This window comes from Lepisosteus oculatus, chromosome 14 (genome assembly GCF_040954835.1).
Source record: "Lepisosteus oculatus isolate fLepOcu1 chromosome 14, fLepOcu1.hap2, whole genome shotgun sequence".
In the NCBI taxonomy this organism is placed as follows: Eukaryota; Metazoa; Chordata; class Actinopteri; order Semionotiformes; family Lepisosteidae; genus Lepisosteus; species Lepisosteus oculatus.
Window position 1 is genome coordinate 56,350,433 of NC_090709.1, and position 54,812 is coordinate 56,405,244.

The 54,812-nt window shown below is 37.3% G+C and overlaps 2 long non-coding RNA genes across 2 annotated transcripts; both read right to left on the reverse strand.

Annotated features, from left to right (window-relative positions):
* Positions 1-13,182: 13,182 nt before the first annotated feature.
* On the reverse strand, positions 13,183-36,889 carry LOC138243153 (uncharacterized). Its single transcript, XR_011192002.1, has 3 exons — positions 36,673-36,889; positions 29,384-29,463; positions 13,183-15,045 (listed from the first exon to the last, which is right to left on the reverse strand). It is a non-coding gene; the product is annotated as an uncharacterized lncRNA (long non-coding RNA).
* A 1,070-nt stretch (positions 36,890-37,959) lies between these two features.
* Positions 37,960-51,970, reverse strand: LOC138243148 (uncharacterized). The gene is made up of 6 exons (XR_011191992.1): positions 51,846-51,970; positions 49,447-49,531; positions 42,270-42,692; positions 40,668-40,916; positions 39,897-40,027; positions 37,960-38,094 (listed from the first exon to the last, which is right to left on the reverse strand). It is a non-coding gene; the product is annotated as an uncharacterized lncRNA (long non-coding RNA).
* Between the last annotated feature and the right edge of the window lie 2,842 nt (positions 51,971-54,812).

A 54,812-nucleotide genomic window follows, 5' to 3' on the forward strand; every position in this document is an offset into this window, starting at 1 on the left:
GTTTCTGAAATGTGTTTCATACAAAAATGCAATTTGGACAGTCTCTACTTACATATTCCATTTTACTGAGGATATGTACAGTAATACATCTGGATAAGTATTTTTAAAAATGACTGTAGAGAGCCATCTACAGGCGAAAGATGACATAACATCACAGCAGCAGCATTTAAAATGGAATGAGAAACGCGAAGCAGCAGCTGGTGAATAAGAAGCCAACTCCAGCCTCGTTAATGCAATAGCATTAGGTGAGGTGGAAAAATATTTCTTACTCTGAATCTTAACATTTTTATAGGAGGTGTTCTAGGACTTCTTGCCTCAGAAAAAAAACAAACTGCCAGTACATCACTTATTTTTACTCCATCAATAGCAGCAGTGTTATCAGTACTGAGCCCTAAATGTAGGTCCTGTCATCATATAAAAAGTCGAAAGTATCGACTGTATTCAACTGATAAAATGTATCTTCTATGAGAGTTATATCTTTATCCAAAATACATCGGAAACAAATTTGCACATTTTTTTGGGGATCCTGAAGACTGAGAATCAAAACCTTTTTTTCCCTTCTTTCCAGGACCAAGGATTATTCAGATGCAAACATTGTCCCAAAATCAATGTACTTTCCTATCGCTGTTGCTTCTTCAAATCCTTCATCTGAACGTTGATATTGAAATATGATATCGTACAAATTGTGGTTTTCTTTTTAAAGCAAATTTTATGCTTCAAATTAAATAAATGTTATTTATTATGAATATGCCAGAACTTTTTCTGTACTTAAGAGGGTTCTGCCATTTTAGATGTTATGCTGTTCATGTCTGATTTATCAAATGTTTCATTTAAATCTCCCATCATTTCTGTATCAGTCTGAAGGCCTTGCAGTAAAGATTGCAATTCATCCAAAAATGCCAGGTTTCCCACTTGTGATAACAAGGAAGGAAATGTACAAGGAAATTAATGTACATTTTCCCCCCAAATCAACAAAGTTAAAATCAAATACCTCCCTCATCTGCAGGTGGAGAGAATTATATCAGAATAAATACAGGTTTAAAAGTCAGGAGCATTGATAGTCCTATTTTAAAATGACACTAAAATGCTCACAATATATTAAAAAAGCACTGTAAAATGCAAAAATAATTTAAAAAATATTAAAACAAGGTAAAAAGTTAAAAGTTAAAAAGAAATAATACACAGTTATAAAGCTCAAGAATTATCAATGGGAAATTACAATGGGTTGATTGTGTTTCATATGATTTAAAAACATAAAATGTTTTGAAAAAATCCCCTTACAATATGCTAAAAATGGCAAGAATACTTCAAACTGGTGTGTAATTTTTAAAAAAAAAATAAAACAAGTTAAAAATAAATACTAAATGAGTTTAAAATTCAGGAATGTGATTGGTCAGATGCTTATGATGAGTGATGCTGGTGTTTTGTGCGCTTTAGCGAATTCAAAAAAATATTCGATTTAAAAACGGCAAGAGCTCGTATGAAAAAAAAGTTAGTAAGTATCTTTGTTATAACAGCTGCGCCAGAACTATTCAGATACATCAGAAAAGTACCTGAACTTGACTGGTTTATATTCAGTTATGTGCATTGGGAACGAAAGGGAGACTTACATGGATTTTATTAGGTTTTAGGTTTTTATTGTCCGAGTTGCCCACTTGACAGATAGATATGTCCTAATTCATGAATTGAGAGAATATTTATTGGCATGGGAACCACTGGTTTTAGCTAGAGATTTTAATTGCCTTTTAGAAAGAGAAGGCAGAATGAGGTGTGAGAGACGGGTCCAATTTGATAAATCATCAATATTATTGCAAACGGTATGTAAAGATTTTAAACTGAAAGATGCCTTCAAACTTCATAGTCAGGGGAGGGCAGGTTTCACATGGCACAAGTCTAATGGGACCCAAGCCTCACACATAGATTTTGTTTTGATACGTGATTTTACTTGCACAACCCCTGTTTTTTTTTTTCTCTGACCATTGTCTACTCTCATGTACACTTTCTATTCCAAAGGCCATTACTGTGGGGAAGGGTGTGTGGAAGCTGAATTTTTCACTTCTGGAGGATAAGGAAGTGACGAGCAGGTTCAGGGAAAGATACAGTGCCTTGCGAAAGTATTCGGCCCCCTTGAACTTTTCAACCTTTTGCCACATTTCAGGCTTCAAACATAAAGATATAAATTTTTTATTTTATGTGAAGAATCACCAACAAGTGGGACACAATTGTGAAGTGGAACGAAATCTATTGGATTTTTGAAACTTTTTTAACAAATAAAAAATTGAAAGTGGGGCGTGCAAAATTATTCGGCCCCTTTACTTTCAGTGCAGCAAACTCACTCCAGAAGTTCAGCGAGGATCTCTGAATGATCCAATGTTGTCCTAAATGACTGATGGTGATAAATAGAATCCACCTGTGTGTAATCAAGTCTCTGTATAAATGCACCTGCTCTGTGATAGTCTCAAGGTTCTGTTGAAAGCGCAGAGAGCATCATGAAGACCAAGGAACACACCAGGCAGGTCCGTAATACTGTTGTGGAGAAGTTTAAAGCCGGATTTGAAAACAAAAAGATTTCCCAAGCTTCAAACATCCCAAGGAGCACTGTGCAAGCGATCATCTTGAAATGGAAGGAGTATCAGACCACTGCAAATCTACCAAGACCTGGTCGTCCCTCTAAACTTTCAGCTCAGACAAGGAGAAGACTGATCAGAGATGCAGCCAAGAGGCCCATGATCACTCTGGATGAACTGCAGAGAACTACAGCTGAGGTGGGAGAGTCTGTCCATAGGACAACAATCAGTCTTACACTGCACAAATCTGGCCTTTATGGAAGAGTGGCAAGAAGAAAGCCATTTCTCAAAGATATCCATAAAAAGTCTCGTCTAAAGTTTGCCACAAGCCACCTGGGAGACACCCCAAACATGTGGAAGAAGGTGCTCTGGTCAGATGAAACCAAAATCGAACTTTTTGGCCACAATGCAAAACGATATGTTTGGCGTAAAAGCAACACAGCTCATCACCCTCAACACACCATCCCCACTGTCAAACATGGTGGTGGCAGCATCATGGTTTGGGCCTGCTTTTCTTCAGCAGGGACAGGGAAGATGGTTAAAATTGAGGGGAAGATGGATGCAGCCAAATACAGGACCATTCTGGATGAAAACCTGTTGGAGTCTGCAAAAGACCTGAAACTGGGACGGAGATTTATCTTCCAACAAGACAATGATCCCAAACATACAGCAAAATCTACAAAGGAATGGTTCACAAATAAACGTATCCAGGTGTTTGAATGGCCAAGTCAAAGTCCAGACCTGAATCCAATCGAGAATCTGTGGAAAGAGCTGAAAACTGCTGTTCACAAACGCTCTCCATCCAACCTCACTGAGCTCGAGCTGTTTTGCAAGGAAGAATGGGCAAGAATTTCAGTCTCTCGATGTGCAAAACTGATAGAGGCATACCCCAAGCGACTTGCAGCTGTAATCGGAGCAAAAGGTGGCTCTACAAAGTATTAACGCAAGGGGGCCGAATAATTTTGCACGCCCCACTTTTCATTTTTTTATTAGTTAAAAAAGTTTAAAAAATCCAATAGATTTCGTTCCACTTCACAATTGTGTCCCACTTGTTGGTGATTCTTCACATAAAATAAAAAATTTATATCTTTATGTTTGAAGCCTGAAATGTGGCAAAAGGTTGAAAAGTTCAAGGAGGCCGAATACTTTCGCAAGGCACTGTATAAGGAATGGCAGTCTTTGTACGACCTGTTTGGCACAAGAGCACAGTGGTGGGAGGAGGTGAAGGAGCGTACAAAAACATTCTTCATAGAGATGGGGAGGAGAAAACAGGCTAGGATACGAAGGGTTGAAAAGGGATTACAAAATAGATTACAGAGGTATGTTAAGTTATTGCAAGAGTGGTGGGACTTCAGTGAGGAAATTAAATAACTAAAGAATTAGCTTTTAAATCTCTAGAGAAAATATTTAAAACATGTTTCAAAGCAAAGTGAAAGAGCTTGAAGAAGGTGAAAAATGTACAAGATTCTTTTTCAAGAAAAGGGTTGCAGGGAGGGGACTAATGTCAGCATTGAAGGGACGAGAGGGGGTTTAGCAAACTTCTACGGAAGACGTAGCTTCTGTAGCTGAGGATTTCTATGGGGAGTTGTTTGGCAAGAAACAAGTGTCTAAGGATTTGTTAGAAAAATTTGTGAAAGTGATTCCAAAGAGTGTAAAAGATTATACTGTTTTATCAAAAGGCCTTTCTGTAGAGGAGTTAATGGAAAGTTTGAAGACCTTCAAAATGGGCAAGACTCCAGGGTTGGATGGTCTACCCATTGAGTTTTACAGGGCCTTTTGGGACATTTTAGCATTAGATCTTTTAACGATTTTTAAAGAATTTGAGGTTTTAGAAGAAATACAGGACAGCTTTAAGAGGGAGTTGTGATTTAACTATTCAAAAAGAATGATCGCACAGACCTGGCAAATTGGCGACCGATAACTTTATTGAATTGTGATCTTAAACTGCTCTCCAAGTGTTTAACGCTTTGACTAAAATCTGTCCTGGGGGGGAAGTCATTCATCCAGATCAAGCTTGTGGTGTGGCAGGGAGGAGGATCACGGACAGCCTGATACTGATTAGAGATACCATAGGTTATGTGAGAGAGAGGAATATTAGATTAGCTGTCCTCAACTTGGATTTTGAGAAAGCTTACGATCGTATCTCTTATGAGTATATGTTTAGAGTACTACAAAAAATAGGGCTTTCAACCAGGTTCCTCACTTGGGTAAGGTTATTATATAAGGGTATAGGAAGTAGAATAATGATTAATGGAAGCATGTCAAATGTGGTTAATGTGAATTGCGGTTAAGGGGTGTTGGCGTGAAAGTATTAAAGTGGGTCTGACTGAGCTCATTACTGACTTCCGTCACGTAATCTCTGTAAAGGTTTATGAGTTTACGAGTCTCCGTCAGTGGCTAAGTGAGTTGAAGGAAGAGCTCCCCCTTGTGGTGTATCAAGAATACACCTAACCAACCATTTTGTTTAAATACTAAAATGGAATTTGAACAAGAGCAAGTAGAGCACTGCTGGAGTTTATAAACTGTGGTAAGAGTAACTGGGAGAGGAAAGACGGCAGGTCAGGAGGGCTAGAGCTCTGCAGGAGCACATCCCTTCCCCTCCCTCGTTTCACTCTCACACCAGGGTCTGTTATACCCCAGTGTGAAATCCAGCCTCCTGCAGTTTAGCTGATCTAGAAGACTATTGATTGAGCTTTTAAGAACCCAGCTGAGCTACAGGGTCAGTCCTGAGAATAAGGGGTAAATATAGGAGCCACACCAGATTTGAGGGAGGGTCTTTAAACCCAAGCGATAACTTGTTTTACAACAGCAGACAATGTACAGAAACACAATCCCCCCATCTCCTGGTTCTACTGGGAACCAGAGGGGCCTGAAGGTCATGAACACTAATATGGGTTATTGCTCCAGGGGGGAGCTGGAGGAAGTGAGATGAAAAGTGTCCAATTTTGTTAAGGGCAGTAAAGCTCATTAGATCTGACTGACTAGTTAAAATGAATTGATCTGCTTTCTAGACAGAAGCCAGTGCTCTCTTCTCGATATCTGGGAGAGTCAGTCAGTGTCAACAGCTAAGCAGTACAAACAGTCCCTCAATGTGTTCTATGATCTGTTTTGTTTCCTGTTACCACATCTTCCAAAGATGACAGTTCAATCCAACCTGGAGTGTCTTGGACTGCTCTGTCTGTGTCTGTGTCAGTAGGAGGTCTCTTGTCCGGCCAGCATATAAGAGATGGTGACCACTAAATGCAGTAAAATTTAGCTTTTGTAGCTGATTACAGCATCTACAGTAGCAATGTTAAGGTGGCTTGGAACCCTTAGTGTGCCCACACTCATAGAGACTCATAGAGACACTGGCCAGTCAATACCAACCTCCAGTCAGCACAGACCCGACACCTCTTGTCTTGGAGAGAAGACCTGGGTGAGACAATAAAAAAGACAGCTCACAGGAGGCATCTAGACTAAACAAATGGCTGGGTGAGATCCCTAAAACAATTCACAAGGAATGACAGCAGCCAAAGATTGAGAGAAAGTAGAATTGTTTATTGAGATGTGAAGACTCTTAGCTGAGGGCCAACCTCCCATAAATGAACCAAGTGGGACCCCAACCAGCAGTGCAGAAAAAACAATGGACATTGACCTAAGTTCATCTGAGGAGAGAAAATGCTTGTTTGAGGATATCAGGATTGGTTTTAATATATGCATGATAACCTTCTGAGGACCAGCGGCCGAGTTGTTTGATAAGATACTCTGGGATGCCTTGTCAAGCAGCTGAGGAAGAGGCCCTGAAGCCAGAGAATTAATCAGGAAATCCAGCAGGTGTACATTGTGATGGAGAAACCAGCCACGGGTCCCTTCTCATTCACAAACAGAGGATCAGTAGGCAAAGCTCTGGTGTGAAGTTGCACATAATGGGATAGAGACTCATATGGGCTGATGTAAGAATGGATTTTGAAATAATATGTAAGGGTGCTAGACCCTAACTGATCAGTTTTGCTTTTCTTGAGATAGAAGGTTAACGTATTGGGAGATAAGTTATTGATCTTGGATAAACAAGGCTTGGAAGAAGGATCAAAGGATGCAGAAGTAGCAGTAAATTCAGAGCATCTCAGGAAGCCGAAGAATGCTAGCATAAGTAAAGATTCGAGTGTGCTGTCAACCCAGGGTGTGCGATAATCAGATCTGAGAACATAAATGCAGGATGCCAGGATGTCTTAGGTAAATGGTGTGCATTGATTTGGAAGGGGTTTCTCGGATCGTTGGAAGCATTTTAGAAAGAGAGTGATTTGAGGGTGAATAAGAGATGGACAAGTCATGCCAAAAAGGAGTTTGTGGAAGAACTGGATGGAGGTATGCCTTAGTAGTGGATACCTGCATTTTGAGCAAGTTTCTATAATGGCAGATAAAAGTGTGAGAATATCAAAAGATAGAAACTTTGTTTGTTTAGAGGTGGAAGGATTGGAAACTTTTCCAGGCAGTCCAGTAAGAGCCGAGAGTGTGAGGAGCAATCCCTGACAGGACAGGATGGCCCAGTGCCAGCTGGAGATAGTGATGGAAAGGATGATTGAGAAGAATGAGAGTTCTGAATAACGAGGTATTGTACAAGGTTTCAAGTATGCATCTGGTTCCCAAATTTCTTTTAAAATTTGCTGCTGGAGTAAGAGAGGAATGGAAGGAGGACGAAACACCAGTGTGTTAGGAGGAGCTGAAAGAGGAAAAGCTGTTCGGAGAAAAAAAAAATCTCTGTTAAGGGGGAATGAGGCAAGAGAGATGGAAGCAGGAGCATGACCAGCAGGTGGTGCGGGAGGGAATGATGGGATAGATGAAGTAGAAGGTAGGGATTGAACAGTTGGAGCTGCCACTGAGCTATATTGGATGGCAGGAGATAGGAGTGACAAAATATTTAATAGGACACCTGCAGGTTGGGGCTGAGGTAAGAGGCTGAGGCACTATTAACTTCTCATGTATAGCATTTGGTCTGTTGCAAGAAAACACCCTCTTTCGAATCCCAGTTAGTGCTTAGGGAAAATCTTTTTCCAATTAATGAGTTGTATACTCTTTAGAGTTTTAATAATTTTAAACTGTGTATTACAGCATGTTAATCATTATACATTTAAAAGTCTGAATATTTTATTAAAGCAAGATTGCTAAGTAGGACAAAAGTACACAACCCTCCACCTTCATCAGAAATATTTTAATTATGCATGAATATTTTATGCATCTGTTACAACCTCAAATGTCTAGGGGTAAAGGGGTGTAACATTTAGGATAATTTTTGGAAGCAGGTCGGTTCTGGTGAGGGACTAGGAAGCGTGATATTAAGGGTCGGTAAAAAAGTGATGATTTTAAGTTGAATAAGTGACTGGTATGAAATAAGACAATAACACATAGGGGTCAGGAACTAGAGTGGTGCCAAAGAAGAGAAAATAACAAACAAAATGGAGCTGGCTAGGAAAGTGAGGGAAAGCTAACCTGACTACAAAAGAAAACCCAAAACACACGGTCTTCGGCATCTTCAACACCCTAGTTAACCTCCACTGTCTGCCCAAAACCATACAAGACAAACAGAACTCACCCGTACTAAACTAGTGTTACTAATACAAAATCAACTAAGTTTGTAGAATTTACTCAACAACCTAAACTAACCTTATACACAAAAGCTCACACAAAAACATGAGTGAACTAGGAATACAAATAAGGGAAAACGAGAGTAATCAACAGGAACAGGGTACAAAGGAACACAAAAGGTGAACATATAACACCTTAGGGCAAGGTAATGGCAAAACAAGGATATACACACAAACAAACAAAAGTACAAAGAAACAAACAGAAACCAACCAAGCCAAAGCAAAATCAAAAGTGAAGCGATAACCAAAGCCAAGCGGAATTGAAGTCAAACGAAAGGCCTCTTCCTTCTGAAAGCCACCATGTTTTATACTGAATAAGATGCACTCTGATTGGCTGAGAAGCTGATTGATGATGACATCATACTGAAACAGTGGTGTAATGGTGGGCCAATGCGGGAGGGAGAACAATCAAAGGTCAGCAGTGTGGAACATAACAAAAACACACTGGGACGTATCAGCATCAAAGTCTTTAACTTGGTAACTTACATGGGTTCTGGTTTTAATGTGTTTGTTCTAACATTATTAATCTTATATTCTGTACTTCATAAAAAGCTATAACGTTTTATCCTTTTCTAAGAATACGTAGTAAGAACACCAGTTTTTGTTATTGTAAAAAGATAAATGTTGTAGTGATTTAACATCACTTGATTACTTGATTGTTATATTAATATGGAATAGTATAACTAAGCAGCTAAAGTATTACAAGTGGACATTTAGGAAACAGTTTGACATTCGTTTCTTTTAAAAAAAAAATTATATTGTCCTTGTAGTTGGTAATGTAGTGAGCTGCACCCAGACGGTTCAAAGCGCGATCAGAGAATTACTTTGTTTCTTACATAGCCGAATATATAAAAATAGTCCACTATTATAGCATGATGTTGGTGTGAGTGTGTGTATCTGGATTAATTATTAAAAGTTATGGTTTTGTGATTTAGGATTTCTTCATGCAATTCTTTAAGTTAAAGGAGGGACAAAGGTTATATATATTTCTAAAAACATTCCAATTTAAATGCAATACAGAATATATTATTAATAACATTATAACAAATTCAGATTCTTGGGCTTGTGCCTTCAGTGCTCCTGCCCCAGTTCACCCTTCAACACATGGGCTCAAACCCAGGTCTCCTGTGTTGCTTAACAGAAGGTTTTTTCAGCTGAGCTACAGAAAACATCCTTCAGTACTAGTGGCTGCAACCGGCTTGTACCATTTGTATGCCTGTCGTTTGTTACAATATTAATAATGAACGACCATCGATGAACTGTAAACTGAAGAGTTAGAGACAACATGTTGAGTCTTGTCTTTTCAGCTTGGAATTTAACCTTTGCAGCGATCCTTTTGGCCATATTTTTTCCATAGCCGGATTAGTAAAAATAGATCGGATTAATAACTGGAGTAAGACGAGATATTTCACACATACTTTGAAACCATACAGCTTTGGAACAGCAGGAGGCGAGATCCATCTGGGAGGGGGGGAAGGTATTTTGTTTTTCCTGCGCAAACCGTATTTGCTACAATACTAAAATGAGACCCTGAGGCATACCATTCAAATTTTAGAATTATAAAAAATATATCTGTGTTGAGTTTGCACGAGAGACAAAAGGTACCTTTTGAGAAGTCGTGTACTGCTTGCAAAATAGCAGATTTTGACGAACAGCTAATTTTGCTTGAAGAATTTAAAATCTGTCTGTACTGTAGCTTTATTTAGTTTAGAAGAAAGTCACCTTTCTCTTACAAGCGGCTCTGTTAAGCAGAGTTTGTGTTAACACACCACTCCCTTTTGAATGATTTTTAATCAACTTCGTCTGTCAGTGAAAAAAAATGACAGCGGGCACTTTTCCTTCCCCCCTGGTGCGAGGTGATAATGTGGAAAACGTTTTTTTTATTTTACTGGGAGTGTGAACATTGAGTGAGCACTGGGGCGTACAGTGAGACTAACACAGTGAGATTGCTGTGATGGAGAGTTTTAGTAAATATGTTGACAAATATCACAATTTTTGCAAGACAAAATTATATCCAGTTTTGAATGAGCTATGTGACCTTGCCCTGTGAAATTGTGGGAAAGAGGTTTAGTGAACAGCATTACTCACAGTGTAGTGACCATAAACTGTTTTATTACACTGTACAGTATAACAGTGTAAAGCAATGTTTTTTTAATGTTTGTAATCGTTATTCTTGCAAGTACATTTTGTATTCAGTTTGGTTCTGTGTGTCAGCTGGTGTGTCAGCTGGTGGGCAAATATTCAAGGTGAAAATTCTTCCAAAGCAAAGAACACGGCACCAAACTTTTTCGGCTCTGTATGTCTCTCAAGCCTTTTCTCTTTGGCAGTTTAGTCATAAAGGTGGGAAGACGCCTCCCTTCTCCCCCCTCCCCCTTCCCTCTGCCTGCCTGACCTGTTCCCATTTTTAACCATTCTGTGTCTGAATCATAGTGGGTGAGAGAGAGTAGCAAGAGACAGAAAAAAATTAACCCTGGTTTAATTTTATATTATATTTTACCTTCTTTTTTATTTTATAAGTTAATATAGTTTACTTATTTTTATAGTCGGATTTAATGTATATTTGAACACAGTTTTGCAAATTAATGTTTTTACAAGATGCGGAAGTGTAACAATTTGTCACAGTGAGAATTTTAATACTAATTATTGATTACTAATAGTTATGCACCTGATGCCTGACTTTTAGATGTATATAAAATATTGAACTGTGACTTAACATTCAGAAATACAATCCAAAATAGTCTGTGATATTCGTATAGATTAAACTCTTCTAAAATGTATTTAAAAAAATAAAAATGATTAAACTGTATCATCTTTCCATGTGTAATGTCATTAGAAAGTACAACAATGTTTTGTTTAACGATGGTTTCAAATATAAAACTAACTGGTAAGAAAGCTGTTTAATGACAATTAAAAGATTTCAAGTTAAACTAAATGATTGACATTCCTTTTCTATGTTTTAAAGGCAGACACACTCAGTGCCATAAACACTGCAAGCTGCAGAACAGTCTTCTTACAGCACCACCTCTGCTCTGACTGAGCTCAGTGAGTGCACTATTTTCTCAGCTACCTGCTAAGTTGCTTCATACCATGGGAAGAAATGAGAATGTGATTGTACTGTATCTGTATGAAATGTGTTTAAAATGTTTAATTCAAAAATTTAAAAAATTGCATCTTACACAAAGATTCTAATCTGATCACAAGGAAAATCACCCATTTTTGGATTAAGTGTTTTTAGCTATTTAGATTTTAAAATCATGCAGTGTCTGTTTTAGGCAGACACGTTTTTTCTTATTTTTGATTTTCTTTAAAATTAAAAGAATCAGTTGCCCATCATGCCACACGATATTATGTTACATTTTTATGTTTTTGAGAGACTTCAGAAGGCTTCAACTGATGCATAAAAAATATAGCATAATGCCTTCTCACGTTATGAAGTCACTTGCACCTGGGATCCTGTTTATTCAAACTAAGGTTTCTAAAAATGCAACCAGGTACCGCTTTGTTATTCTCGATTTTAATTACAATCTATATGATTTCGTGTTAAGACTTGAGGCGTCTGTTAAATTGCCCCACTGAATAAAATGTTTTGAATTAAACTGGTTGAACAGTTGACAGTATTCACGTTTCCTTATTCACATTTTTATTCCATTATTAATATAATTTAACATTGAATATGTTATAATAGTTCAGGTGGGTAGCTGCGTCAGCATGCGTAGGCTGCAAAGGAACAAGTAATAGGTTTATTCCATGCTGGAAAAAAGAAGAAAGAGAACACAACGTTTCGGCCGTGGAGCCTTCTTCAGGTGTGAGAGAGACAGGGCAGTAGGCAAAGGTAAAGTAGCGGGAGAACAAAGGTTGAGAGGGAGGAGGAGTGAGAGGCGGGAGCAGGGGACAGAAAGAGAGGCCAATCAAGAGGTGTGAAGTCAGAATGGGTGCAGAGAGGTGTGAAATGAAACTTCCAATGAATGGAGAAAATTTAAAAGAACAGTAATCTGTCGTTAAGGGAAGGGAGAATGTGTGATCCTAGCTGCAGAATAATTTTAGTTTCGGTGGTCTTTCTGATGTATGAGTTCGGAAAACCGTCTTTGAGAACACAGACGGAGAGATTAGAGTGGTCGTGGCCATCAGAGGTGAAATGAGAAACAATGGGCTTGGAGAGATCTTTAATCTTCACAGCCCTGACGTGTTCTCTGAAGCGGTCTCCGAGTCTCCTTCCTGTTTCCCCAATGTAGATGGCTGGGCATTTACTGCAAGAGATACAGTAAATAAGGTTGCTGGAGGTACAAGATGCTGTCTGGGTGATCCGGAATTGTCCTGAGGGGCCTTGAATGAGTGTGGTGGTGGCTGTGTACTTGCAGGTGATACAGCGAGCTCTGTTGCAAGGGAAAGTGCCTGGTGTGTATGGTTGCTGAGGGCGGTCAAGGGAGCTGTGAACTAGGAGGTTAAGCAGATTAGGTGGTCGGCGATATGAGATGATAGGTCGATCAGAAAAGAGGGCCCCAATGGAGGGATCATCCTGTAGGATGGAAAAGTTCTGGTTAATGGTCCTGGGGATAGGAAGTGTGTTAGGGTGGTAAGGAAGCACCAAAGGAATGCGGTTGTTATGGCGGGAGTTCCTGATCGGGTTGATGGTCCGGGGGGTGTTTTTGGCTCGGGCAAGGGCCCTGTCAATCACACTGCTGGGGTATCCTCTGTTGATGAAAAATGAGTACATTTCTATAAATCTATAAAAGGTGATTTGAAATACACTAGAATAAGATTGAGACAAAATGGAAGTTATTATATAGGAGAAAGTGTTTTTTTTTTACAAGAAGAGACAGTAAGAGAGGAAGATGCCTTTTTTAAAATATGTCTCAATGGCAAAATTATAATTAAAATAATAAACAAAACCCCATTCTAGTTGTATTTGATGAAATGTCAAAATCAGCTTGAGCACTGTATTTAATGTTGTACGAGTGAATTAACTATTCAGCAAAAAGCACATATACTTTTGTTATTAATTTCAAAGATAGTTCTTTATTTAACAACATCAAACAATAATCAAAAACAGATAATCTGAGGATTCCATCCAGCTGTTTCCTGAAAATAGCCAATGAATCCACTTTAACAACATGGCTGGGTATCTTGGTTTACATTCCCACCTCCCACATTTATATCTTATTAAAAAACACATTAAACATGTTACAGAGGAAAACAGTATACATTCAGTCACAGCGATCTGTCTAAGCTACAAAATAAAGCATGTTCTATTCACAGACATCTGAATTAGGTTAAACAGAAATGGAACAATATTCAATACACAATTTTAAACTTGTGTTCAGGTAGTATGTATCCAAAATACATGACTGAAGTATTTCTGAATGTCATTACAGAGGAGAATATTAAATATTAATTTCAATTTGTATTAAGATTTTATCAGACTTAAATGACTTCAATTTTTTGTGTAATAGCAAGTCCTCTTTCAGATGTGTAGGCAGCCTTCTGACTACAGTGCAGTGTTGTTTAAAGGTTCAGTGCATGGTGTCATCATGATTCACAATAGATTATCCATTCACACAGTTTCCAGAGTCTCATTTCTTTCTTTTGTAGCATTTGTATCGTACACCGTGTCTCTTCTTTTGATGTCTTCGCTTGTCTGATTATCACTTTTGAAATTTCTGGAAATGCTGTAGTATTAATTTGAATGATTTGCATTTATTTTACAGTCATTGAATTGAATGCATTGTGTTGTTTTCCAATTTAGTAGCATTTGATACATTCAATGCAATAACTAACTCATTTATTTACAGTATTCATAAAGGTTCAGTGAATAGAACATGATGAGTGCTGTGCATCGATTAACGTATTTGCATTGGTGGATATTGACATCTTTCATGACAAAGTGTCTTTTAGAAACTGAATCTTACTGTGAACCAAATATGCTTTAAGATTGTTTTACTTCTACATGGAATTTGGGTGGATGAATGCTGTGGATACTACAGTATTTTGAAGTTCTACTGCATTATTTCCTGTACTTTTCGATTTGTGTTTTTTTTTTCTTAATTTGTGCGGTTGATCTCTTACTCCTTTTGTAATTTCTTTTAATCATTGTTTTTGATAGGTCAAGCAAGATCTTCAAAATTATCACAGCAAATTGTACTAGTTAGTTTTTGAAACTTTTGTATGTGCTCATCAATTCGATTGAGATCCTTTTCAACATCTGTTATCAAATGATTTATTTGTTTAGCAATTTCAGAACCATCTTTGAATTCCTTTGCTTTATTTTTAATGATTATTATATCAAAAATCATGGTGGCTGCGGCAAGAATTCCACCAGCCACTCTGACAACGCGGCCTGCAACGCTGGCCCCCGCAGCTATAATGTCATCTAAAGGCCCAAGTAAGTTCACAGCCTGGAAGCACTGGCACAGCATATTATTTGCCATATTTTCAATGTAAGAAGCATGATCTTCTCTAAATACTTTCATCATTTGGCCAACATATTCAATTATGTTTTGGAGCTCCCTCATGTGTTTCTGTATTTCTTCCTGAATTTTTTTAGCATCATCTGTCTTGTTCTTGGTAACAAAGTACTTAGTGATATCTGAGGCTAGGACAGTGGCACCACCGCTTACTCCTGCAACAACCCCTCCAACTGTAAGTGCTAAAGAGGCACCAGCAGTAAAGGGAGCAAGTAGTATCCCACCAATAGTAGCAGCTGATCCTGCAATTCCAACACCAGCTCCCACAATGCTGCCTACTGCAGTGCCCTTGTGGGTTTTTTCAATGCCCTCTGCCAGGGTTTTCATAGATCCCACAAAGTTGTCAATTTCTATCTTCTTTTTGTGGTACAGAAGGACTGTGTAATATGTGAATTTCTGTTGAAAGACACAGAAATTAGAAAAAAAACAATGCATTGTACTAAACATAAAGGAACACAGTTGTATACAACCTCTAGAAGAATCAGAATTATTTTAGATATTATATATTATACAATTAGTATACATTTACAGAACATTACTACATAATAAAACATTGTATCTTATTCGTACCATTTGGATATCTCATGTACTTCGACACACAAAACAGGACCCTGAAAATGGTCCTGTGATCAATGGTTCTTGATCAGACTATATTTAGGTTTCTCATTGCGTTATTTACCCACATCCAGAACATATTTACCAGATTTCATGTGCCTTCAGGTTTAATTTTTTTTTCCAATTTGTGATTAATAAGGTAAATGCAGTTTATTTAGTTTTTTGATAGCGTACCAACTGCTATCATAATAAAAAAATAAAATATTTATACTGATTTAGTTTTATGTGTTTTCAAATGTTTTACGTTAAGATGCAATTACCAGATCTGTTGTGTTCATTTAAAACATCATAAATTACAGTTTTGGAAAAAATGACAAAGAACCTAAAGTATTATTCAGTGAATCCGTGATGATGGTAAGATAGTGATAGTAGATCCATTCAGCTGATTTCTCCTTAGTGTAACAGTTTATGTCTGTTAATTCATCCTCAGAAAAGTATTGACATTCTTCCACAGATTAATTAATGTGAAATTCAGATATTTGTTTTACGTTGTGAGTTAAATGTTTAAAATCATGACCTATTATATCTATTATGACTAAACCATATTATAAAAAAGCATATACATTTTTTATTACACTAATATATAAATTTGGTGTGCTGTGGCCTCTAAAATATTTAGCTTTTTTCCAAAAAAGTTGGAGAGTAAATTAGGTTCAACCCTGAAAAACTGTAAACTCTAGCTCATGTAAATTCCAATTTCAAAACAATTTCTCCCACAGACTGCAAGATAATTAAAAGCAAAATCTGTGGTCTACTGTAGTGGAAATCTAATGAGTTAATTGATTCTTAAAAATGTAGAGAGCTTTGCAAAAAAATATATTGGTACTTTTAGATAATATTTCAAGGATATAACTGCTATGCTACAGTACGTGCAGAATTTTAGAAAACAGTTCGTCAACAAAGTACACTGTTTAGGTTAGTTTAGAAGACAATGTACCAAAACAATATATGCTGTCTGGGTCATTAGAATTAGCTGAAAGTAACTGATAAGCTTTGAATAACAAATCTAGTTTTTCTTCTCTCGCTCTATGATGTAATCTGTTTTCTCTTAGAGAAAGGGGAAGTTTTAGAAGGGACCAAGTGCTGAACTTTTTTACAGCGCAACGTCTTATAAAAACCCTGTACTGCTTGTAACAAATTGAGTCTCTGGTTGCACTTGGCGAAGTGGCAGCAGGGCTCCCAATATTGCAATATTGAAATAAAGACCTTACTCAGGTGAGAACTCTCTCTTGTGGCTTCCTTGATAGTTAAATTCCACGACAGTTTGGGGGCTCGTCCGGGATCACAAACCTGAACGCGAACGGCTGCTGAAACTCCATCCGGACCCGGACAATTTTAGCAAATTGGACGAACCTCGGAGGATAAACTGTTTATCCTTCCAGAGACGCGTCTGGAGAATTGGCAGCTGTCTGACGTCAGTAAGTGATCCTTTAAAATTAATAGTTTGAGAAGCGAGCCACAGGGGTGTTCTCACGCGGGTTTGATGAGTCTGGGACTCATATAAAGAACTTATCTTAACACAGACGTGTGGTTTTTGCTCTGCGGAGTAGTTAATGTGATAAGGTTCTAAAGTAAGGCACCGATCGGTAAAAATGGGAAATTAAAATTCAAAGACGAAAATGGGACCGAGCAGTCCAGCAAAAGTACATGTACGACAAATTCGGAGAAACCTAGCCTGGGTTAGGGAAAAAAATTATGTTCATGAACTGTAAAGCTAGGGTAAAAGGTGTAAGGGAACTTGCACATAATTTATATATGATAATTAGGGGCCCATAACTATGAAGGATCTTTGTAAGTGAATCAGAATGGACAGAGGAAAGTTGAATTAGGAAAAAGAAGTTTCCTGAAGAAGGGGAAACTTAGAAGAGAAGGAGAAGAAATGAAAGAAAATGAATTGGAAAACTTATTTAATGGAAAGAGGAATCACAGAAATAATGGGAAGCTTAAAAAAAGACTAGTCTTGAAACTAAAGAACAGCAAGCTGCAGCTAAAGTCATGGCCATGCGTACTAAAAAGAAAAAGTCTCCACCGAAATTAGAAAGCGGTCCGGAGCCACTTGTTTGTGAAATACCAATGTGCACTTTTCCAGGTCCAGAAGGAACTCCAGCATATGTACAGTACATTGACATTGGTCTCCTAGTGAATTATTTGCATTAGTTAAGTCTTTTCCTTAATTGCCTGATGATCGTAAAGAATTTAGAAGAAAGGCAAGCGCCTTGTTCTTGATTGTCTTAAGCCTAATTACAGTGACATAACCTTGTTGCTAGATCATATTGTTCCTAAAGGTTTACAACGTCCTCTAAAAAGGAGGAGGCAGATTGGCGGATACGTGACCCAAATGATTATCCATCTAAATTAAACCACACGAACATGGAGAGGAAAAGTTAGGCGGCCGCTTCTAAAAAGAGGTAAGGACTCCTCTTTTCTAAAAAGTCCCTTGTCCTCTCCATGTTGCTGTGGTGGGTTCAGGGTTTTCCTGAAGCTGAAGCGAGTACAACAGAAAAAATGAGTTAATGGTGTATGTGTTTTAGATGCCTGCTTTGTGAAGGTGGGGTAGAAAAGGAGGGATTGCTGAAGGAATAGCATCTCGCCCTGCCCGTGCGAAAAAATCCAGGTGTTGCATCCTGGTACACGACTGCAGTACGGCTGAAGGTAGCAACTAGAACTGTACTCGCAGAAGAGCCGAAAATGGTAACTCGATTCAACTGTGTGTTTAAAGCCAGGATTTCGAACCTGGTCCGTGTTCCCGTATTGTGATAGTTCGTCAGTTTGTCTCGACTGGGGGATTCCGCGGGGCGCGTGGGAGACGTGAAAATGGTTTGGTGTGAAGGGAAAAAAAGTTTGATTAATCCAAAGTGAAACTTAAAAGAAATATTGACTGTCAGACGGAATTTAGGCTGAACAGGAATGTAGAAAAGTGTATGAACCTTTGGATAAAAATATTTAGAGGAATATTTGAGAATTCAACAGAATATCATAGATAAGACGGAAAAATCCCAGATGGAAAAGCTAAAAGCAATGGCTGAACGAAACGAAGTTGTATATGTAGAAAAAGAAAAAGCAAAAGAAGAAATAGAACGCCTTAAGAGAGAATCTGGGAGAAGGGTGGGAATTAGTGTGGAGATTTTTGAAAGAGCATTTCCCACCGAAAACTGATTAGAGAAAAGTAACAGCATGTCAGCAGAAGGAAGTGAGGATGTTTTCAGATTTTACAGAAAGGTTTATAGCTTTATGGATAGTATACTCGGGGTTAGCCGATGAAAAGGAAGTGAATAAAGATACTTCCACAGTAATAAAACAAATTTACTTGAGTGGGTTAAAACCTGATGTTGCCAAGAATGTGCAACTATGCTTTCCTGATATTACAAACAGAGACAGATGTGATTTAATAACTCGCGAAGCATGCATGCAGAAGTGCGAGCGCTGCAAATGGGTGGTAAAAAGACTCCCAAGGAGGAGAAAAGGGAGCCGCCAGTTTGTCGAAATTATTGTGCGACTTTAATGTTATAATGAGATATAAAACCTCAAAGACAAAACTACTAATAAGCTGGTGTGCAGTTACTAAAAAAAAAATGTGTTTTTTGGAGAAATTGTAAGACGCTTGATTTCACAATTAAAGAACTTGTCAGAAGCTGAAACGAGAGCCGTGTGTGAACTAACAGTTTTAATCTAGTAAACCCCTCTGTAGCCTTCCTAAATTTATCTCAGGATTTAAATAAAAGTGAAATAATCTTACAGTGTGCAGTAACTGTGGGGCACAGGAGCACAGCTGTCCTGTTTTTAGACTAAAACAGCATAAAGATGTGATATAACGTTTTCTAACGGATAACAGGAGGCTACAGGAGAAGGAGTGCAAGGGTTGTGTTTAAAGCAAATGTAAGCTGTCACAGTCTGCTTGGGAAAATATGTACAGTTTCAACTACTGATGTGGGTGGGGGACACCCCAGACCTATTTTAGGCCCAGACTGCAGCATTTTATAAGGAATTTCTGTATGAAATAGCATTTATGTGAACTACCTCGAAAGAGTTATGTGATATTGTGATTGTTTTACCTAATGAGGGAATCCATAAGGCCGGGCTACTCCAAGTATTGGATCTTGAGAGGAAAAAAAAAGGAGTATAAAACCAACTACATGATAAAGCCAGGGTGAATGCCTTCTCAGAACGAGCTTGTCTAGTGACATATTGGTTTGAGGGGGGTAGTGCAGTCTAAAGACAAAATTGCCTTGACCCCTGCAGCAGAAACCGTTTTTGATGTTTTGAAACAAGCTTTCTTGCAGGCACTGGCCCTGGACTGGATTCCCTCAGACGGATCATCTGTATGTAATCTGTATGTAAGTGAAAGAAATGGGTCGTGAGCTGTTGTGCTGGTGCAGGAGGCATGGAGATAAGCCCTCGGTGGGCACTGCCCTACCGCTTGTATTATGATCAAGGGACAGGCTGTGGCTGGATTATTCGGGGTGAGATGGACTGAGATCACCCTCAGTCTGCTGGAACAGTGGAATGAAGGAACAGAACTCTAAAAGATCGACTAGACATCAGACTGAAGGAACACCATGGAATGCGGGCTGGATCAAACAGAACTGTGTAATAGAGCCTGTTTGATATTATCACAAGCCAATCAACAAAACTTCCTGGAGGGATGAATTTGGCTAATGGATTGTTGAATTTGCTGATTCTCTATTGTAGTATTGTAGGTTGTTAATTGAAGTGGTGGACAGGTGCTGGACGCTTGGAGACCTCCAGTAGAGGGAAGATATGACCTGATACCTGGCGAGTGGGTGTGGGTGAGGATGATATACCCTGCCAGATGTTGCAACCCCGCTGGGGAGGGACCATATCAAGTGCAACTGACTATCGACTCTGCCATCTGAGTGACAGGACGAGATCGCTGGATCTACGCATTGCGCCGACACCGAACCACTGCACCAGAGACTGAGTGAACATTAATTATTATATTGTCAGTGTTTCTGTGTTTGTTGAGCTTCCTGAGGGGGGGCGACAGTGTACCTGTTAAGTGTAATGAGTTTTACTTTGATAAAATGGGGATATGGAATCAATACTTTATCAGTCAGCCACAAATAATAATCAGAGCTCATGTTGGGATTGTATTGCTATAAAAGATGCTCATGGGAGTAATCCCCTTTGATAGAGGTGATTATTTAGGTTCATTGGCATGGGTAAATAGCCCTGCTTTTAGTCTGAGTGTAACTCAGATATATTAAAATGGAAATAACTGTATGCTCCTCACTTTAATCACAGTTTTAAGCCTATCTCTATTAGGGTGATAGACAGCTGTTTAGGTAAGCAAAGACTAAACAGTACTTGTATTCTAGACAATTATTAGCAAATTAATGACTTAGCAAAGCACATCTTTGAAAAATATATATCACAATTATAATCCAGATGACTGGGGCATTGGTGCATGGCTACAGTCTGTGCTAGGAACCTGGAGAGGGTCTCTGGTTCAATACATATTTGTGTGTCTGGTATTATTCGTTATGATCATACTGTTAATATCCTGCTTGAAAAACATGTGGACTAAAGCTGCTGCTTCTGTGCTAATTGTACGCCCTGAAGGGATCATGAAGGTAAAAAAAATTGTAGAGAAAGGTTCTCCTATCTAGTGGCAGAACCTGATGGGTAGAACAATATAGTTTTAAGGGGAGTTACACTTGGGAGTGATTCCCATAGATGCACATTATTATTATGGTTTGTTTGTTTATAATAAGATGTTTTGCAGGAACGGACCAAAGAGAAATTTTACAACTTCAGCTAGAATTGTTCTGCAAAACGGCACAGCTGAGGCAGTGGAACAATGTGTAGATTTTTCTAAGAGTTATTACCCAGCTGTTGACCAATCTTGTAAAAAACCCCTAAGAAAAATGCTGGGCTCCAGCCCACAGGGATTTACCTGTGCTGTAAGAACTAATGCGTGAATAAGTAGACTGGATTCTGGTGAAAGACAGGAAAAAGAGGTGGTGTTCGCTCAGGTGGAGGGGGCCGTGCCAGGTGCCCTGAATTCATGCTTCCCACTGTAAAAAGGTCACAAACGAACTGAGCAAAGCGCAGGAGTGATGTCTCCACAGGGATAGATGGGGATCACATGCTTGGGACTGATGTGCACAGCCTTTTTCCTTTTTATGTGGAAGCCTGTCACCACCCAGAAAGAGGAAGAATCTAAACGCGAAGCCTCTTTGTATACAAACTGGCTGAATGAAACTGATAATGAGGGGGATATGAGTAATTTGTGGTACAAATTTATAAATCATACTGTAAAGTTAAAGAAATTTAATGCATCTTGTTATGTATGTGCTTTAATGCCTCATTCTACAGCCTCACCCATTTCTCTCCTGGTTAGAATCACTGTTTGGGCCAGGGGGAATGTTTTTCTTTAAGTTACTAACACCGATTATAGTAGCTGTGATACTTGTATTTCTGTTTTTGTGTTGCTGTACAAAATATATTATTCCAATGCTTTGAAATATGGTAATTAATATGTTTGCGCATCAGTATGTTCTGATAATAACGGAAGAATCTGAAGTATGGGAGCCTCCTGGGAGTCCATATGAAGAATCTAACTTTTAATCATTTTCAAGAATAAAAAGGAGGGAATTGTAGTGGAAATCTAATGAGTTAATTGATTCTTAAAAATGTAGAGAGCTTTGCAAAAAAATATATTGGTGCTTTTAGATAATATTTCAAGGATATAACTGCTATGCTACAGTACGTGCAGAATTTTAGAAAACAGTTCGTCAACAAAGTACACTGTTTAGGTTAGTTTAGAAGACAATGTACCAAAACAATATATGCTGTCTGGGTCATTAGAATTAGCTGAAAGTAACTGATAAGCTTTGAATAACAAATCTAGTTTTTCTTCTCTCGCTCTATGATGTAATCTGTTTTCTCTTAGAGAAAGGGGAAGTTTTAGAAGGGACCAAGTGCTGAACTTTTTTACAGCGCAACGTCTTATAAAAACCCTGTACTGCTTGTAACAAATTGAGTCTCTGGTTGCACTTGGCGAAGTGGCAGCAGGGCTCCCAATATTGCAATATTGAAATAAAGACCTTACTCAGGTGAGAACTCTCTCTTGTGGCTTCCTTGATAGTTAAATTCCACGACAATGGACGTTAATAAGTGACAGTGACAAAACACTGCACTGCAAAATTAGGAGATCATTCAAGTCATGAGACTGTTTCTTAATGTGTTCTTGCATTTCTCCAATGCTTTATGTTGTGCATCTTATTTTCCAAAGCAATTTTTGCACATAAGTTTGTACTAGTGAAAGACGTTGTGATTTATATACAGATGCAGCCATTTAAAATGCGCGGGCGATACCGGATTATTTTGTGGTGCGCTTTACGCGGTCTACCGCGAGTTACCGTAAATTCTCCTATAATACCGCAAGCAAAATAATAGTATCCGGAATTTCCTGAGTTAATAAAGCTCAACCTCTCATGTTTGAACTGTCGCCATCAAAGTCTTTAACGAAGATATTACTAATAGTATTAATAATGAATGACCTTGGACAAGCTGTAAACAAAGTATTGCCTTTGTCCAGATTCTTTTTTTCATTGACCGTCTTTGTAAAAGTAACACCACAGCATTTCGCAATCACGCATTTGTTTCCAATAATGCAAAGTACAGTGATTCACCATGCCTTTCACATGCTCATAAAAGAGATTGATTTAGGAACATAAACATATTACCATATGCAAACTGTACTGTATACAGTATGTATATGTATATTTAATGTCTTTACTGTGCCCGTTTAAGTATTGAATATTTATATGGAATTTTACCATTGAAGGGAAATCTTAGTGCCTGAGCATAAAAAGAATAGGAGCATACTGTAATGCGTGTGAAGGCCATAAATGATATTAATTTTGGAACTTAAACATACAGTATATGGCTGGTCTCGGTACTTTAAAGAAAACATACAGATGCAGCCATTCAAAGTGCGCGGTACAGACACGTACCAGAGGTATGTGGCTACGGCGTCGCGCATTGTGACGCACGATGACGCGCGGTACCACGGTACGTGATTGGTTGACCAACAGGGACACTTGTGGTCCGTTGGTCTGTCGTAGAAAGATTTACAGTAAACGTCTTTATGGTGTCCGTTTTAGTATTTAATATTTATATGGAATTTTACCACTGAAGGGAAATCTTAGTAGCTGAGCATAAAAAGAATAGGAGAATACTGCAACGCGTGTGAAGGCCATAAACGATATTAATTTTGGAACATAAACATACAGTATATGGCTGGTCTTGGTACTTTAAAGAAAAAATACAAACCAATATTCCATTTCTCCCTAAACATTTTAAGCATCGAAGTCTTTAACTAACGTGATACCGGAGTCAAGAAGCATACTTTTAGAATTTGATTAAAAGGGAATATTATATGGAATTGCGTATCTAAAGAAATTAATAACGATATAATTATATTCATGTACCGCAACACAAGAATAATACACGCTGTACATTGTCTGTTGATAATGTTTCTGTAGTGCTTTTTCAGCACTCTGCATGTGACCTTGCTGGTGGCGCAGTGGGTTAGGTTCCTAACTCCCATGTCACATGGTCTGTGATTGAATCCCATTGGAGCCATAAATTTCCTTTAACAAACATTTCTTTGAAAAAATGAAACGTTTCCCTGCGTCAGAGATTAAATAAAACCTCACTCGCACCAAACAAATTTATATTTCTAAATATCACAACATGATCGAATTTAAGTCATTTTAATAACAATGAATAGTCACCTAGGCGTTACAATATAAACATTTATATTGATTTAAATCGCGTTTTGATTTAAATCGCAAACGCGGGTTTAAATATATGTGTTTTTTGATTCACAATCAGACAAATGCAACATAAATTGATATCTTTGTCTTCTAAGTATCTTAATAAACTTTCAGCATAGCTTTCTCCCCGTTTAGATTTTTCTTGGGATCTTGGGATCAAACGTGGGAAGATTAGATTGTAATCTTTTTTTATTTTTTAAATACATTTTAGAAAAGTGTAATCTATACTAAAAAGCTGTACACCACCTGCTATAAAGATACATATTGTAATACTTTCAAGTTCGGATAGGACAGACACGAGAACTCAGACTTGCGGAGTTAAAGCAAGTTAAAGCCTTGATTTTATTTATCACCTTTAAAAGTGGCATCTCAAAGCAAAGTAAATACCCAACACTGATTGTATCCATCTGTCATGCTAATAAAGCACCTTGAATTGAATTGAATTGAATTGAGGGAGAGAGGGAGGAGGGCGAGCGAGAGAGCCAGGACAGACAGGCAAATAAGATACACTCCACAGACATTCACAACAGCGACATATCATAAAACGTTTGCACATATAGTTAAGGTATTACTTGGTTTTCAAAGTGCAATGAAATACAATATTGTTGTTGCTGTTATTGCTGTTTTTATCCTGTAAGGCGTTTTGAGAAGCCACCTTTAAAGGCGATATATAAAAGCGCTGATTCTTATGGCATGTGTTCTGCCAGGGATTCAAAAATGTTTTTTTTTAATCGCGTATCTAAGGAAATAGCAGTATAACCTTGTTCATGCACAAACAGTGGCATGTTACATTATTAATTTGGGTGTCTCCTCTTGCCAGAAAGCTCTAAATTGCATTTTGAGTGCGGTTTTTGGCTTTTTTAAAATTGCAACCCATAAATAAAGCTGATACTGTTTAGACTTTGAATTATTTAAACTGTATTACAGCAGCACAATGGACAATGCAACGTAAATTGCAAAAATGCACTTGGAATCTGTCCAAGCCCTACTTTGTCAGGCATTTTCTTTTACTGCAACGGACATAAAAACTCCCTTGCTTTTAACAGAGCGTTTCATAATTTCTAACTACGAAAATTATTTAAACTGCGACACTGATCATGTTTCTCTGTAACAATAATAAAAAACATTGCCACACCCGGACTGTTAAATCAACGCATGAGCACGTCAAAGCCCATTGAGGAGCCGGGCGCAGTAATTGTTTTGTCCCTTGATTTACTGATCTGCATTAATTACAGAAATCGAGTTCCTGCTCTTTGCAGACGACCTGGTCCTGCTGTCGCCCACAGAACAGAGGCTGCGGCAGAACCTGGCACTGCTGGAGCAGCACTGTCAGACCTGGGCGCTGACAGTGAATCTGGATAAGACCAGAGTTATGGTTTTCCAGAAAAAAAGCCAGACCTCAGGGAAACAGGTACAAATTCACACTTAACAACAACACATTAACACCTAACAACGGGAGCAGGGCCGAATTAGGCCAGTAACCACTATTGTTAAACATACAGAAAAGAATATTAAAGTATTGGCTTTAGTATTAGCCTTACAGAACATTAAAGTGCCCCTTTCTATTCAGCGGGTGTCTGAGCCGCTGTGTCCTATCTTCTGACAGTCGCTGTTGTGAATGTCTGTAGAGTGTATCTTATTTTTAGTACTATATTTTTATATTATATTCCCTATTAATTATATTCCCTATTAATCAAACTCTATGAGTATGTATGAGTATGTATCGGCTTGTCCCCCCCTCCCGCCCCTCTCTGTGTACAGTAGAGCCTCCTGTCCAGCCAGCACATGTCCACAGACATTCACAACAGCGACATATCATAAAACATTTGCACATATAGTTAAATTATTAGTTGTTTTTCAGGAAGTAAAAAAAAAACACTCAAATTACTTATCCAGTCTCTCGAAATAAAGTTATTTTTCAAGCAATGCAACAAACTTCGGGCAAAGTGTTTTTTTTAAATCCAACATTAACAGCCGCATCATAAATCTTGTCAGTCAGCTCTTTTTTCTCTATTTGAATTGTGGCAATTCAAACAACCTGGGATAACAAGTGGTCTCAAAGTCACCGAGCTCACAGAGCTTCAACAACAGATGACAATTCCTTTAGTCCTCCCTTAGTCTTCCTGAAATTGTCGGATTATGAGTGAATTAAAGCATCTTATTAAAAACACGTTTGCGTTTGTTTGGGAGCTATATTATGTATTTTTCATATGTAAGATATAATGATGTGTTCCCGCTTACACATTGCACGACTTTAAAAGCTAGAAAAACAGGTTTAGATTCACATTATCTGGCGAGCCTTGTTTTGTCAAAGGACAGCACAAAAAAAACAGACAATACATGGGGGGGAGGGCAAGCGAGAGAGAGAGTTTTTTACCCTCTGTCAAAAAAAAACCAAATCACCCGGGGCAGAGACTCTGGGGGGATCATTGTGTGGTACAGAACGGAGCTCAGTCAATCCAAACAAGTTCAGTAGTAAAGAGAGAAAAGTCAACAATTGATTTAAGGACGATCTGTCAAAGTGCAATGAAATACAATATTGTTGTTGTTGCTGTTATTGTTGTTTTTATCCTGTAAAGCGTTTTGAGAAGCCACCTTTAAAGGCAATATATAAAAGCACTGATTCTTATGAAATGTGTTCCGCCAAGGATCTAAATGTTTTTTTTTTAATCGTGTATCTAAGGAAATAGCAGTATAACCTTGTTCATGCACAAACAGTGTCATGTTACATTATTAATTTGGGTGTCTCCTCTTGCCAGAAAGCTCTAAATTGCATTGCATTTTTTGACTTTTTTAAAATTGCAACCCATAAATAAAGCTGATAGAGTTTAGAGTTTTAATTATTTTAAACTGTATTACAGCAGCACAATGCACAATGCAACGTAAATTGCAAAAATGCACTTGGAATCTGTCCAAGCCTTACTCTTTCAGGCATTTTCTTTTACTGTAACGGACACAAAAACTCTCTTGCTTTTAACAGAGCGTTTAATAATTTCCAACTACGAAAATTATTTAAACTGCGACACTTATCATTCAACCAGATCCCGAAATATCACAAGGATCCTCTAGAGCACAGCAAAGACTGTATTAAAAGTATACTAGTGACAAACTAGTATACTTTAGATCTTTTTTTCTGAACTGGGGAAAATCTGATCATGTTTCTCTATAACAATAATAAAAAACATTATTTTACATATCACCTTTATGTGATATCACCTTAAGGACAGCACATACAAGGGTTAATTGCACAATGGACCGCGCAAAGAAATTTAATATAGTCTTCTTTAGGTGTGAGGGCAGGAGTGGATCGCAGAAGGCATAATCAGCAAATTAGGAAAACAAAGAACAGGACAGGTGAGACGTTTATCCAGAGAGCAAGTGATCAGAAATAGGAACAGCTGTTACGCCCAGGTTTTACGCTCTCTCTCTCTCTCTCTCTCTCTCTCTCTCTCTCTCTCTCTCTCTCTGCTGAATGAATAAAATAATTTTATTAAAAACGCGTTTGCGTTTGTCTGGGTATTTACTCTGTAATCTGTGGTTTCCATCTACTGTATTGCTTTGAGATGCCACTTTTAAAGGTGATATGTAAAATAAAGTTTTTTATTGTTATAGAGAAACATGATCAGATTTTCCCTGGTTCAGAAAAAAGCCGATTAAAATCTGTAATCTTTCCACTTGTATGTCATCGGAAAATACAAGAAGTTTCTGCTTTAACGAGTACAACACCTCTCTCTGCGGGAGTGCTGGCTGTGACGAATTAAACCGGTTTCACAGGTATTTTCAAAGTAGAAGGGGGCGAGATTTCTAGCGAAAGACACTTCCCCCTCCAAAACCAAGGAAGTACAGTACTTACTAGTTAAGAAAGCTAGGCTCCTCAATGAAATCGCTTTAACATGCTAATGCGTTGGTGTAACAGTCCGGGCGTGGCAAGCTTTTAATGTCAACTCGACTCGATTGGAAGACAATGAACATATTCTAGCCCTAAATGAATTAATAGCAAACATGGTTTACATAAAAAACATTTTTCCAAGAAAGTTTATAATAATACAATCTATAGTTGAAATCTGAGCCTAAATAAAAAGAAAAAGCATTTTCAGAGAGCAAGTACGCTGTGTTTATGTAGAAAAAGTGATTAGGTTTATAAGCAATCTAATTACTTATTAGTTTAAAATGCTATATAAAATAAAGTTTATTATTAATTTGCTGGACAGAGTGGTGAACAATATGGATAAGACAAAGATAACGATCCTGATCAGTTTAGAAATCTGTGTACGCTGTAAGGTTTTTACTTCTTAAACTTTTAAAATACACGTTTCGAATAGAAAGAAATCATCTTCCTGGTACAGTATGTATAGCAAGCCAGCACGTCTTTTTTCTCCAATCAGAGGGGTTAGACGCTCGGTTAAAAGCAAAGGAGATTGTCTGTTATAGTGGACATAAAAACAAGAGTTCGCTGGCATTATATCCTAGAAGACACAGACCGGCACCAGACCGGGAGAATGCCCGCAGCATAAAAGAAAATGCCTGATGAACTAGGGATTGGACAGTTTACAAGTGCTTGTACAATCGATGGAAATGTTCAAATAAATGTGCAAAAGAAATAAACAAAATAATCATTTATTTCTTTATCATATTGGCTAGCTAATGTCCTCTCTTTGCTAGTTAGTGGCTGTGTTTCTGCGTTGGGTAGCAACGGGTGACTGTTCTCAGGCGGAAGATGTAAACAGCTTAATTTTCGTGTTAAATAATTTTTTAAGATTAAAATTCATCCTATACAGCAATCACATATTTGGGTACCGTTTCATAAAACTTTCATGCTTAAAATGTTTAGGGAGAAATGGAAGACTGGTGTGTATTTTTTCTTTAAACTACCAAGACCAGCCATACACAGTAAAGTTTACGTACATACAGTAATGTTTATGTTCCTAAATTAATATCGTTTATGACCTTCAGATGCGTTATTCTCCTCTTCTTTTTATGCTCAGCTACTAAAATTTCCCATTAGTGGTAAAATTACATAGAAATATTCAAAACTAAGCGGATTAAAATGTGCACAGTAAAGACATTAAATGAAATAAATCTTTTCACTACCAACCAATGCACCACGAGTGCCCCTGTCGGTCATTTTGGCCAGCCAATCACTTACCGCGGTGCCCTGCGGTGGCTTGTGGGTAGATTACCGTACCGCGGGTTTGTACCGCGCATTTTGAATGGCTGCATCTGTATCAATAGTACCACTATTCTGTAACAGCTCTTTCAGTAAACCGGTGGACCAAACAATTCAATAAGAAGTTTTTTAATTTAATGACAATTACCTTCAAGGAGTCTTTAAGCAAAGGGTCCAGGTGAAGGGTGCCAAGTTCAGAAAACACAGTCTTGCTTATATCATCAGACCCTAAATGAAAACATTTTAAGTGCTTTACTCCAACAGCATAAAGCACGTTAAAAAAAAAACTTAGCCTGTGAATATCAATGTTTAAAGATGTACACAATCTTTAGAAAATGTGTCTTTATAAACACATGTATAGTTCTCAAGTGAATGACTGATACCTTTTATGTTCATTAAGTTCAGTGAGAATTTTTCAGAAATTTTATTTTTTTTTTGTTTTGGAATCTTAATGCATGACAACCCCTGTAATACAGTACAAGCACCAGTAAAAAATAGCAAAACTTTGTATTCATTAATCACAGTGTTTTGTCGATTCAATATACAACAGGACAGGATTATTAAAAAAATGAAAGGTTAGTTCAAATGAAAATAATGATTGTATAATTTTAGGACAGCACTAAAAGTCAAACAAATCGGATACATCTCATACAGTTTTGGATCTTGGATAGAAAGAACATCTTTGCATGTACAACAGGAAAGACTAAGCTGTCAGAAGTGAAATCTCTTTGTATTCTGTGAGTCCTAGAACCTAAATAAATTGCTATTATCTCACACCAGAAAGGAGAGATTGTTGAGTTCACATTCATGACATTCATATCACATGAACTGATAAAGGTATTTCTCTAGAACAGGTAAACCATAGCACAGTGTTGAAGGTATTAGTGCTTAATGTGTAAGCCTTTTGAACTGCTTTTCAATTGGCTTGAAGGAAGGCTTGCTTAAAACATTGGACTGTGTCTGGGATCTACTTCCATCGGATTTCAGCTCTGCCATCAGTAGGAAAGAAAACTGTAAACTTACAACTAAATATTTGAACAATTTTTTTTTGGTAACCAGACTGAGATTCTGTGTCCCCTTCTCCACAAGATATACTGAGTTAAGGAAACTTTATTTTAACTTAAAAATTACTAACCTGTACAAAATGATTATATTGTTTTTTTAATCAATTAAAATTAATGAATACTCTAACAAGGCAGAATCTCACCAGAGTATTCAGTAAAATGCAGAATACAAGGTGATCCTATAGCTTGCCCTGACTCTCCTATAAGGCATGAGGTTATTCAACAAGAAAATCAGGAAGGCATGGCAGAAGAGCACAATAACATTCTGCAGTGAAGGGGTTCTGATGAGCCAACAGCTGCTCCAGTCAGGCTCACTGCCAGTATAGAGCCCAGCCACAAGAAGAGTGAGGAAACTGACCCAAGTGTGATTACAGACCAACATGTCTGACTTCTACATCTAAGATTATGGAAATAATTAGAATAATTCAGCCCATTTTTCAAGGTTTTCAGTTTGTACTTTCAGAAGGTAGGAGCATTTGGTTTTTACTTGGAGGCTGTCTGTTAAAATGTGTAAATAAAGCTAAAAGAAAATTCATATTTAATAAGTCTTTATTTTGCCCAGGTCAGGATTTTACATAATATTGGATTTATGTAAATCTTGCATAACTCTGGGGAGTTATTTTATTCCTGGTAAATCGTCCATATGTTATTTCTGGGTAAGTTATGCATACGTTTGATCAGATTATAACAACAACTTACTTTGTGTTCCATTGATTTCAAGTCAACATAAGTACCGAGACACATCCACTTTAAGTTAAAAACGTAATCACTTGAGATGCTTTAATAAGATGTTTTAATGAGCAAAACAGGATAGTTTTGTCCATTCTTTCTATCCCCCCCCCCATTATATTAAATGCTGCTCAATTGGATTTGACTTGGACTGGCTGAGATAACTCGAGGTTTGCTGGGATGGTGTGTTTCGGGTCACTGTCATTCTGATGGTGATGATGGAAGTCATTTCTTCAAAATAATGGCCCAAATATTTCTGTAAACCTCAGAATTCACTCTGCTGCTTTCTCATTATTTATATAATTAATACATTATCTATCAAAAGTATTCACTCCCGTTGGATATATTTATCTATTATTGGGTTACTATATGGAATAATTGGGATTTTATGCCATTGATCTGCACAAAATACTTTATAATATCAAAGTGTAGCCAATTCTACAGATCCTGCCAAATGAATTATGGATATAAACCAGAAAATAACTGATTGAATAAGTATTCATACTTAAAAAAAACACACACACAAGTGTTTCAATCAATGTGAGATGAGCTCTTAAAATAATCTGTAAATTCAACTGACCAGTGCTTTCAATTTATCCAATGATAAAGGCTTCCAACATCATTTTTCATGCTTTGATGCAGAGATTAAATATTTTGTCCTACAGATGCAGCCATTCAAAATAAGCGGGGTACACTGCGGTACAACGCGGTGGGCATGTTGCATCAAACATGCGTCATAACAATTCATTTCAGGTCATACCACATTTTACCTCTTGGAAATTAGATTATGTTAATAGTATCCGGAATCACCTTATAAAACCGCCAGGTGGAGTTACAGAAGCAGCCATTCAAAACAACCGGGCGATACTGCGTTATAACGCTTGTCGCGGTATAACTCAAGTTACCGTATAATACTGTATTAATACCGTATATTCTTGCATAATACCACATGGTACCGCAAGTAAAATAATAGTATCTGGAATTTCCGCAAGGTGGAGCTAATAAAGCTCAACCTCTCATGTACAGCGTTTGAGCTGTCACCATCAAAGTCTTTACCAAAGATATTACTAATAGTATTAATAATGAATGACCTTGGACAAGCTGTAAACTCAAAGTATTACCCTGGTCCACATTCTTTGAAAACGAAAATATTTAATTTTCCACTCATCATGTGAGTGGTGTGATGGTCTAAGTGCCTGACTTCTAAGTGAGAGGTTGGCTGTTCAAATCCAGCTAGTGCTATGCATTTTCTTTTAACAAACATTTATTTGAAAAAATAAAATAGCAATATTATGGACAATTAATTGACTTTTTTATATTTCTAAATATCACAACATGTTCGAATCTAAGTCATTTTTTTAATAACAATGAGTAATCACCGTCTTGCCCTCTGATCGTGTGGGGATCCGTTTAGATCTCCCTTCAGATTTAAAAGGTTATTAATAATATTTTCGGTGTCACAACTTCAAATTTAGCTGATATTTTGCTGCCTTCGCATGCTTACACAGCTCCATGGGTAAACTACCGTACGTGACTGAGAAAGCTTTAGAGAACTTAACATTTTTATTATCAACAAATTGTAAATACGATGTTTACATTGGGATTATTAATTTTTCACTTAAGTGTATGGAGGAGTGTCAGCTGTCAATGAGAGCAGACCCCCCCCTTAGACTGCGCAAACGATTTTTAAAAATGTTATAAAGAAATGGAGGCTGTATGCATTACAATATAAACATTTACTGTCAAACTTTAAATCAAAAATTAATTTAAAGACGATCTGTCAAAGTGCAAGGAGAAGCCACCTTTAAAGGCACTATATAAAGGCGCTATATAAGGGTGCTGATTCTTATGGAATGTGTACCTTTCTTCTTTTTTCAGCATGGAATAAACCTATTACTTGATTCTAATGGAAGCCCGATTCCACCAGGAATTAAAAAAAACACTCACTCTCTTGTTTCAATACTTTTTTCAAAATCGCCAAAGCGAGAGAGAATTTGACGTTTATATTGGCATTATTAATTTTTCACTTGAGTGTATGAAGGAGTGTCAGCTGACCCCCCCTCTTAGGCTGGGCAAACCTGTTTTTAATACAAGTAATAGGTTTATTCCATGCTGAAAAAAAGAAGAAAGAGAACACAACGTTTCGGCCGTGGAGCCTTCTTCAGGTGTCAAGACCTGAAGAAGGCTCCACGGCCGAAACGTTGTGTTCTCTTTCTTCTTTTTTTCAGCATGGAATAAACCTATTACTTGTTCCTTTGCAGCCTATGCATGCTGATGCAGCTACCCACCTGTTTTTAATACATCTACTTAAGAAAGTTAGGTGTTAGCATAAACTATTAGTAATCAATAATATTAAATTTAGCACTGTAATAAATTGTTGCACTTTTCCCCACATCTTGTAATACCATATTTTTATTGTTCAAATGTACATTAAATCTTTCTATCATAAAATAAGTTAAATACAAAATTAAAGAAAAAATAGGGTAAATATAATTCAAAATATTTTGCTAAAAATGTTAACTGTTTATAAAAATAAAATGTATTAACTAAGGAATAGGATGGCACAGTTGTTAGTATGCTTTTTGTATGTTTTTTTTCATAAATACAACAGTAGTACCAGATGTCTCAGTGGCTCTCAAAATTAAATTATGCATGCAAACCTCTGAATTAGAAAGATAACTAAGATATCCATCCATTTTTAATGGTGGTGAAGTGGTTAGCATTGCTACCTTGCAGCACTGGGGCTGTAATGTAGGGCAATCTGAACGAATTAAACTTTGATGCAGGAAAAATGTATTTCTATACATTCTATATAAATGTAAGCTATACTGATTCTCCCCAATGTAATGCAGTTAAAAAAATATCTCTGATGCAGTTCCTAAATTAATATAGTTTATGACCATCACACGCTTTATGCTTCTCTTCTTTTTATGCTCAGCTACTAAAATTTCCCTTTAGTTTCCCTACCGGCCATGTAGTACACAGCATTGTGGGATAATCGTTTATTTTAAAGGGAACATAGAGAAACTAGGAACTAGAGAAATCAAGAAAGGCTTTTTTCAACACAATTAATAGATGCACATCCTGTTCACTAGGTTATTTAACTCCACACTGAGCAATCTCCAATATGTTCAGAATTTGATAGCCAGAATCCTGTATTACTTTGAGATGCCAGTTGTAAAGGTGTTATATAAAATAAAGTAATATATTTACAGTAATTTAAAGTATATATTTAAAGTAATAACTTAACAATATATGTAAATGTTTTATGATATGTCTTTGTTGTAAATGTCTGTAATACAGATGCAGCCATTCAAAAGTTTTTTTATACATAGCATTCAGAAATACAATCGAAAATAGTTTTGTGGTGTATGCGTAGATGAAACTTTTCTAAAATGTATAACAAAATTAAAGACTATTAAAATCTGTAATCTGTAATCTTTCCACATGTAATGTCATTAGAAAGTACAATAAGTTCCTGCTTTGTCTAACGATGGCATCAAAAAAGAAACCTGTGCTTGATGATAATAAAGGGACTTAGAAGTCAAAGAAAATTATTTACGTTGTTTAATTTTAAACACTAAGTTATGAACGCAATTGGTGCTTCACAGCCATTGTGCATTATTGAGCTCTGCGCTTTCTCCTTTCCAATGCTACCTCTCCCTCTGACACAGTGCAGTGGGCAGCACACTGTTTTCAGAGCCTCTGATACGGGAAAAAAAACCTGCTGATCTGTTCTACATACCAGGAAGATAACAGAATATTATTTTTTTTAATCGAAACGTGTGTTGTGTTTATGAAATTCGTGTATTTTAAACGTTTAATTAAGTAGTAAAAACCTTACAGCATAAACAGAGATTCTAAGCTGATCATGAGGAAGAAAAATCACCCATTTTTTAAAAGTGGTTATTAACTATCGAAACCTGTTTTTTAAGCTTTTAAAGTCGTGCAATGTCTAAGTAGGAACACAACATTATATCTTGTTTTTGATTTATTTTTTAAGAATTAAAATAATCATTTGACCAGCCTAATTTTAAAGACCTCTTTTTGTGAAACTTTTCACAGCCTGTACAAAAAACTATATACACAATACTGCTGACAGCAGGAAAATTCCTATTCTTTACTCAGCAGCTTATTAAAAACAGCCCCCATGGTGTTCAAACCGATTTTCTTTACACAGAAGACTGACACAGCTTCGCACTGTGAACCTGTTTTACTAAGAAAACATGTGTCCGTGGGGGAAGGTGGAGTGTCTTTTGCTGGAAGACTCGTCCTATCCTACTTTGAAAAAAACAGTGAGACCGGTTTAATTCGGCACAGCCAGCACTCCTGCAGAGAGAGATGTAAACCGCGCAGCACCAGGCGAATGCACAACGTTAATGTAGGGCTTTCGGGCTCATGTGGATTTACGCCCTACAACCTGTGGTACCACTGTCTACATACGGTACGAACATGTGATATTTAGCAATATAAAAAATGTCAATATACTGTAGTGTCCATAATATTTGCTATTTTAGTTTTTCAAAGAAATGTTTATTTGTCAAAAGAAAACTCACAGAGATTGCTGGATTGAAACATCCAACCTCATGCTTACATATCAGTCACTTAAGCTGTCACGCCGCCAAGGCAAATCATAAGACATGCACTGAAACAGCAATACACATATCAATATAGAACTATAGCTATACCGTTATTAATTTATTTAGATACACAAATCCATTTTATATTCCCTATTTATCCAATTCTAAAAGTATGCTTTTGTTTATCCGATAACGAGCGTATTAGCAAAGGTTAGAAATATCAATTTTTCACGAAGTATATAAATGTACAGTAATATGGTCAGAAGGAGCAAGTAAAAACATTTCAAAATAACCACATGTACTGTAAGACTTTGATGCTTAAAATGTTTAGGGAGAAATGGAATACTGGTGTGTATTTTTTCTTTAAAATACCAAGACCAGCCATATACAGTACAGTTTACATACAGTAATATGTTTATGTTCCTAAATTAATATCGTTTATGACCTTCAGATGCGTTATGTTCCTCTTCTTTTTATGCTCAGCTACTAAAATTTCCCTTTAGTGGTAAAATTCCATATAAATATTCAATACTAAGCAGATTATAATGTGCACAGTAAACAGATTAAATGATCAAATCTTTTCACTACTGACCAATGCACCACGAGTGCCCCTGTCAGTATTTTTGGACAGCCAATCACGTACCGTGGCATATGCCGAGGTGGCTTGTGGTTAGTTGCGTGCTGTACGGGTTTGTACTGTGAACCTTGAATGGCTGCTTCTGTATATACTGTATACTGTATCATATAAATATACCACGATCCTTGAGCAGAGAATTAAATTTCTGCTGCGTTTGTGGAAGACACAAGACAACTTAAAGTCAATTGCTGGTCCGCAGTCATACCAAGCAACAGTTTAAAGGTACAGCCTTGTGGAAACAAGTTTAAACACTGAGTTTAAACACTCAAGTGCACAAAACACGTCAGGCCAAAAACTAAGAGCACCATGGGAGCTCATTCTTTGTGTACTGAAATGTTCTTAAAAAAACAGAAGTAAACTGTAACAATTGATAAAACAACTTTAAAAGTATTGTTTTCAATTAAATTGAGCCGACAATTTAACTTACTGTGAAACATGAAGTATTCTTCTCTGATCTTCTTTATGCTCTTCATTGTTTCATTAAATATTTCTTTGTCTTTGTGATTCTGAAGACCTCTAGTGTATTTATCCTTTAGATTCGTAAATCTTTTCATGCAATTCTTTTTACAAAGTTCATTCAGCCATTGGTCTTTCAGTTTCTAAGTGGAATGGTAAAATTTGATGGAAATTCATGTTTTAATAAGCAAAGAAAAGGGATTATAAACAATAATTACAGGTTTCCTAAAGTGCTTTTCCTAAAGTTTCAATTAACAATATGTTTGGTGCTTCAATGAAGATATACACTTTGTTCTTTCCTTTTTCTGCACTAGACCATATCTACTAAGGCATACAAAACCATAATGTCACCTTTCCCTTTATTTTATTATCAAACTTGTGCATCTTTGTATTCTTTTTCTGTTAATGATAAATCAATTTGAAAAACTTTTGCGAAATGTGATACAACACACAGCATGGCATGATGAAAATTAATTTAGGAGGCGAATGTTACTTGGGAAATATTAGTGAATGTGTTGCAATGCATTGCTGTTCCTTAATGTGACACAGTTGATTTTAACCTCTGGTACTCTAATTCTCTATTACATCACTTCCTAAAGATCAGTAAATACGTCTGTGGTTGTCTGTTTTTTTTTCCTGGGCTGCTGATGGCATGAATGAGTCTTGCTGTTAACCAGGCAATTTGTTTTACTCAAGCAGGGCAAACCTTCACCATTCTTGCATAAAAAAACCCATGTATTTTGGCTTTTTATACAGATTTTTAAGGAACTCGTTAACATTGGTCATCTGTGCTTTGAGCTCAGTATTTTGCTATCCCAAAGAACATATAACACACCTATCTGCTGACTAATTAATATTCATGTATGCAATGAAGTAGCTATTAATGTAAAACCTAGACACTTATACTTTCATTGCTCTTCAATAAACAGTGTAATTATTTTCACTAGATTAAAAAATTATTTAGGAAGATGGGAGATATTCAGGTTTTCAGAAAATATTAGCATTTCAGCCTTATTGATATTTATATGTAGCAAATGTGTATGCTTTTTATAAACAAAGTAAACAAGTTAGAACTATTTAACAATGAAATCAAGTACAGTATTCATTCTCTACTGATATTTTAATTTAGTATTTAGTATTTAATGACAAACTATTTTTTAGATTTACTCCTCAATTACTTTGTCACATTTTTCATTGTAGTCTTTGCACAGTGCAGCTTCATTGTGTGGAAGGTGAACTTCCATCTCTGTGACAATATTTTCCATGTTATCTTTTGCTAATAGAAATGTTTTGTTTATCCAGGCCTCATTCATTTCCAGAGCAGCTACTGTCAGACAGACATTGTCTTGTTTGTTCAGCATGTTGATGTAGGAGCGAGCCAGCTCCACAAAGGCTTCACAGAGGGGAAAAGAGTAATGTCAGGTGGTGATATGTTGAGATTAAGCAAATGAGAACAAACAAAATGTGTATATTTATACTGAAAAACCATAATAATACAACCAGTAATTACTGGAACTGACAGCACCTGTAATGCTTTTAATGCCTCAAACACTTAATAAAATAATGAAAAGTTCTTTGTAATATTTCCAGGATTTTAAAAATATTTAATAATATTACAGGGCAGTAAACATTAATATTTATCATGCTTTGTGTGAGATCCATATTTGCACTTTGAGGCATTAAGAGACACATCTGATTGACATTCCCAGACATAAAGTTGGGGCAACATGTCAAAGGAAATTAAAGACCAAGGGGCTGAGTTTCCTTTCTTCACTGAATGAGTCCAATACTGGAGAACCTTTGTGTCCTCCAGGTGCTGCTGTCAGTGGCCACATGGACTTTTTTGATATTACAGAAGCATTTCTTTCTCTCTGGGAAATCTTCTTCCACCTGGTGAAGGGGGTGAGATTACATTTTGACTTCTTCCCAGAAGATTGCTTATATCTCATTTCTTATATTCTCAGCAGTAAAATAAGTGCTGAGACGAGTTTTTACATTTGGTTAACTGATTTTTCAGAAATTAATAAAATTAGTTTTTAATGTAGTTTACATTAAAAACAAAGATGGATTTTCCCTCAGCTGCTCTAATTTGTGAGCATTCCTGAAGTAATTTCCTTAATTAAAAAATACATATTCTTTCATTAACACACTTTTCATATTATTACTATCAATATACAGTAATGAAACACATTAGTATTGCAACAATTGCAGTGATAACATTCAGAATTATTTGAAACATTAATGATGTAAAAATTCATTGGTTGTCCCTGTTTAAAAAAAAACACATTTCTGCACGAAAATGTAACAAAGCAAATATGTATTTTCAGGAAAAATATCACATCTTTCACCAGAAACTGAGGAATAAAAATGAAACTGCAATTAGAAATCTGCAATGTAATTATTCGTTCTTTGAATTCTGATGAGGACTGCATTTTAAATTCTAGTTTCTTCAAGGTATTATAAGAAGAAGAATCATACATACAATCACAAAACATTATTGCTACAAAATGTGACAATTTTTCCTTACTATTATTTATTTAATGTACACCAGCACTGACACAATGATCAGTTTATATCAGTGTATATACTGTAAACGTAAACGTTTTCTCCTCCTTGCTCATGAATTCATTCCTCCCCCTGTCTCCACCTCTGCACCAGCCCCTCAGCCACTCTTCTCTGAACTGGGCTTACAGTTTCCTCACCCTATAGCCTGGGAACATGGGTTCACCCAAGTCTCTCTATGCATTGACATCTTAGTTTACTCATTTAATGATCACTCTTGAATACACTATATAGTTCTGGGGAACCAAAACCATGTGTTTTATTTTATTACCTCCCAGTATAAAAGAGGTTAATTTGTCCCATAAATATGCTAAAACAAAGGATGAAAATGGAGACATTTTCAATGTGCCAATGTAACAGACCCCTCCCTCCACCCCAACATCCTTTGCAGCAGGTCCCTCATGCTCATCCTTCTTCAGTAAGGAGGCAACACTAATCTCCGACCAGCACTGTCAGTTCCTCAGCCAGGTGTACTGTCCAAAGTGTAAAGCCAAAGTGCTAAAAAAAGTGCTTTTTTACGTCAGCTCATTCCATTTTTAGAATTTGAACAAGAAAATCAAGAGATGTAATTGACAACAGTCGCATAACTGAATATCCACTGTCATTTAACAGAGCTGCTTGTGAAGGCTTTACCTCCTGGTGTGCAGACGAGACTTTTCACTGCCTTGGGAGCAGACTGTTTATCACGAACAGTGGTCACAAAGGTGTTGAGTGATGTTAGAAAGTCATGGTCTAAATCTTCATCTTTCATTTCCGGGAGTTTTCTGAAGAAGAATCAAGTACATATGTTAAAAACACTTAAGTAAGCATGCTCTTATTACCAAACTTACATATAATAAAGAAATGTAAATAGAAATTATAGTTTACTTAAATTTATAAATTATAGTTTACTACTTAAAATGTGGATCCATCAGGTAAGATAGAATAGGATTTTAGGAACAGTAGAATGTTATAATTATTATAATAATTAGAGTGATAATTAATATCATATTATGATGTCAGGCAAATCAAAATAATAGGGGTAAAGGGGTAAGACTAAGTGACAGAAAACAAAACTGTTTAGCAGAGGTGAAAAGCAAATAAGGAAGAAAAGATGATCTATGAATAGATTGTGTCTCACTTGTTTTTTCCTCACCAAAACAAATCCTAATACATTAGCAAGGATGTGAGGGGACAACAAAAACAGAAGGTTTGAGTTTGAGAGGAAATTACAGACAGAAGTAAGCAGAGTCTGTTGAGTACAGATGATATTTGACCCTTCCTTTCAAATACTGTACACACACTGGAAAGGAGAAATTATATAAAGCACAGCAAACTTTCAAAAACAAGAACAAAATGTTTAAGTATTTGGCAATTCCTGAATAGTTTATTATATTATTATATATAAATAAAAAGTATACTTACTTGAGCGCTTTCCCAAGAGCTGGTTGTGGCAGAATATGAATTTCTGTTTTGTCAAAGACTTCCTTATATTTTGTCTTTGTTTCTTTATCCAAGGCATTCAGAAACTTGTCCTTAAACTTATCATGATCAAATTCTTCAAACTGGAAATCTCTTATCAGTATATAGAACAAGTTCGGAAGGTAATCTTTAAGTGACTTATTTTTCTCCTCACTGACGAAAGACATCTGATGTACAACTTGTAAGAGGCAGCTGTACTGGGTTTCAGGAAAAAAAAAATCTATGACGTCACATTGATAATGGCCTTTAATTAAAAAATAGAGTTTAACATTGCTGATATTTTTAAATCACTGAACAGTCCTTCGGATGAGACGTAAAACCGAGGTCCTGACTCTCTGTGGTCATTAAAAATCCCAGGGCGTTTCTCAAAAAGAGTAGGGGTGTAACCCCGGTGTCCTGGCCAAATTTCCCCATTGGCCTTTACCAATCATGACCTCCTAATAATCCCCATCTATGAACTGGCTACATTACTCTGCTCTCCTCCCCACTGATAGCTGATGTGTGGTGAGCGGTCTGGCGCACTATGGCTGCCGTCGCATCATCCAGGTGGATGCTGCACATTGGTGGTGGTGGAGGGGAGTCCCCATTACCTGTAAAGCGCTTTGAGTGGAGTGTCCAGAAAAGCGCTATATAAGTGTAAGCAATTATTATTATTATTATTATTTGAAAAATTCTTAACACTGCATCACTTACAATAAGCACTTGTCCATTTCAGAGTCCCAGGAGAGATGGATCCTACCCAGGAATCAATGTGCAAAAGGCAGGATACACCCTGGACAGGACATCAATCCATCACAGGGCATACACTCACACCAGGGCCAACTCTACCAAACCACTTGGTTAAGCACCTGGAGGAAACCCATGCAAAGAGTATGCAGAGAGCACCCCAGGAATTACACCAAGGGCCCCAGTGCTGCAAGGCTGCAATGATAATCACAGTGCCAATGCACCACCTGGTTTAAACATGGATAATAATATTTTCTTATTTATAATCTCTTTGTTAGTCAGAAACAATAATTTTGATATTTGTTTTAAATTCCAATATAAGTCTTCATTGTCCTTTTTTTCCTGTAATGTCCTGTTGAAATGCTCCAGAAATCTGATTTTGGCTTTTATTTTGGCTTTTATTGGACTTTTGCAGTTCTAGATAATTAGATTGTTTCAGTTTCAGTTTCATATGATTAGAATATGATTAGAAGCTGTCATAAGATTATAAAAAATATTTTACAGCAGACTTCATTAACACTCTGACTGCACATATGTACTTGTGGTTCAGTACTGAAAGGGGTGAAGTGAAGTGACCCAGCAATGATATTAACTAATTCTCCAATTAGACAACTCCACACAGCTGGTACAGTAACAGTACTGGGCATCATGGGTGACACAAATCAGCATAAACAAAGATCACCACAGCTCACCCCAGAATTCACTTTAAACTGAAAACTAAATCTGCTCATGAAATTGGAGGATTATGTAAAGCTCAAGATTTCTTTTTTAGTAATTTATATTGTTGTATAGTTTAAAATGTTTTCTTCCCAAGGATACAGAATTTCTTCAATAGCGCTTCTGTCGATACATCCTTTGATGTTGAAGATTATACTGCTGGACAGCAGTGTTGTCAGTAAAAATATAGTCTTATCAGTTATGAGCCTATTTTCACAGTCGTCCAATCCCTCAGTATCCAGAAGCAGGAGACAGGCATTTGTGTGGAAAGGGTGTGGTCTGGACCACATCCAAATGCCTTTGGTACATCCTTCCACTCCATGTCCAACTTTGAATCCTTGGTCTTCATTAAAGAACCGAGACAGCAAGTAAGACTTTCCAGTCCTGTGCTTACCCACAATGCCAATCACCTCTGCAACACCTGTCATTCCTGACAGAACTTCAGCTGCCCTCTCATTGAGTACAACTTTATCATTCTGGATCTCAATGAATATCTGTGGAGTTGCCATCATGCCTATTCTGCTCCTGGTAAAATAAGAGAAAACTAACTTAAGAATACATTAACTCATTTTTCACTATTTTATACTATGTGAATTTTGTAAAAATTCTATAGGTTCTGATTCTTATTAATTCATTCAGGATACCTGTGCCACAACAAATTGACTGTAAAAACATGTATACGTACTATAGCTGTCAACAGTTAATGTATATTGATTAGTTTTACACATTATCACAATTCCTTGAACCCGCAATACAAATTGATTCTGAAATTTGCATTATAAGTCAAAGTCATAACTTGGAAGTGATTATATAATGGAACAGTATTATAAGTTGGTGACTAACTCCTGATTCAACAGCAGCTAGGCAACATTCATTATTTTGTGATCACAAATAACTTAAGGGAGTAGACAGAGGTCTGATTTATGCAAGATTATTTGAAACCATGAAGTCAGCTCTGACTGGATGGCATAAAAATGTGACCTGTGGGAAAACTGGTTTGCCTATGGTTATACTCGATTAGAGCAATACAAATATGAAAAATGCCATTTGGCTAATTTTCCCATTTGGTAGTTAGTTAATTGATCTGGGGACTCATTCAGCTGTTTCTTGAAAAATAAAGACAGGTGTCACATAGAAAACAAAATAAATTCACCTCCCGAATCACAACCCAAATCTCTAATCACCACCAGAGGGCCCCACACGAGAAAACCAATATCACTCTTCCCTAACAGCCAAGTGAATATCTCTCTAATCATCATCACCTTTAATTAGGAGCATTATATTAAAGGCTCAAGTGGCTACTCTAGCATTCATGCCAGGACCATGAGCCTTCAGCTCAGATAATCCTCTCTTCTCTACTTCAGAGAAATAAAATCCTTAACTGAGTTTTAACATTCGCCCTAAAAACCTTCCGAAAAGCTAAATATGGAGCGACTACAAGCTGACTTTCTACTTCTGTCTGGGATATTGAGCCTGAAACCGGTGAAAGGTGTCGCTAAAACCCACACAATGTCACACAGGCTGTTAAATTTAACCATATTACTGTCTAGCTTGTTCCAGACTTTGCTAACAAGTCTGCATGCCTGCATCTCTGAATAATGGGGAATGTATTATTCTTTGAGTTTCTACAAAGGCTAGAAGGACTGTGAACCTCTCTCAAGGAGAGATAAGAATTGTACTGAAACAGACATAAAACCATTTAGCCAAGAACAAAACAGGGCTAGTGATTCTCAAGTCAAGAGAGGTGATTTCCCAACACCTGACACAAGGCCATAATTTAAGGGCCACTACTTAGTAAGAAATGCAAGAAGGACTTTTTTTAAGATTCATTTTAAAGGAACTGACCAAACATACCTTAAAATCATCCATAAATAGATATTTTATTTATCACATTTAAAAGAAACAGAACCAACTGCATTAAACTAAGAGAAACAATGGATATCTGAGCAAATGCCTGTAACTACTGTATCACTTGTATGGTCTTAAATTAAAGAGCAATTCATAATTAAACAGTTGGAACAGTCGGAATCCTGGTTACAACAAGCATTACTGTAAGGATTTTTCAGATTTTTCTGATCCATCAACATCGATTGAGGGTCCAGGTTTGAGTCTAGTGAATACATGAGGATACAATCCTCTCCAATTGCTTGTAAAGCAAGTCAGAATTTTGACCTATTAAAATTGCATCCTTCATTCTGTATTGATAAAAGACTATATTAAGTACTGGATGTGTTGCCACATGTTTCATTCCCTTACGAAAGCTTAAACCTACATTATTAAATTAAAATACAATATAATTCATCATTATCATTTCAGAAATAAACAGGCTGTACTTGTTTGGTATCAAATGAATGGGCAAAGCATGAGTAGGTCAGAAATCTAATAATCTAATATTAACTTTGTAAATTTTACTCAGAAGAAGTTTTGAGTTTTCTCAATTATTGGATATTTTATCCTGTCTTTCCTGTTAGAAGCAATAAAAATTTCTGAAGGCAAGATATGCAAATCACAGGTTTGAACTGGCCAATCAGAACCCTGGAAGAAAAGACTCTGGTATGTCTTTGTCTGAGGCTAATCAATAGAGCAAGCCAAGAGCCACACTTTGGAAGTCTGGAAGTTTTAGAAGACCTTAGGTCCTACTAGTGGATGTCAAGTCTAAAGGAAGTCAGCAGACAAGGGAGAAGAAGTAACAAAGAGCTCAGCTAGACAAGAGGAGTAAAGTCTGATCCACTGCTCCACCCTCTCCAGCCAGCAGCCCATCTACATGAGCTCCACAGCAACTCTGGATCAGCTTCTGAGCAGAGTCACAGCAGTCTTCTACTTAACAAATCCGCACCAGATGATGCCTACTTCCCCGCTATCCAAGACATAAGCAATACGGACGCAAAGCTTTTTTAGTTTGCACTGTTCCTTAATATATATATGTATTTATTAACTTCAAATTAGAATTTGACTTTGTTAACACTACTCTATAACTTAGCAACTTGCACTTTTCAAATTCTCTATTTCCAACCATTTCCACTTTCCTTTCCAAAGGCCTTTGTTGTATTAATTGTATTTCTAATAAACTCATCTGTTTTAATAAACTGAAGGAATCTGGATTTGAATTCACACAGATCAACCTCACCTTTATCTTGAATTAGGAATATTCAGCACAGTGGTAATTATCACATTAAACTGGCTGTGTTTTCAGAGGATATGGTCATCTAAGGGTTGGTGTGGTGATAAACACCAGATCACAAGACCTGTTTTATCCTTCTATTGGTGTTTCAGTAACCTCGGACACATGGTTTTGGTCTTGTGCTGGAAAGTGCTTACAGCAGTGCCTAACCTTTAGTCACATGTGCTGTACATGATTTACTGAAGATTCAGGCAACCCTCCAAAACCATCTGATGCACAGCTTCCTGTTCTCAGCTTTACATATACTTCCATGTAGTCCTCACTTGTGTCTTCTAATTTGTATTTAATTGTGATGAATTTGTCAGTACCTTTGAGGATATTGAATACTTTATCAAATCCCCTTGATCTTCTCTGTTCGAGACATAAAGGCTTTGGTCCTTCAGTCTGTCAGTGTAGGACATTCTCCTGAGTCCCAAACTGTATCTGGTAGTTATCAGACTTAATTCTAACAGGAATATATATATATATTGTTGTTGTTGTTGTTGTTGTTTTAGTGTGGTGACCAAAAGTGTACACAGTATACCAAATGAGGCCTTACTATTACTATATTATGTGATTTTAACCTTTTAGTACTCCTGTTTGTCATATGTCCAGAGGCCATTTCCAGATGGAATAATGTCCCCTGAAACATTCTGTATTAATTTTGTAAGTACAGACAGTTGAGGCCTGGTTGACAGCTTAAATTGAAACTAATATAACATTCCCTGATTTGCATTCTGCTCTAATAGATGTATAATCTAACATTTTGTTTTGCCTTTCTTTCTTAATGTTTTTATTATTTCCAGGAATTGTCTAGAAGATATGTGCTCATATTATCCAATGTGTATACATTGCGTGTTCATGACTCGCTTGTGAGCATGTTTCCACACCTGTCTTTTCCTGATAATAACAGCAGAGCTGACCCATGTAAAACTATCCTCACTGTGAGGAAAAGGACTGCTTACCTTCCTCTTCTCAAGAAAATATGTTACACAGGCTCCACTGTGACTCTGCCATGTAGGAATGTTAATTAATTTGGGTAGTATGGTGTCATATGAACAGTGACTCACACACCTGGGAACTGACAGGCAGCTGTAGCACCAGACAGTTGCACAGAGAAATTCAATATAAAAATTGCACTCTCCATTCAACAAGATATATTAACATGTCCAACAACTGCATAGCTGCTTGTTTTAATTTTCATAGTAAGGGACACACTGTCACAACTACAGGAAGGGCTCTGTTTCAGTCTCACTACATTTGTTTCCACTGTGCATTTAAAACAGCCTTAAACTTTGAATAATACAATTTTATCTGTCAACATTGTAGTATGTACTGCATATTTCCAAACTTCAGTATCTCAGATTTACTGGTTTAACCGTAATTAACAATAAAACAGGATGGTTTTGAGACTTTATCTACTTACATGGGATCTCACTTGTTTAATGTTTTGATAATTTAATATCCTTATTTTTAACTTAATCTCAGCAAAATGTGTTTCCAGTGCTTTGGGTTTTACAAAAGAAACACAAATCTGGAAATAATTTCTCCTGGTGGCATAACTCAAGGGACCAATTGTATCGACCCCAAAGCAGCGAACCAACTGGAGTTCAGCCTGTGCAAAACTAGTGAGCAAACTTAAGATCATATGCAATGAACATGGCTGAAATTTGTCCACAGCTCCATTCTGAACCTGTCCTGAATTACAATGAACCCAAAGTAACAACTGCTGCCCTCTACATATTATTGTAGTAGTAGATTAATTTAAACCACCTCTTCACAGGTTTTAAGCAACTCAGTAGCGGACTAAGCACGGGATCCCATTAGAACTTTCCTGAACATAGTGGAAATGATACCTTCACTAAATGATGAACTTAGCATCTTTAGCTTGACATTTATTGTAAAATTTACCTACAATACTTGAGGGGCTTTCCAGACACAACAATTATTTATCAATACAAGTATTTATTAATAAAAGTGTAATCTGTTAATAATGAAGTTTAATATCTATCTTTATCAGTAGCTGTACTACAGATAATGCATGTTTAACCTAACACTAACCCTTTTGTATGTGATAGTTAATTTTTCAGATAACCAGGGGAGGGAAGAGAACTGAAATCAAGGAAATACAAATTGAAATGGAGTGTAATTCTTACATGTGTTCTGTTACATCTGGGAGTTAATTGAATAGATTTGTTGTATTTTTCTTTGGGATTTGACTCTTCACTTGTGTTTCTCAGGGAAAGCAGGGATATTGGGGATGCAAAGAATAAGTTGTACTGTATAGGCAAAGGTATGGGTAAGTTAAAGAAAAAAAAAACATATTATTAAAAGTGATAATCTAAGACAATTCTTTGGAACAGTGTCCTTTCTCATATCTGTGGCTGTGGTCCAACAATAATGGTGTCGAAATGTGCGGAAAGATTTGGAGACGAACAGGAGGCCCATCCAGTCGGTAACAAGGTTGAGCAAGACCACACATGCCGCAGTGACGGTGCTGTTAATGGAATAGTACACAGACCACATGAAAGACAAGGAAAAGGTGGTTTTAAAATTTCAAGATCAGAGGAACAGCAATTAACTGAAAAGATCTGTTACAGAGCTCTACGTTTTCCTTTTTAGAGCTGTAAATGTAACTTGTTTTTGTAGATCAAATCCACATATTGATGTTAATTCTATTTAAAAAATAAAATGACTAACGCTGTTGGACATTAGATGATGCTTTGTGTAACATTTGTTTTCACTCAGCTGTAAGGAAAATGCACTACGCGCCTTTATTTTAATTAAAAACTCTTAATGTAGATGAGTTGTACAACAAACATTACAACAAATGCAGCCCCTGAAGTTGCATAACACTTACGTTAAAATTATTGCAGACACAAAAGTAGCTTATGCCTATTATAACACCGAAATAGCAATGTGTTTGCTTTATTTGTCTGAAGGATCTCTGTATGAATCAGTATAATTTATCAATGGAAATAAAAACTGCTATAATACATGTTCAAGCTTAACACGCACCTGCTATTATCGTTTGTTCGTTTGTGATTAAATGCAATTGAGTATCTCATAAGCAGTTACCTTCTCTGGTTTATTTCAATATAAATGCCGTTCTTAAATTCAAATTAACATTAAATTGCCAAGAACATTCAGTTATATATTAACACAAGACAGATAAATGAATAATTATGGCTGACATATTAACGCACTGAACAGACTAATTGAAAAGCTCTGATTCAGAGCACCGGCAGTTCTTGCTAATTTGAACAACAACGATGCTGAACCCTCAGCACCGTACTAAACACAAGTTCATTTGGTCCCCATCTTTTTTTGGTCCCCAGCAGTTTTCGTTGCATCTGAACTCAGAGCTGGAGATGATCTCCTGATAGTACCGCATTAAGTACTCCGGAGCTTAAGCAGAGCGTGCTAAATCTGAAAGTTCGTTGAAATTGAATGATCTTGACACAGTGGCCTGTCTTGTAATCATGAGCCGAAAAGGTCGAAAGACACATCCTCACAATAAACACCTTTGCATTTCTGGGCACTTGTGCCATCGTTACTAATCTATTCTATCTGCGCTTCCAAACTATTCAATGTTGAGATTTTGACAGCTACATTTATGTATATGAAATACTATGAAGGCAAACATAGGATTACTGGGACTATTAGAAGCAGAACTAGAAGAAAGCAAAAACATTATAGGAGTCCCATTTACTAAGGTGTATTTGCCTAGATTTTAGTTCACTTCACTCCATAGAATATTAATCTACGTCACAGTATGTCTCCCAGAAATCTATCACAAATGATCAAAATGATGACACTTGCTTCAAGACTGGAATACAATTTCAGTTTTATATTTCAATACAGTATATTAACAGTCACTAATGTTTAAATTAAGTTCATATTAACGATATTATTTCAGTAATGCATTTCTCCGTCATTCAGAACTTTCCCTTGCGATCTGCTTAGCACTGTACTAACTTGGTTAGTGTAGTAACCTCTAGACGGCAGCAGCTGTTTGTGTTTGTTGCAACAGAGGATATATTTTAGTGCAGAGATAGCGACTAATTTCAGCTGCCAAGTCCTCTGCAATTGGTATTAGGAGTGATTTCCTTCGCTTACCTTTGTGCTGGAATCGGTCAGTACGATTCAATTTCTGTGCGGTTCCCCTCTGGTCCTGACCACAGCTCAGTTCTACAACGATGATCTGGTGTGCACAATAAATCAGCTATATTATATGTTGCTTTTAACCACAAAAAAATGCATTTGTGTTAGTCAGTTAGGTTAAATATTTTTATATCTGTAGCTTCTCCGATAAGAGGAGAAATCAGAAATGATAAAATGTCTAATTTAAAGCAACAAATACCCATTTCTCTAACGTAAATGTGGGAGGAGACACTTCTATGGATTTTGTATTGTTTCAAAGTATTTGAAAATGAAATTAGAACATTTCTTGAATCTGTTTAACTGGAAAAAAAGATTGACTGGAAAAAAAGATTTTCAGTCCTAATCAGATTTTAATTTCCTCGAGGGCCACATTTTCTTCGGAAGAAAGGCCAGATGGCCAGACACAGGGAGGGTAGGTATTTTATGATGGAGGAATACGTAATAAACAACACAATTTACACTTATAATAAATTAAATGAAACCCCTTATATTGTAATATTCAAATGAACAAATAAAACTAGAAGAAATATTCACATACATGTGTGCAAATTTAATGCGATATTTGGAATTGCTTCAGTGACAGAATGTCTGTTTCATCTTTGTAAATGTTTGTTCACACAAAACGTGGAGGCAGAAGACAGAAAACTTTAGAAAAGTTGCTCGTGGAATGTTCTTAAAACACCTTTCAGGCAGTGATTTATGTTTAACAAATCATTTTCCTTAAACAGATCCCTATACAAGTCATTCGCAGCAAAGTCAATTACTTCGAGCGGCAATTCAGGCTGAAGATCTTCAACTTCACTTGCAAAAGGGTTCTTGAACAATCTTATGTTCTGTGAGATACTGTTAAAATCTTGAAAACGGTCCTGAAATTTCTGCTTCAAATGTGAAATCACATTTAAAGTGAACGGGATCGGAAAAGGTTCGGCACATTCATTTCTGTACTTTTCACAAGTTGCGAACTGAACAAAATTGTTTGCTGCCACTTGTTTGTCCAAAAAGAATTATTGTCTGAAGAATTTTTGTCTGAAGGATTTTACGAGTGAAAACAAATCTGAAATTATAAAATTTGAAACAAATCTGAAATTATAGAATAGGTCGTGTCCTTTGAGTCATGAAAATATCGAATTCTGTGCGTAATTCACTAAATCTCTAGCACTTGGGTTTGCTGATCCAGCGAACCCCTCAGTGGTACGGAACGTCCGGATATTCACTTTCGATTTCAGATAGGAAGTTTTTAAACTGACGATGATTAAGGGAGGACTATCGTATAAAATTCACTGTCACTATCCATTACTTCAGATAATTGTATTTTTTTATCGCACAAAGCCTGCTGATGAAAGATGATGAATACAGTGCAAAATAATCGTTTTTTCCCGGGTCTTCTGTGCGACGAGCAGTTGTATTAGATGACAGGTATATTTGTTCGAGCAAAGCAACTTTTTCTTTGTATATGCTGCCCATCAGTAAATGGTTTCCCTGCCTTAGCTATGACGTGCTATTTTGAAACTCGCCCTTACAATGGATTCTGATTGTTGTGATCGCTTTTTTAAATATTTCACGCTGATAAATTAAGTTTTTCTTCAGTGCTTCTACTTTATCTGAAATCATTTTGCCAATCACATCTGAGTATTTCTGTGCTTCGTATCGTAATGCCTTCGGATATTATACTCCTTGAGAACAGCGACGGTTTCTCTGCGTATTAAGCACAACGCTTTCAATCACGAAATAGTTTTCTCATTAAAAATACGGCACTCTTCGTCAACGTTTCTCCACTTAGCTGACATTTCGATGTAAAAAAACAATGCAAGAAAACTCAAGCACAACAAACGTGAACCTGAGGTAAAGGTTATTTAATTTAACACTTGCGCGTAAGCATGTAGTGGTGACGCTTTCCTCTGTTCTCGGGCCGGATAAAGATACCGTAGGTTGGAGACACTTGGGTTAATCCATTCGATCGCTGCATATTGTTAAATGCGGTGAACTCAGCGTTCTGTATAATGCGAGTCTGTTTAAAACCGTTCCTACAGCTGTATCTGAACAGGAGGAAGCGACAGTTACAAGCTGTACAGCTCTATCCTGTCCGGCGCCCTTTATCCTGGAGTTTTCGATAGTTACGTTTAAACCTCCTGTCAGTAACAAAAAAAGCCTAGACTCCAAACTAATCTCATTTCTTGTACTTGAAACAGGTCCAGAGTGGGGGCTCTCTCTATTAGTTTCAAAACTATTATTAGTTCAGACTAATTTAAAGCAGAAATCTAACATGCCAGCAATCTGCGCCACACGATACCTCCTTGTCCGAAGGCTGTGCTGAGTTTGAGATTGTGACTGATCGAAACAAATGATCATCTCACCTGTATCCTCCGGTCCTCCTCTGTGGTGCGAATCGGTAAGGTGGTGAAGGGGATTACCGCGCTGGAGTTTTATAAACACACATTTCCTTTCACTTTCGAGTTTTATCATGACTAGAACAGGGAGTAAGTAACTATCCTTCCTTTCACTTTCAACTTTTCATACTGATAAACTATTCGCGGAAATCCCAAAGAAAGAAAACTTCCTATAGAGACTACTACATTTTTCTAATATAAAACTTTGAAATATAAGCACTAAACAGTTAATCAGAACAGGTTTTAGACTACTTTGTATGTTAATTGAATTGTTTCCATAAAACACCTGCAATTGAGACAACTCACATAATCTGGTTATATTAAAGGGTCTGAGGTGCAGCTCATAAACCTGTCTAAATATTGTTGGATTGGGATTGATGGGTTAAACTAGTGTAGCGCCCTTGCCCAGTGGTGAGGAGGAAGTTTGGAGATACTGTGGAAATGTCTATAGAGATAGGCCCCGTAGAAATGTGCAGTACACAAAATATGTCAGTTTACTTTGACTTTATCCTGTCCATACAGACAAGATTACATTATTCTCAGAAACCAACCACACAGTGCTCTATAACCACCAATGAGGGCAATGTCTGACTGCTCTATACAAGGAAAGGTGTGTCTCAAATCTTTATCTGTAGCTGGAGACATACTGTATCACCAACAGCCAGTCTCGTCTCTTCTGTTACCTCTAGCATACCTCCTGTCTGACATGATGTAATTTTTTTAACCCTGTGTAGCGTACATTTCTTTACACAGAAAAATACTTAAATTACAATTGCAATCAGCTAACTCCCGTCAGAGTCCTGACTCCTATGTAACGAACAGTTCTTTCCGGACCCTATGCGGACGACACAGTCCGACGGAGTGAGGAAACACTGGGGAAACGTCATGCAGGAATACGGGGCTGAAGACAAGGGGGCGTGTCCAAGGTGCGCTGGTGCACGGGGGAGGGGTGGCCGAGGCGAACAATCCCAAAGAGTAATCCTTAGAGTATCCAAAAACACACGAGAAAGTCCAAAACCAGGAGATCCATCAAAACACAAAGTTAAAACCACGAAGGCCGGGTCGGAACCGGCGGACAGGGAACGGGAACAGGAACGGGAACAGGAACGGGAACAGAGGTTAAACCTGAACGGGACCAGGCGCTTCCAGGTCCCGGACTCGCACGATACGGAAATCAGATGCAGAGCCCGGATGAGCGTCAGCGCCTGGCTTTTAAGGTGGGCTGGGAATGGGGAAACAGGTGCACAGAATGAAGTCTTGAGTGAAAGGGCTGGAGCACCCTTAAGGAGGGGGAACTAATATCGTGACATCCTAAAGACCCTGACTAAACACAGCCAAGCCATCTCAGAAAGGTCCTTTCCTGTAGCACCAAGGATATAACCACACAGTTAACAGCAGGATGTAGGGAGGACCCTAGCTAAGAATGGAAAATGCCCTGCAAATAATTTCACAGTGCGTCCTCTAAACCACTGCTTGTTACGAAATAGCAGAGAGGGCCCTATGCAGAAAACCATAACGATCTCCAGAGATGTAGTCGATATAACAATCCGAGGTCCGAAAGCCGTATTAAACAAGCTGGTGCAAAAGTACAAAACCAGATGTGGAGCCATGAGGAAGCCGAGAGTAGAAACCAGAATGATACCCAACGTACAAAAAACCAAAACCAGGAGACGTAGTCACAGAACAAACCAGGGTCAGGAAGCCAAAAACCAAGTAGTAAGTCGTAGTGAAAATAGAAGTAGCTCTAACCAGGAAAAACCCTCATATGAGCCCAGGGGAGAGTGTGAAGAAGCATTAAGTAGGCAGGGGTAAATGGGCAAATTGGGAACTGTGTTGGAATGTGAGGTGGAATGATGAGTCCTCCGGGGCCGTGGCATAACAGTATGGAGTTTTCTTTCAGCAAGTGAGTCTCCTATTCCTTTGAATTGTGTAGGTCCACATATTAATGCCTGCAGGTTTTCAGTGTGACTGGATTGTTCAGGTGGGTGTTGGTGCTGTAGTGAGTCTCACCTGAGAACCGCTCTGACTCATCTGTAATGGAAAGGAGACTCTGGGGTCTCAGGTGCTGGGTAAGCTAAGCTATCTGAGCTGAGACCTGGGCCGTTAGAAATAACGGACAGACAGGATAAAGTGAAAGTTTAAGCTGTCCTGGACTGCTAATTAAATTAGTTAACACCTCAGTACTACTGTAATAATTTCAGAGGTGAAGCTCAGCCTTATTGTCATGGTCACTGCTAACTGAAGTGATAAAAACCCACTATGGAGGAATAGTTAGTGCTGTTATCTCAGCTGTAGAATCTGGATGCTGTGGTCAGTCTAATGGCCAGGGATGGTGTTCGTACAGATCCCTGTATAGAATAGACTGTACATTTTACTGTAGTACTGTAATATTGAATGTAGTAAACTGTCATATAAGTCCACCCATTGGTGTGGAAACTTACCTGCTTTTTAAACCAGCTTCAGAAACTATGATGCTGAAGTTTTTTTAAATGGCGATAGATACAGGCCCTGTAGTAATATACAGTATTTCAATAACAGCTGTTTACTTTGGCCTTATCCAGTCAACCAGTGGGGTGTTAACCTGGCCATATGGACAAGATTATCTCATTCCCAGAAACTGACCATGCAGTGTTTTGTAAATACCAGTGAGGACAGAGCCTGACTGCTCAGTACCGGGAATGGCGTGTCTCAAGTCTTTATCTATAGCTGGAGACATACTATATCAACAACATGACATGATGCAGTTGTTTTAACCCAGTGCAGCATACTGCCCTACACACAGAAAAATTAAAAATAGAAACAGCTCAGTCCCATCAGAGCCCTGACTCCCAAAAGTCCCTTAACACATCGTTCACAGCAGCACTCAGGGAGGATACTAGCTGAGACAAAACAGTCTGTTTCTCTGAATGGAAAAGGCCCTGCAAAATATTTCAC